This window comes from Amblyomma maculatum, chromosome 5, assembly GCF_055883805.1.
Source record: "Amblyomma maculatum isolate TAMU_Amacu chromosome 5, ASM5588380v1, whole genome shotgun sequence".
Lineage (NCBI taxonomy): Eukaryota > Metazoa > Arthropoda > Arachnida > Ixodida > Ixodidae > Amblyomma > Amblyomma maculatum.
Genome location: NC_139348.1, coordinates 146,913,414 through 146,977,290, shown reverse-complemented (window position 1 = coordinate 146,977,290; position 63,877 = coordinate 146,913,414). Strand labels below are relative to the sequence as shown.

The window sequence follows — 63,877 nt, the reverse complement described above, 5'->3', positions numbered from 1 at the left end:
GTTCAGTTCGGAGAACGCCGCGACGGTCGCTAGCAGCGTGTCAACGTAATTAGAACCCGACGACGGACGTGCAACACGAGACAACCATTTCCCTGTGTCCCGGTAAACAGAGTTTTGACACAAATTCGCGCATTTTAGTAAACATTCCGTGGACGCACTCAGCGTACTCTGAGGACATTATACTGGACCAATGGCATCATTTTCTAGAGTTAAAAGCAACTCCGCGAATTCAGGAAAAATACCAAGTTTCTTCTCTGATGCGCTGCATGTTTCCGCACTTCCAACCACGTTTTTGAACGAAAATAACATGCACGGTTACGCCCAGTTCTCAGACAGGTGAGTCGCGAAATGATACAAATAAATAAAACGTAGACTACTTTGTCCTACACGACCGCAATAACTTTTCGCTGCTTTTTTTGCGTTCTTTACCTGCGGTAGTTAGATAAAGATTCTATCAAAATCACTCATCCGTGACCGGCCCATAGCTTGTTCTAAATAATGGTGCGAGATTTCGATTATCCGACAGAACTCAATTGCGCACGCACTTTCGAAGCCATACTCGCAGGAAAGTGGCCCCTCACTTCGAGACCCGGAGCCCGCATGCTTCGTTAATTCCCTCAATACGGGTTTGACAACGCTGCGATATATTGAAGCGCTGTCAATGTATTTCCACGATAGCTCCTATACAAAAATACTGCTGTGCTTTTCAAGCACAAAACTTGTGTAATCTCAAACGAAAGTCTGTTGCGGATCTCATGTTAAAACACATAAAAGTTATTTCTTAGGCAACACCCTACATATGCTAAACAGAAATGAAAACATAGTGCTTTGAAAGTGTGCAGTTAACAAGGAAAAAATATATATTCACTTAGTGTTGTATGGTTTTCCTCATTTGCGAAAGTCAGTGTATTTCCACATTAGCTCCTATACAAAAACCCCGTTGTGATGTCCAAGCACAAAACTTCTTGTGTAATCTCAAATGAAAGCCTGTTGCGGATCTGATGTTAAAACACATCTAATCTTGAGTCTCCTTTGAGTGGTAGATGACTCATCAAAACTACATAACGTGCGCAACAGATATTCAATATCTATTTTTGTAAGGGTACGTTACCACTAAAATACAATCAGGTGTTTTCTATTTCATATTTTTTTTAAATTTCACTGTCTCTCTTAAAATGCCGGAAAAGGGACCGACGTATGAGATAAGCTGGTAGAAAACAAAATTAATCGGTTGTATCCTCAGACCCTCCAACACTTACCGAAACACACTTGATCTTTATGTGATTACTAAAAATGCGCAAATACTCCTAGTTACCAATTCATGGGGAAGATAAAATGCTAAGAGAAACACACAATACTGAAAATATTATATCGTCGGTTGCATCCAACTGTGTTGAACTGTGTTTTTTTTTTATATCCTTGGTTGAAGCTCCATGAAACGCCCTGCATATCGATGTGCATTGTAGATAAGATTTATCTGGACTAATAATGATTACGGGCCATTTGCATCTTTATTATAGCAATAAGAAAACAATTAGACTTTTAACTGTCGCACTTAGCTGAAGGCTCCGTAGGTTGGGCATTTTCCAACTGGTCCCAGCTTCTGGAAATCGAATCCCTTCCGCGGGGTTTGTATTTAAATGGAGGTGTAACGCGAAATCGACCTGGGTTTGAGCATCTTTAGTGCATGGCAAACCCCCCCCCCCCCCCCCCCCCGCCGTTTTAACTGACTCGGATACTTTCCATAGTCAGTTCTTGATGCTCCATGTGTCGCTTTAGTACGTTGAGCACTTACTTTTAAAAATATATTTATCGGGCAAGTTTTTGCAAATTTTATATGGTTTTCTTGGAGACTGCTCAAGTGCGCTGATATGGATAGTAATCACTAATTACTTCTCTTTTATATTGTGTTCTTACGGCCAAAGTGTCCGTTCTCTTTGATATCGCAGTTACCTGTAAACTACGTCTTCCTGTTCAGGTGACCGTGAAATGCTCATGCGGCACCTTTCTATTTTTTTTTTATACAAGCTTCTCTTTTGTTCAGCAAGAAGCAATGACGAAACGAGTGAAAGGAATTTTCCTGACTTCTTTCCAGCAACAGAAAGGTCCACGCATTAACTCCGCTGCGAATGAAACAATGATCGTGAAATATCAGGCTTGATTGTAGCGGGGGCTTTTTACACAAAGCCGACATGGGTGCTGCGCCAATCAGCTTGTGGTATAGTGAAACAATGGTGTACTGAAGTCACAATAGCCCTCACAATAGAAGAAGGTGAAACCATTGCTCTTGGGAACAGCGTCCTTTGTTCGTTTCTTTGTTTACAGTTTCGCAACCACGGCTCAATTGTCCTTCCGTGTTCAGGCTGAGAATTTTCCATTATGAAATCGGAACAGTGCGCTAAACCGCATTTGCCTCTTTTCTGTTGTTTTCCTCTTGACATATTTTGTTTTCTATTTTGTTTGTAGTTTTTTGTTAATCCAAGTGCAAGTTCAAGCATGTTCAATGTGTGCCTTTGTACTAACTGTCGACTGGTGCGGATAATAACAGCGCAAATGGGGCAAGGAAACTAAAAAACAATTTATTTTCGCTAGAAGATGCCTATATATGTTTGCATGTTTCCAATCACTGTGTATACTTTGCATATTTTTTTTATAGTTCTTACCGTGTATGTGTCGTTTTGTCATTGTGGGCCAATACAAGTTGTAAATTTAGGCCCGTACTTTTCACAGTTTTATTTAGAGTAAACGAAAGAAAAACTTCGGTGCTGAATAGTACTAAACGAAACATAACTCTCTAGAAAAACAATTTTATGGCCCAACACAATACCCATAGTTGTAAATTATGCTCAGCTTCTTTTTGTGGATCCGCCTCTCTTGAAACTTTTCGCGAAGAAGTCTCCAACCGAGTGGCAATGAAGTGAGATATGCTAGTGCGTCCAGTTTGCAATTGTCGATTTTTTTTAAAATCAAACTAAATTTATTTTACTCCTAGGGGCTTTGTTAGATATTTAGCATTACCTATTTCACTGCCACTGAATTATCCTACCTACATATAGCTTCCCGCTTTCAAGCGCTCTTCTTGCTTTGTCCCAACCTGTCTGGCGATATATGTATTCGGTGTTTTTGCTCTTTGTAAAAATGATTACAGATGAACTCTTTCCCTTTTAATCTATCCTAATATCCGCACCACTGCTGGAATAAAAAAGATGCCCTCAAAGAATTATTCACATTTCTTCCTTAGCTGTTAGACGTTCCTTTGTTTTCGGTGCTTATGGGCCTTTTGCCCACTGTTAACTCTTATCCGCCTCTCCCCGCTTTCTTCTTTCCCTCTATGCAGCCGTTCACTTGCCGAGGGGCCTGTTCAACCTCGCTCTAAACCCAGAGGGGCGTCAAGCTGTCTCAACCACAGCGCGCTCCACCAAACGCACAAACATACGCGCGCACGCACTCATAACCGTCACACCGAAGTCCTATAGTGGTTTTGTTCTGATATTAACCACTGCTTGCGTTGTGGGCGACGGCTGTGTGGATGCGGGCTCTCTCTGTATAATGTCCACACGACCCAGTTGTGTGACCCGGATTCAGGAGGAGGCTTTTCAGTGAGCGTAGTGGCGTTGGCACTAGGGAAAGAAGAAATACTTTTTGCGCTTCTCTTTGGGGTAGCCAATTGCTGCACAAGGATGTTAAACAGGGCGAGTTAGTGCATTGCAGTTGTGAACATAGTAAAAATGAAATAAAAACAAGGACGAACGAAAGGGGATGCACAGGCGCTCGTATCTGTCTTTTTTTGGTCTTTTTTTCTTTGTTCTACGTTCTCAGAATGCATAGGTAATCAGTTCTAAAACCTCCGTCGAATTTGCTCTTCGGATTCGCAGCTCACCAAGACCAGTCACGTGACACCATGCCACCGGGCGGTTCGTGGCGTAGCCAGTCATAGCCTCCAATTAGCACAGTTTGAAACCTAAAATGGCTTCAACGCATTTTATTTTCTTGTTTACTTCAGTTTAACAAATGCGCTGGTTTGTCTCGAAGGTAATTTAAACTGTGCCATGTACTTGCGTCTAGATCGTCGCCAGAAAAAACGTGTCCAGTGCAGAACAAAGGCTGACCATTTGAGGGCCAACCGCGACCCTCTGCACTTCAAAATTTCTGCCTTCGCTTCAGAACCTCAAAAAAGTAAACAAAAATATTGTTTGGAGCGAGCGAAATAGTGAGTGGTATATTGAAAGAACTTTCAACGAAGCTCACCTTCACTACGCGATGGCTTTTCGTCTCAAGGAAAAAAAATTGCTAGAATGGTCACATGATCGGTAATTGGGTCTCTTTGCCAGATTTTTTTGCCGCGTGGCGTTCCACCAGGCGGTCCGCCTGGTCGCCTTGCATATTGTTCTTTCCCTTTTACATTCAACACGTCTTTTGTTCAGCTCTGTCACTTACGAAAGCTCCTTGTATTTAGACGTTCCTAGCAAATTTTCTGTAACATAGACAAAAAACTGCATTCCTGGCCTCGCAACAATAAGAATAGGCAGCCGTGTTGAAAATATGTCGTAAAACATTTTAAAGAGAAAAATGGCAATCGTAAATGAGAAGAACATACAAGCGTGGGGCTAGAGATGACGAGTTTCGATTGCATAGCTGCCATCTCAAATGCCAAAAAAAAAAAGGTTTCACAGAGGTTAGAGAGGAACCGAGTCTTTCGACATGTTGAAAACGTAGCCCTTCTGATTAGCACACAAGAAGGAGGATAGCGCGAGATATGGGTCTATTTTTTTCTTCAAGTCAAAATTTCACTGTTATGGTTCTATAGTTGCTAACTACTATAAACGGCGTCTTCAGTTTGTACGTGCCAGAAAATGCACTTACCAGAGTTAGGCCAGCATCAAAAGTGTTGCTAAACGGTCTCTTACACAATAGGCCCAAGGCACATTAGACCCCGAAGAGCATCGCCAACATCAACACCTATACATTCATCCTCGGCGTATTTTTGTATTGGCTATCCTGCATGAAGACTCTAATTTCGCGATGAAAACGAAACATCAGACATAAAACCGACTAAAGTGGCTCTCAAAGAATTTCCTTACAAAGTAAGGTTACAGCACTCATATGCCATCATCATCATCCCGCAGCACGAGTAGATTCTACCTCTATTTCTGTGCATCCTGCCGTATTCAAAATGTGCTTAATATTGGCGCATTTGGGGGTCGTCTAAGTTGGCGAACAACGAACACATGGCTATATTTGCAGCTCCCAACTCAATTACTATTTTGTTTATGAAACACATCGAATGAGGTCAAACATGTAGCGCAGAATAATTTCTTCGGCATGTTCACGCCGCATGTAGATCTAAATTTTAATTTTTTTTTAAAAACAAAATGAAAATCATTGCTGATTAACACGATGCAGAATGGAAACAAGTTCAGCCAAGTTTTCTCAGTTTCAGAGATTTGAAGAACGCGCACAGTTGCGGCTTCTACCAGCGGCATAGTTCCACCTCCAGCAAAATTACGCATACCCGCCTTCTCTAGTCATGCCACCCGGTGAAGTTGATTCTGTAGATGCAAATACTGATGCTGCATCTTCTGGCTCGTTTCAGATCATAGCAAACCATTTGACTAGAAATTGCGTTGACCTAGTGAAACAAATTCTTAGCTGCGAACATGTACCAAAATCTTCCATTTGCTACAAGTTCAGAACGATTAATGAGAATCTGTGCTATTTCGTCCTCTATTTCACACTTGGCTTTTATTTCTTCTCATTTGGCTCCTTTCTTGAGCTCCTTTATTAAGTGCAATTTTCTACCTACGTTGCAGTGCAGCGAACGTCTGTCAAAGAATTCATAAAAGCATCGCAGATGGTCTTGTCTCGTTCCTGCTGAAGAATTTGTCCCGCTTCGAGTGCATCCAGCATCCAACAAACAAACAAACAAAATAAATAAACAAATAAATATATAAACACTTCATCTCCTTATCAATATCTGCTCATTCTACTGAGCTCGTCGCGTCCAGTAGACATAAATTAAGATCGGTTGTCGCACTAGATGCTTTCATCTCTATCCCAATTTCTTTCACCCCCTACATTATTCTGTATTGACACGCTCTCTGTTGCAATTCCGATATTTCATGTTCGTTTCACTCCAGCATAAGCCTTGCCTCATTCATATTTCTCTCTGTGCAATCCGGGCCACTTCGTGCTGCTCATCCCCGAATTTCCGTTTTGGAGATGACCAGATCCACCATGCCGACCCAGTCTGAACATGTAGGTTGCGCAATATTCACTCTTCGACTTTTTACAAGGAAGCGACCTCTGGAGAGATTCGCTGTCTTACTTTCTGGTGCGGCACCCGCTTCTGTGATGCAATAAGATGGGTCGTTCGACCTTCGCAGATCGATCTAATCGGCGAACTCGGATGCAGCGGCAGTGCCGCTATTTATGGACTAGGTCTCGCTGCCGACTCATCTTCCTTGAGTGCATTTTTGGTCAACGTCGTTTCGTGTCACATCGATTCCTGTATCACTTATCCTCATTTTCCTTTTGCCTTTATTTATTTCCCCTTTTCTTTTTTGTTTCTACACCGATGCCTGCGTCTCACCTTCTTTACTTCGTGTCTAAGTATTTGTTTCCTTCCTACCTTTACTTTGTCTTTATCTATTTCCGTCCTACTTTCCTTTACTTTCTGTCTTTCCTTCCTTCTTCCCCACCTCTCTCCCTCCATCCTCCCTTGTAATCTTTATTTAAAATATAGTGACAATAAAAATATAAGGAATATCGAGGTTAAGGACAATATCAGCCATATATAGATGGCTGTACATCAATTTTGGACAGTTTGTATATACTGTCCCCGGATACTAGAACAGCGACAATGTTGACGCAATACCAGTCGATAAACATTACAGAAACTTTTCTGATGTTACGACAGGATTTCTGTGCGGTTTTTGACTGGAAACTTGTTGGGACAACAGAACATTTTGTAGTAACATAAGAAATTTCTGTAGTTACAACAGAAAAGTGCTACAAACTACATACAACAAAAATATACTACACAAAAACTACAGAGCTACAGAAAAATACTACAGAACTACAGAAAAATGTGATGGTTACGCAGAACTATAGGATATTTTGTCGTATTTTTGACACACTTCTGTAGTTTTTTTCGACTGGAAGCTCTGGAAATTATGCGCTGCTGCAGCGGATGACTGAGTCCATTGGTCGCCTTTTGTATGGAGGCTATGAGTCGAAAGAAACAGCTATGCTGAACGAATACAAAAGATACATAAGTTCGAATGTAAACTCTCTCATTGTTCACCTTTTATCCGTATAATATCAGAAAGTTCGGCAACTATTTAACGTTGCGATTGCACTCTGAAGTTGTGGTGCTGCTTTAACGTTTACTTTATTTGTGAAATTATCCGCTTTTACTTAAGATATTCTCGGGGATCGCCAGGTGGACGGAATAATAATCCTCGAGCATCCGTTGGCGCATTGTTTAATGTTAAGCCCGCCCTCTGCACAGCGTTCGCCTCCGTGCTCTTGCGAAATGAAAGTTTGCCACAACAATTCCGACCACGCCTGATACATAGATCCGCCGCCTCAAATAATTAATCAAAGTTTCTCACTCAGCGATCTCACATTGATTTCAGTGCTCGGCTTTACATATATGAAAAGCATCTGTATCTCTACAATCTATGCTCGCTATTATCTGCTTCACTAAAATGGGAAATTCGGCTTAGAATCGGTCTTTCATCATCGAATGACGTAAGCGATTCCGACAGCGCACAATACTATCCAGATGCCTACTCCCCGTGCGCTTCCTCTAGATCTTCTATGGTGTATTGCGCAAGAAACCTCCTATGGTGTATATTGCGCAGCCAAATATTCGGATCCGGCGCAATTCAGACATCATGGGCAACGACCCTGCCGGTTTGGAAAGCTGGTCGGCAACTTATCACTCTAGTTGACTCGCAGTGCTCGAAAGGCACTGATCCCTATTTCAACATCTAACGGGGGTTGCACAAGTATTTGTTTCTTTTTTGACTCAGGATGACAGCATATCGGGTAAAAGTAGCATCCCTTACAAGGCAGGTGCAAGACATTCAACTTTTAACCATTCTTCTGCAACGACGTGAATTTTTTTTTTTTTCTGGTCACAAGCTGAAGTATTGGGATGTGTGCTTATGGAAGGGTATTCGGAATACAATCTGTAATTTATTTATGAATATTCGGGCTCTAAGTTCGGAATAAAAGATTCGAATGCTTAAAAAATGCAAAGAAGTATACTCTATTCAGTGTTTCTAGCGCCTTCCGCGCAGAAAACAACGGCCAACATCCGGGGCTAGGTTCACCGAAAATACCTATATTTATTCACGGACTCTGCTCGCCACATGCCAGCAAGGAGATAAAACGCACCGAGTCTACCGAAGACGACACGGAATGAGTTTCAGCAAAGCGAGTAGCTCTTTGGCGACAGGTACAAGTTGCGCAACCGGAGTATGCCGTTCCATCGCTGCAGGCGTGAGAAGGGTGGCTTTGTCGAGCGTTGCTCTCGGAGCAACGACACAGCCCGCGTCTCGTCGTTTTCCCCCACATCGACGAGTTCACCGTACGTCGTATTCTGTACAGACCGTTCTCTGCCGAGACTCATCACCGCAGGTGAAGAACCATTCTGTCCCGCATATATGCACTTATTGTGGCCTAGTCCGTCATGTATCCCTGAGGGCCGGCGAAATTTTGCCTGTGTAATCTTTCAAGGCGAAAACCTTTCTTGTCTCATCGTTGTCGTTAGCAAAAGTGTCACGTTTTTGCGGCGGCTGTGATTGGTCGAGATGCGATGATGTCATCGAGGTCTCAACCAATCACAGAGCACCACCACAGTATGCGAAAATACGTGCTTTGTATGGCCATATAGCAATCAATGATCAATCACTAATAAATCAGAAATTAATCAATCACTAATTACTAAATATTATCTATAGTCTTGATCAAATGAGGTTGGCAAGTGTAAGGACATTTACCTTCATGTGCTCTTAGATACCAATTCGTCCACGCTACTTTCAGGCCACTTAAGCACGTTCACGTGGCATGGATATGTCGGGTGGTTTACTAAGCTATTGTCTCAAGCCTCTAAAGGGAAAGCTTAAGTGCCCTCTCAACTTTGTTAAAATTAAATGCCTAATTTTGCATAAATGAATTATTTTTGAGGCGTTTCTTCAAGGATCACATTTCAGACGGCTGCCTCGCCTGGAAAAAGTGCAAATAAATGTTATAAATAAAAAATTTGACTCTTAAGCTACGGAGTTAAGTGTTTGACGCCGAAGTGCTTTAAGCAATGTTTTTTTTTTTTCAATTTTTGCTTCTTTTTAGTTTCTTTTTACTTTTTTATACACCGATACTAAACGTGAGGAAATATTACCTTTCCATTGTGAGCATGTTTGCAAGTTGGCATGTTATCAAATATTTTATTCATAACTGATAGTAAAAGTTCTTAATTAGCATCATCAAGTATTTGCTTTTCATTCTGAGCATTTTTACTCCTTTAAACTTTTTCTTGTTTTTTATTTTAAATAATTCAATTACTTATTTATAGTCAATTTAAGACTCTAAAGTTTCTCATTATGAGTACTCTGACACGTTTGAAGCCACATCTTTTAAAACTTTTATTTCCTCTTGTTTAAATAATCAGCTAATTACAATTATTTTATAAACTCCTCATCGTACCTCTCTCTCACAGCAAACAATTATAAATCACTAGATCCACAAATTATCATGATAAGTGTTTTTGCAGAGACCCCGATTATTTCTCACGCGGTGCTCACTACCACTACGCCGACAGCTTTTCGACGGAACGAGCTGTTTGAGCGTTCGCTTATCAAGCGGTCCAATTTTTCGTAGCCCCCTACAGTGGCATCTCTAAAAGCTGGAGTTGCTCTTAGGTGTTACAGCCCATAAACCAAATCTGAGTATATTATTGAACTACAGTAAAATACCCAAAGAGCAGCATTCGAATTCCGTATAACCGAGCATCGTAACCGTGAGAAATTTTTAGGACAACATTATTAATTTTTAAGCAAGAGTAGAGTGTTGTAAATCTCGTAAAATACATTTTGTGAATAAAGGCTTCTAAGAGGGATCAATACCTTACTTCTCTAATTATTCTTTTGCTCACATCGGGTAGTTAAGGCTGCGGTAAAGAAAAAAAGACAATGGGGAACATTGTTCACGATAACCAAACATTAAAAAAAGAAACCTGCATTCCTCCCGAAGGTTGATCTGAAGAAATATCGATTGGTATAGTAGGATGCTCCCACAAAGAAAAACCTGCTGTCACATACAACTTCTAGTTTAGGAACGCCCTAGCCCAGGATTTCTAGGTATGCACCACCGTCTAGTGAACATGTATTCAGGGTATTGCGTGTCACGCAGGACCTTTCAGAGAGAACCGCTTGGGGGGGGGGGGGGGGGGGGGAGGGAAACAACTGTATATGCTCAACAAAAATTCCTATTTTTGCAACCTACGTGTGTTTAGTGGGGATATTGCTGTAAGATCCTTCCTGCGGCACATATAACATCTACCCAATGTCCTTTCTCAACCGCAAGTAAAGGAATAAAAGCGCATTTGTGTCAAGGGCATATGTTACGAAGGTGCCCGCCGGCTAGTAAAAGCAAGATTGTGTGCCGTTGTGCAAGACGTTGCTGTCGGAACCTTTACATACGCCTGGCATGTTCGTATTTGCCACGAACCACTTTTCATGGACAGAAAGCTTAGTTTGCGCAAACAAAGGCCGTATTCCTGGCAACAAAGCACGAGGAAGAATTTTCGCAGCACCGAAAGACTGGTTACACAGAGGGTGGAGTTTGTTCTAGTTTCCTTTTATATGTAAATGTTTGCTATCCCACACTTTTGGATTTCAATATGGTTTGAAGAAAATAAAATATCACAAGCACTAAAATTACAAAGAAGAAAGCACAGTCAGATTGACGCAAAGGTAGGTAGGAAACATCCCGACCATATGTTAAGCCCGTAGGGAAGCAAAGGACGCCCTGGACTGTTGGGGAACTTCAAGGTAACTCCAGAAAATATATAGAAGGAAATCAAGGCTTGGAAAGAAAACTACGAGATATCTTCAAAATACGCACATAGTTAGCGCCCACTCTTAGAAATAATTTGATTAGTACTCCGAAACTGAAAATTACGAAGTTGAAAAATGTAACCAGTTAAAAAAATGCATTGGTAACGAACTAGAAGAAGTAATTCGTCCATACAATAATAAAACCAATTTAATCTCATTGTTTCTCCTTTCTATCAATGCTACCCTCCTTTCGCCTCCACTGAAGCTTTATGATCGAGGCACGTGCAAGAAACCTGCGCGGCACTGTATTTGGCGATCCTCTTTAACCGTTTGCAAGCATCTATTTTAAGAACAACGACAACTAGAACTGGGTGGTTTGCGAATGCTGAGTTTCGATCAACACGGATGTCAGGTACGTGATGAAGCTACACGATCACGCGATTAACTAACTGCAATTATTTGTTGTACCTTCTTTTCACTTTTGGGGCAGCATTACAGTGAAGAATTGAAGGTCGTACACATTAATAGTAAGCTACGCTTTTCTAGATTTCGACGGATATGGAATCTTAAGAAAGGTAGTGCGCTAACTTCTGCTTTTTAGAGTGCAGCTCTTTGACGCCCGTTCCTGGGTTTCACGTCGTCGTCGTCGGCGGCATCGGCGTCGGCGTCGACCGCGTCGGCCCCGTAATCAGCTCCGCACCCCTTTTAACCCCCAGCTCGAGCCGGCGCTTAGGCAACCGGAGCCGATCGTGGCAGGAGCGCGCGCAGCAACCGGAGAACACGAAGAAAGAATAAGAAGGGGGGCGGGGGGCGCGCCGGAGGCAGCAGCGACTGACTGATGTTGCTGCCACCGCAAGCGAGTCAAGACGTGATTGCGTAGAACACCGTCGCCGCCATGCAGAAAGAGGAGGAGTGGGGTCCCCCCTCTTCCTGCGTGGCGACGAGGGTGCTCTCCGGTTGCCGAAACGCCGGCTCGCTGTCAGCGGATCCCAGTGCGTGCATCCCGTTCTCACTCGCTTCACTCGCTAGCAGCGTCAGCGGCATCAGTTAGTCGTTGCTATCTGTTCGTCGCGCAACGTTCCTATGGGCCCACGCGCTGCTTCCCGCAACCTTCCAATAACTCAATTGCTCTCCTCTTTTCTCCGACCACAAACTTCTTTCATGACAGCCAAGAACTGTTAGTGGAGTGTTTCTTGATAGAATACGTGTGAAGAATTAAAAAAAATGTTGTAATTAGAAAATGGGCAAAAAAACTGTCACCTGGTTGCTTTGATAGATGTCCTAGGAACGGCTAGATTCTGCTTTACGTTCAGGAAGCCAACGAACACAAAAGCAGAAATACAGGGCCACACTGAACGAAATAGCAAGCATGCAAAGTGACAACATTGCAAAACTGTGAAGCCATTTTTGAAGATTTTAAATGAACGCTATATGATTTAAGTGAGGCTCATGTGTTTTGCGTAGAAAATGAAAAGGTTTAGTTTGGCTTATGCGGTTTAGAGCATCGATGCGCCACAGGACATGAAAGTCGTCGTAGTTGAGTAATAAGAAATATACTGACAACGGTTCTTTAACGTGCACTGACATTGCACAGTACACAGGCGCTGCAGCGACCATGAGCAAATCCTTTTTTCCCATCTCAGTTATCCAGCTCCTAACTTCTGTGCAACAGCGAAGGTAAATGTAAACTGCTAGTAAAAATATGCCTATAAATAAAACGTAATACTTTATTTAGTCTCAGATGTTGAGTTTTTCTCCTTTTATGGTAAGTGACAGCCAAGATTCTCGAGCCATAATTTCACTAACATTTTAGTGATAAACAGCTTTGCTCATTACACCTTGAGTTTGGTGAAGAAGGCGAACTCGACGAAAGGGGTACCAGTCCCGCTCCGTAAATTTTCCGCCTCTGTGGGTAAAGCTGGGCACTTGACGACAAGGTTCTAATAAAGCACGTTTATGGCAAAGTACAATAGACCCTATCATTCACGCACACAAGAAATTAAATTTGTCTAACAAAATTACTATTATCCTTACACAATCTACCCACGCAGACCTATATATCCCCGGAGTCGTTATTGCGTTAATATATGTGGCAGTGTAAATTGAGCTGCGCTTCGGTTGTCTTCTTCAACACATGACTATTGCTATTTCATTGTTCACGATGTCCCCTTTAGAACCTGATCCTGTTGAAAACTCCTTTCAAATATCAGTAACAGAAACTCGGGCGTTTTCTCAGCTTACGAGAAGAGAACTTATTTTGTCGATATTCTTCTGTTCTAGCGAAAATAAAAGAAAACTGAACCTCACCTGAAAGTTTATCATATTTTAAATCCTTCATTTGCGCCACTCCGAAAAGAGCCGAATGTTTGTGGTGTTTCATCCTAGATTTGTGGCCACGGATAATATATATTAGAGCAATCCTGCTGACTATACGTTGTGCTCGTTCTGTATGAAAATATGCATTGCTACAAGCATCCGCAGAACATACCACATGAAGGTAACAGGAAATGAGCAATCATTTAGAAAACGAGCAAAAATAATGCAATTGAAAGCGCTTCTCGAAAGACAAAGATAAAAAAAACGAATTTTAATGAGGCAGTTTCATCCCTCACAAATTCTGAGAATACAAAATGGAAAATGGGGTCACAATTATTATATCCGGAAATAGCCGAATGGCAGTTTACTTCTAGGATATAATGAATTTGTATAAAATTATTATTAATATAATATCATTTTGAATACCGCTGTATATAGCATGTTTTTTTTTAACAAACGGTTGGTATTTATTTAGGGGTGTGTGTGCGTGTGTGTGTTGGGTAGGGGGGGCGGGGGGTGTTCGGCGTGCAAGCTCTCGAAATTATAGCTATCCTAAATCTACTTGCTTACTTAAATAGACAATGCACAGGTCTCAAGGCTTGTAACTCCACTTGTAACTCCACTTGTAACTCGGGTGCTCTCTCTCTCTCTCGCTCGTACCGGAGTGCAACAACCGACAAACCGTCATTTTCTTCATTTTTGGGTGATCGATCGTTAAGAACGTTGAATTGTTGCGCTATCAATAAAATCCGGCATTTCGGCAATGACCGTGAGGCGCAACACTGGCGCATCAGGAACGATTTGAAGAACCACGTTAGGCCTCTTATTGGTTTTAATCGACACAAGCAAAATGCACACTGCGACCTCCGTCGCCGAAGTAGCGTACACCACGTCACTTTCTGGCTTTTACAAACCCAAGAAATGTTTGTACTTGCAGTAGTGATTGTAAGAGCGCTGAGCTATGATAGGACGGAGAGCGTTTAAGAGTTTCAATTTTAGTGGGCTGCGTATACCTACGCCCACATGCCAATTTTGTCTCCTCTTTTTGCTAACTCCTCCCTAAACTTGGCGAATTAAAATCCTCCCCTGCGTCTGGTGTCAACACTTCCACTACCCTTTACGCAGCACCGCTTATTAGAATGAAGCTCTAAGATCTCTCCGGAAATCACCCCTTCAATTTCACTTTTGGCCAATTGCCAGCAGCCCTCTTAGCTGGGACCGAAATGAGGAGAGGGGCTAGCTGACCTCTCCAGTTGGCGCGGTTCTAGCCATTTAGGCAAGCATGCATACACACAAATACTCTTATCGCTTTTTGCCGTGCCCCCTTACTGTGATGTGTCGATTCTATGAAGCGGAATAATTACTCGGAGCCTCCCATATTTCAAGGGTCACTTAGTCGTGTAGCCCTTCTTCCCCAAGCGCTGCTTGGGTGCCAGAGATAAAATTAATGGCCCCCAATTTCGCACGAGCAAGGGTCATCTTCCTTAATCGTTCACTTTACACAGTAGCTATGCAAGAATCAGGAGCCAGGCGGATACAACTGCTCCTTTCACGCACCACCTAACAATAGTTTCCTCACTGAGAAGATTGTTTTTTATCCCCTCCTCTCAGGCTGCCATCGTTTTGTTCCCAGATCATGCAGTATTAGAAAAAGCGGTAGTGAAAAAGCATAACTCAGCGAAAGGCAGAGGGAAGCGGCGAATACCGGCAATGCAAAACTGATTGATATATAGGAAGGGAAAAGGCGCGGTAACTGTCTCACTTGTTTTTCTGTGGACACCGCAACCGCGCCGTTAGGGAAGGGAGGAAGGTGGGAGTGAAAGTGTAAAGAGAGAAAACTCAGCGGAGTGCACACAGAAGTGGCGAATGCGGGCATGGCAATTGACGAGGTTGCGAGGGCACTGACCAATAGTGTCGCGGCTTGCATGACTGTGACTGATGATTCAGCCGCTGTAGTAGCGGCGGGAAGCTTCAGCCGGGACGTTTTGGGACGATCCTCCCATTTCGCGTTCCTCTTTATGCCTCTTCTAGGATTTATCCGTCGTCTTGACGGGGTGAGCGGAAGGGGAGCGACTGTGCATAGCCTCCGCTGCTGCCCATAATATATGCGTCGATAGTTATTCAGACGCCGAAGGAAATATATGCGCTCGTAAGCTGAACAAGCGTAAACGCCATGGCAATGAACTCTATCCACCAGATGCTGGGGCATGGACATTTCCACTAGTATTGCTTGCGCAGAAAACGAGATTAGTCATATATATAACTGAAATCATATTGATCTCCGACCCTCCTTTCAGACCGTGACGGAGAGGAGCGCCACAGCATGCATGACCGAGCGCATATGTATTAGTTGCGCTCAGTGCAACATAAAATTACAGGGACCGGAGCAAGAAAGTTCTTATTCTTTTGCAGCCTCTGGTCTATTGTCATACATCACTGTGACTACAGAGGGTCTCACTTGCAAAAGCTTCGCTAAGTTCCAATTTCATGCTTTTAAAAGACTTAAAATTGGTGCAAGCGACTTATTCTTTCGAGCATCAAATGAGGGAGGTTGTATAAGAGGCATGTACTAAATCAGGGGCTCAGTCCAGCATAGTTCAAGGGTTGATTCCTTGCTGCACGTTTGAAAACTGCTTGCAACCTGTCAGCCCATTTCTTTCTCATCTCTGAGGGTTAGTCGTATTGACAGGCTGCAAGCAGTTTTCAAATATGCAGCAAGGAGTTAACCCTTGCACTCGGCTAGACTGAGCCCCTGATTTAGCACATGCCCATTTTTTCTCATCTCTTAAGGTTAGTCGTAAGCCATGCAACGGCGGTGGTCCCTCGCCACTGAGGAGACAGTTGAACGCGCCGATGCCTCCCTTCATCATCCCCAACAAGAACCACTTCTCTCTCTCTCTCGTAAGCCATGAAATATGAGCAGTTACTAGTAGCATTAGAGGACAATATACAAAGAGAGCGTAATTGTACATTCAGAAGCATCCGACATATATATTTCTAACTAAATTTGTCTTCAGGTCTTTCCATCGATTTGTTGCGATATGTAATTTCAGTCATAACCTCAGCAATCGCAATTATGATTGTAACGAAACCCTAGGCGGGCCCCAAGTATTTGGTACATGCTGGTATGTATGCATCGTATAGGTGGCGTCACTTTGAAGGTGATCGCTTTTCTGCTTACGGAAGAAACAAAAATTACCTGGATGACTATCATGTAACCACCCCAAATAAGTGGCGATGTAGGCTGCCGATAGCAATTTCCTTCGTTTATTCTTTTCGGTCTTCTTAAAGACGTAAAATATGGTAGAGCACTTGGAAAGAACAGGTTTCCCCTCATACAACACCTGTAAAATATTACTTACTCTACGTGTATTTTATTTCCGCATATCTGGCATTTTTTGTGATACTTTAAATTGCTTTATAGGCTCGCAGAAAGGTGGGTAAATTAGGTGGATTATATTTACACCGGCAAGACGCGAACCTCTCTTTGTAATTACGTCCTTTCCCCATCCATGTTTGCCGTTTTTTGTTTCATTACCATGTGTCTGCAGGCAGAGTGGACGCATCGTGCCCTCTCATAGTATCCGGAGGAGTGTGGGCGCCATCAAATACATAGTTTTTTGATAATTGCAAAGAACTGAAACAGAGATAATGGTTGCATATGCCACTTTATTCTCACTAACACAGCTTTGTCACTCGCGGAGCCGGAAATGGAGGCTTGCTGTCTTCTAGCTTTTATTGAGCTAATGAGTCAGAAGAGACAAATATGTGACACTCGAGGTTCGTCTTTCTGTACGTGTAATAGCTGCTATCCTTCATGTTGACGTAAAGGCGCTTATTTTTCACAAGGCGCGCGCCTTATGTAGGTCATGTGCACTCCAGAAACTTTACCCTCTCCTACAGTGCTATGCGGCGTACAAGTTAAGGGACAGTCAAACTGGGGCCTGGCGGAATATTCATCTAAGGCGGGGATGTGCACATTCAACAAATTCAAAGTGCGAGATGTTCTTTGATCTTCAAGTTTGTACATCGCTACCGCTGTACCACGTCTTTGTGGGAAAGGTTATCAGCACCGAAGAAATAGAGGACATCAAATGCGACTGCATCAAATGCGACAGCAGAGTGACTATCATAAATAGCGAGCCCACCTTGATATATTGACTGAAAGAGTGCAGTACAGGATGCGTAGCAGTTATTGATCGCGGTGCATTCTGTGGCACTGATTATTATAAAGCCGGGATTATCGTTTGCTGCTTTGGTTTTGTTTATGAGGTTTATTGCCCCAGAGGAATTCAGGCTATGAAGACGCCGAAGTGGAGGGCTGTGGAAATTTCAATCACCTGGGTGTCTTTACCGTGCACAGACATCGCACTATGTTTAAGGTCAAAGGTCTAGAAACATCACAATTTCTAGCACTCGGTTAGTTCAAGTCACGGTAAAACAGGTTGGACAATGGCTTCGTCCGCACAGTTATGACACGGCACAGCTGTTCCTCTTGAGCAGTGACTTGTTCTTGATCGGGGGGCTGGTCGGGAAGACGGGAAGGGATCGACGCCTCTTGTCAATCACAGTGGGATTGAGGTCTTGTGGTATTTTAGCTTGCACCAGCAGCTCCTTGAAGATGCCCAGAATGTTGATGTTTTCCTTGGCCGAGGACTCGACGAAGCCGTGCTCCCAGTCAATGGAGATTATGGTCTCAGCCACCTCTCGCCTCACACGGCGTACGCTGGTAGGTAATTCACATTTGTTGCCCACCACTACCAAGGGAACACTGGCCGACCGCTGCTCGATGATCTGGTCGCGGATTCGGCGCACCTCTTCGAACGACTCCGGATCGTCGACGGCGTACACAAGTACGAAGGCGTCCGCTGTCGAGATGGCCAGCAAACGCATGGCCGGGAAAGGGTAGCTGCCGCTCGTGTCGACGATGTCCAGGGTCAGCGATGCGCCGTTGAGCTCGTACTGGCATGTGTGGAACTGCGGATAGAACCAAAAAAGAAAACGACTGGAGTAGGCTAATTTTGTATACGAATATCTAGTACAGGCTTATATACAGGTACAGGTACGTGATATTTGGTCTCCTCAATAGGCATGTCGGCTATAAAGAAGACCATATGGGAGGACTGTGGATTTATTACGACCACCCAAGCTTTTTTAGCGGTGATCGACATCGCGTTGCACAGAAGCGCTTTTATATTCCGCCACCAGCAAAATGTGGCTATCGCATATAAAATTTATCTCCGCTAACTTCAGCTGAATACCCATACGCCGAAATCATTCAGCCGTTCTACCAGTCAGATACTCAGGTAAAATAGACTGCCAAAATCGGCGCTACAGTCATCACAGGCCAAAAATTAGGTTGTGCTCAGTTTGAATGTAAAGTGAACCAACGTCAAACTTTCGTGTCTCTGAAATTGCTGCATGTAAGGTTTTTATGAGCATTTATTTGCATTTGAAGATTAGAAAACTAATAAAAATCAAGTTATTTGTGTTTACCTCATCCTATTAGCTTCAAACAGTGCGTTTTCCTTGACTTCTAGGTACAGTAACTCGAAAACACGATGTATTTTCAGATGGAGATGTTGCAAGGTTGAGTTTGAGTACTAAAAATGGTAAACTCAACGTTCTGTACTGTGCGAGCACCGAAAATGCATTTCGACTCTGCCAAAAAGTCAAGCCTGTAACTACCGTTACATATCGTGCAGGCATCTATAACCTTGCAGGAGTTCAGGTATTGTAATAGACCCGAAGAAGGCGAAGGTTTAAGTGGTAGCTGAAAATTCCAAATCAGGTAAACGATTTCTGCCGGTCATCTGTGGTTGTTCTATCTCTTGTAGCAACATTAGTACGTAGTCTGCAGTTGAAAGTTGGCGGTTAATACCAAATTAATACCCGTTTAATGCTTGTAGTGTCTTCTTTATTATTATCTACTACCAAGGAAATGTTCAAGACACCAACAATTTTCATCTTCAAACATCTCCGTTATAGAACCTAAAGTTTTATATTTGTTTTCTTACGGTTTGTTCTATTTTCTGCTCGTTTATAGTTACAGAATAAAATGTTAGCCGCCGATGGTCCTAACCAATCGCGTTAATGAACGTGTGCTGTTGAGATCTAAACAAAACAACAATATTAATAGCAGGAGGAGTGTGGAATCAATAAATGTATGATGTGAATCAGCCATCTTCTAGTTTTTTGGCTTGCTATGGCGTGACGTTTGGCCTGCCTGACCTCAAAGCCTATAATTTTTGAAGTTTAAAATACCATCAGCAACAACGTCATCGTTCATGCTGCGAAATGTTGTGTTTTCAGAAATAAACGTAAATAAAAACAATTGTGTACAAATCAGCTGTGCCAAGATTACACAAGGGCAAGTTCAGTAAGATTCCCTTAACAGATGGCTTAGTACTTGACTGACGGTACCGCACTGCTGAAGTAAACTGTACTTGTATCTCGCTTGGTTGCCTCGGTACAAACCGTCAGCAAAGTACCGAAGTTCCTGCCTCGATAACGACCGCGCCCTTTAAAGCTCGTTAGGGCGTCGTTCTCCCCTTCATCTTCAACCTTAGCCTTGGGTCTGGAAGTGTGTCACAGAAGCACCACTTGCATGGTTAGATTAGTTGTCAGGGCTGTTGCTTGTCCGCAGCCAGCCTTTAATCCCGTTTCGCTTAACATCTACTCTAAAACTGTTAAACAGTACTTTTGTTCTGGACGTCACGGCGCGGATTATATGTACAGCGAGGTTGTGCCAATCATCTGAAAAGAGTTCCTGAGTAAGAGAAGGCAGCAATTTGATGTTTGCAACCGATAGAGAATATCGGTCGCCAGAGCTTACCATGACTAAAAGCTCTAAAGGTATTGCTCGCTTTGTAGTATAATTTTCAAGTAAACTTTCACCTCAGGAATCTAAAACTTATTTAGGGGAAACGAGCGGTTACTAACCAAAAAGAAAATAAATATAATAAAACATTGCTATTATTTGAGGTCATATTACAATGTTGAGCTCAAGCAATGTTGCTTCGTGTCAAAGGCAAACGAAGTACCGATTAAAAACAATATTTCAAAAGTTAGAAACTATTCTCTCTCACGCATGTTCGTTGCCCCCAGAGCCGCGAATATACAGATGTATTAGTACTATTACATGGTAAGAAGAAACTAAAGCTTCAGACGTTACACACGTACACCACATCTTTTTCTCTTTTTTTTTTTTTGCGAAGAAACCTATTTAACTCAACAGCCTCTATTTTTTTCCTTTTGTAGAAAGAGTTTCTCGACGCATAAAACGTCTCAATTTTTTTCTGAATCATTTTGAAACCGAATGTACAGGCATAGGCGAGAAGAGCATTATAGTTGGAGAAGTGAATATTAAAACCTACAAAGGGAAAATTTTGCTCAAATTAATGACGGCTATATAGCTATGATGCGATATAAAATCACTCTGAAAATAAATGGCATGCTGCGCCTTCAAAACTTCGCTCTTTTGAATATAGCAAAAAAAAAACAAAAAAAAAAAACGAACAAATACCGCAGAAAGCTTCAAAACGTAACACGCTCTTCGAACGCGCTTGCAATCAATCCGCTGTTCGGAAAGAGAGCTGCACTTTCAAGGACTGAGCAGACAGAATTTATTTGCCAATCGTCGCCGGAGGTACGAATCATGCTATGGTATAACGCGACGGGGCGAGATGTGTTCCGGCTGTGGAACTGCCTAGGAAAAGGATCGAAAAGATTAAAATTTGCCCGCCAACCTTCAGTCAAACTACACTATAATTGGCTTAAAACTTGAGCAATGAATGAAAAAAAAAAATCAGTGAGGCCTTGTCAACGCGGAACAAAATTTAAATCAATGAGATAGAGAAGTAAAGATAGAGGTCTCAGGTGAAGAAAAAAATGTTAACGAGCTATTCTTCGGCTTAAAGCGATAAAAAAGGGAGCTCCAAAAGTCAGGAAGAATTCGAACGAAATGTTGTAAATCAAACACGAATCCTAGTTCAGTGCTTCAGAACCTTTTCCAAAGAAAACGAATTGACCAGAAAACTTTCGAATTGCGCTGTGAGACAATTTCGAAATGGTCAATCTTCCTTTCAGCTTGCCTACTCAGCCTTGCCGCTCGTTTTCAGAGTCAATCGATTAAGATATTCTTGGCCTGTCAAATAGGAAAGGTGATGCAAGCTCAGGTCCGTTTTCAGGGTCTAAAATAACAATAAACGAAGCTTTAACATTACAATAATACGGAAAGTTAACGGACATTGCTTACATTACAGAAATATCCCGCCAATGGCTGCTTATGCCCTGTTGCGCAGAATGGACATTATCGCCTGTTCCCATGTATCGTAATATAGATTTGCAAGTTACGAAATCTTGCGCCGGGTTTCTTCGCGAGACTGTAATGAGGTTCTCAAAATGAAATTTCAATGACAAAACTACTAAGAACGTTTGAGAAAAAAGGACGATACTGGCACCTTTGTTTCTGTGGCCCGGGATGCTATTGGAGTAGAAGTGCGTCCACATTATACGGATTTAAAATAATTTCAAGCTACGCGTTCTTTTTTTTCTTGCAATTCACGCTTCTAATTATCGTCTTTGTTTTTTGATGGCAAGTCATTTCAGCTTTTGAAGCTCTCTTTCTCCACACTTACGCTTCCCTACAGGCAGCATTGTTTTGTAGAGAGCCGGGCACTAGCCGCTCACCTCTTCGACGGTGGCGAAGTAGTCTACGGGGAACTCGTCGTACAGGAACTGGTGCACGATGGCTGTCTTGCCCACCCTGGCCGCTCCGAGTACCACCACCCGGTAATGGTCCTTGGCTGGGTGGCCACCTTGGGTTTGTTGACCTCCTTCGCCGTGTGGAGGCTGTAGGGCCGACACTGAAGGCATTTGGCTTGTGCCAGGCATGATAGTCCCTTGCGCTGTTCTTCCAGGAAAGGAGACTGCGAACCAAACTTGTCGATGAAGTTCCCCAAAAAAGAGACTTGAGAAGCAGCCTTTACTCTGCAAATAAATGCATAAAATGGCAGCATTTAGGCAGCGCTGGGATATCTTAAAGAAACCTCGCCAGATTGATGAGAAGTCACTTTCTTTCGAGCCCTGCCAGAATAGCGCAGTGGTTAGGGCGTTCGACTGCTGTGCCCAAGGACGCGCGATCGAATCCCGGCCTCGGCGGCTGCTTTTCGATGGAGGCGAAAAGCTAGGCTCCCGTGTGCTGTGAGATTTCAGTGCACGTTAAAGAACCCCAGGTGGTCGAAATTTCCGGAGTCCTCCACTACGGCGTTTCTGATAGCCTGAGTCGCTTTGGGACGTTAAAACCCAAACACCAACCTAAAAACTTTCTTTCAGACGCTCGTTTTGACTTCCACTAATTTGTTTTGAAAAGGATAATTTCTGGCTCTGTGAGCACATTCTTCATATATCATTGAATGCATGGAAATATATGGTCTCTGCCCATTTTATAACTATCTTGCTCACTATGCCTACAGTGATTTATTTTCAAACAGTACATACATATCCTCGCAAGCATTTTCGCCGAAACCAACGCAGTCCAATTGCATATGGCTGCCCAGCAAACATACAAAAAAGAGCTAACATGGCCATCGGTCAGTTGAGAAGCACCTTCCTTTCCTAATATCCCATTTGACGTACATCGTCATCTGCCTATATTAATGCGCCGTAATGTATCCTTTTTTCTCTTACTGCCTAGCTAAGCAGCATATGTATTTTTTCTGAGAGGTTAAAGTAAACAAAACAGTTTAAATTACATGACAGTCTTGCCGCAGTGGCACAGTGGTTTGGACGATGGAGGTAAAAGGCAGAGCACTACTCTACTATACAATTTCAGTGCACGTCAAAAAAAAAAAAAAAAAAAAACAGGCAAGTGATCAAAATTTACGGAGCTGTCGTCTACGGCGCTCCTCATGGTCGATGGTGCTTCGAACGTTGAACCTCAAAAGCAAATTAGATATAAAGATGATTGCAACATATTTAGGGAGTCACGCTTCCAACTCGCATTAATGATTTTTTTTTTTTCTGAAAGCGCAGAACAGAAGACTGTTCTTTGAAGAGTTATTCCGTGAAGAAGTATCCGAGGCATCTTTATACTCATGATTCGAGAAGAAGAAAAAGCGATTACCTAGACGTTTTCTGAATGTTGTATATACATACTATGCAAAGAAAGCTGTAACGCAGGAGCTTATCTAGCAATAAATCCCTGCGCTCGGTGTCATCGCCCATCAAGATATTTTACAAGCTTAATGATCATTTAAACAGTAATTTCTAGAGACCGCTTGCCTTTGCACCTTCGGTCGTCTTGCCTTTCCAATGCTCCGCGCACTATATTCTTTCTAGCTGAAGCAGTGCTTTGAAGATTACCTTTGAGCACGAGGGAAGTGATGGATGGTGTGTTCTTTACACTCAGCGTCACACCGTCATCGACGCAGGCAAGCTCGCGGACAATGCAGATTCGTTGTGTCCCTGAACGTCTCCAACGGTTCCCGGCGTGATGTCAACACAGCTACGGAGGCCGAAGCTCACGAGCGAATGCAGGGCGCTAGCGCGGGTGGGCACGCAGAAGCGATGAAGAACGTCCACGGGTCAACAGAAGCAGCTGCGCTCAGGAGGCGAGAGAACAAAAGGGAAAGACCGAAACAAGATTAAAGATAAAAATAGAACCAAAATACGAGGCGACATGAGCGAAACGTGCAGGCTCAATGCGCATTTTTCTATAAGCTGCGGATTGGAAGGAGAGCAAATACAAGTAATGATATATGTGGTACAAATATAAAAGCAACGTTTCGTCTTCCCAGTTTTTTCTCCTACGTATAACCTACTTACGAAACGAAAACACAGAATACTGTGTGCGTAACTCCACAGTTCCTAAGCGAAACGCACAAAGTTGTCCATACTGTGAAAAAAAAAAAAAAAGTTGATTCAAGACTTGCAAATGCGTCAAATTACACGCGCCAAATTACGTCAGAATTACGCCATGAATAAAGAGAGAGAGAGAAATAAAATAGAAAGGCAGGGAGGTTAACTAGGCGATGCCGAGTAAGTTACCCTACACGTGGGGAGGATAACAAAGGGAAACAAAACGAAAGAAAATGCCAAGAAAAGGAGTCCATCACATGTCAGGAGATCTATAGTAAAAGGGGGTAAAGAGCATACGCCTAAAAAGTCTAGAACTCAACACCGAGTCCTTTAAAAAACTTAAAAAGCACCATGGTTTTTCACAATTTGCATTCCACTATATTTGCTTTATAATGATGCGGAATAAAATCTTCCCCAACATTTCGGGAGATTTCACGAACAATTAGATAGTACAGGCCGACTATGAAAATTATGCGCTAGGTTGCAGAGGGAATCGGGAACGTTATTTCATCTCAATGTTTTCCTCTTCGTCTTGCAGCCCTATCTATGCTTGCCTGAGAAGGTGTTCATTTAATTTCATTGTCTTTACTTCGTTTTCAACGTGTTTAACTTTTTCTTTCTCAGTGGCCACAGGCCATCGTTTCTTTTCCTCCTGCAGCGATATTTGTTTGGCCTTTTGATGGTGCGCGTAATACGGCAAGTTTAGGCACGCAGCGCTCATCCCCTTTGTAGTCCGTAGATGAACACCAGAAACAACCACTGCATAAAGGGAAGCATAAACGAAGGCACATGGCTGACGCAGCTGGGACACCTGCATATACTGCTTTTCCCCAGAAGCTAAGTAAACAATTGCGGCGGCCCGTACATGCTGCCCACCCGTGCTCGACTATTACAACACAGCATTGAAAAGGCACAGGAAGGTTATATAATAAGCTCATGTCATGAACGTCTCTAAGAACCGCAGACATTTTGTGCTTTCAAGACCAGCTAATTATTCCACGGTCGCTGCTCTAGCGTTCCGACGGTGAACAGCCAGAAGGTTTTCACAGTTTTATTTGTTGTACCTGTATACCATTTTTCCTTCACAATACTATAATAGCCATGGCTTTGGAGAACGATTGAACAGGTATACAACAAACAAAGCGAATAAAAACCAATCGTAGAAGCAGAGAGGTGAAATTTAAAATAAATACGCTTATAACAATGAAAAGAAAAATATTTACATTGGCCTAGTCCGCAGAAAATGCGTGTTGCTCAAGCCACACATTGAGCCATTCTGCTTTTTGCTTTTATTTTGCTTCAATTTCATCAGTGTGGATTATGATGGATATTTAAAAAAGGCTCGGCGGCATGAGATCCGCAACAGACTTTCATTTGAGATTACGCAAGAAGTTTTGTACTTGGGAAACAAAACAGTATTTTTGTATAGGAGCTAATGTGGAAATACATTGACTTTCTCAAATGAGGGAAATTATACATCACTAAGCGAATGTATATTCTTTACTATGTTTTCATTTCTGTTTAGCATGCACTGTAAAAACAAAAACAACTTTTTGGACATTTGTTTCATTCAAAACACGCTACACCCTGCGTCTTGGGTGTTTGTGCCATTGCAAATCACTTCTTGCCAAGCGAATGGGTGCTGCGGTTGGACAATATGCTTGAGGGTGTTACGGGCAAGGATATTGTTGTGTACGCGAACCGACGCACTGCCACACCGCCTCCAAGCTAACGGACGCAAGGCCGCTTCATTTCCAATGCCTCCTTGCACCTGCGAGCAGGCCGTTTTGGAGAGACCAGCAGGGGTACACCGGCCTGCGCCACGACGACGCGCGGACGTAACCCGAGCCGTGCGTTGACTCGGAACTGGACCGTCCTGGGAGCATGTGCGCGACCAGGGCACGAGAAGCAATGCCTTCTTTATAATGCATGATATTTTGCGTGTTTCTTAAGCTTTCGAGCTCCTTCTTGCTCTGCGTATAGATTAGCCGAGCCCTCAGTCATCGCAACGCTTCCCGAAACGTTTAGATGCAAATAAGATTTAGTTACTAGTAAAATAGTGTTGGCGCTTCTGCGCTTGTCGGTATTGAAGCTTGCTCGCACTTTTTTTCCTTAAAGGTTCGTGCTACAGCTCCGTGTTCAGCGAAAATTACGCCCAAGGTAGCAACCACCGAAGAGCCAACGCTGATAAATTTGCCAGCGATGCCAAACTCGACATGTTAAAATGACTGCAGTGGACAAAATAGTGCGCATAGGTATCTAGAACATTAGATGCAAGTTCTAGTGGTCAAGAAGTTGTAATTGTTAGAGCAGCCGCAATGGTCTGTACACTTCGAAACATGCTTCGAAACATTATGTCCAAATCTTATGAATGCAGTCGAAACATAAGAAGCAAATACATTACCGACATTACCAGGCCAGAGTCTCCCCGTCGCACTCGGAGGGAGAGGTCATGGAGAAAACGGGCTCCTCAGGAGCGGCCGGCGCGTACGCGCCAAACCAGTTTTCCCCGGCGCCCCATGGTTCTGCCTTCGTCCCGGAGTACAGGATTTTGCTGCCAACGCTACCAACAGGCAAGCTGAGTGAAAACTCTATTTTCTTGCACTGTGATCCATCTGTGCGTCCATACAAAATCGATGATGTCGCGGCGGCGCTCTCGGAATCCATTGACATGATGACTGTTACCAATCTAGGAGTTTTCCAGTTTAATCATGTTTGGATGCTCACTTTCAAGACTCCACATGACATGGAAGTGTTAAGTGCTAAGGCCGAAATATTTGTCAAGAACAACAGATGTCTGGTTATTAATCCAAATCAGCAGGAGAAAGATGTGAAAGTCCACTGGATCCCGCCCCAAATCCCAGACGAGGTGCTAATACACCATTTTCAGCGCTTCGGTGATGTGAAAGGGGTGCGACGCGAAAAGTGGCGCCGCCCGGGCCTGGAGCATATTGGTTCAAGCACGCGAATAGTTCAAATCGCGCCACGGGAACCGACATCACTCGATGAGATACCCCACCAGGTGACTATCTATGGCTGCCCGGTCCTGATCTCCGTGCCCGGCAGAGCGCCGCTTTGTTTGAGATGTCGACAGACCGGACACCTACGCAGGCAGTGCAAAGCTCCCTGGTGTCAGGCCTGTCGCTCCATCGGACACCGCGAGGAAGACTGCACGCAGTCTTATGCAGCCAGAACGAAGCGGGGGGTTGCGAAGCAACCATTGGACGATTTCATGGACGCAGAGGACATGGAAAAAATTGCGACTACCATGGAATCGCCACCAGACAGCGAAAGTCCGGCGGTTGCATTTACCGAAGCCTCCATTTTTTCCCCACAAGAAGTAGCGACCCCAAATCCCGGAGAGGCTGGGTCTCCTTCTCTCCCTGATGGACAGGCCTGCAGCAGCGCGAACTCGGAAGCGGCCGCCGTGCAGCAGGAGGAGCGAACCGAGACGCTGGACGAACCCAGCACCATAGATGCCACTGGGATCAGGGAGGTCGATGAACCTGCAGCCCTCTCGAACGAGTTCGACCTCGAGGGGCCTCAGGGACCGGAATCCGATAAGCCGGTCTCTAAACAACAGGACCGCCGACAACTTGAGAGAGAGGAAGGGGGAAACACGGAGGGAACGACAACGGAAGGAAGGCGAACTGCGGAAAGAAACAGAGACGACAGGTCCGACAAAACCAACACCAACCCCACCGATGCCATTGACGAGCCCAATGTCAAGGAGGGGAAGAGAGAAGGCCGCCGCGTGACGAGAAAAGCCCTTGCAGCCGCCAGCCACCCTTGCGAGGTGGAGAGGGGTACTTCGGTAGGCGGTAGCGGGGGCCGCATACCACATGTCCGGTAAGCTTTCCCCCCCACAATGGATCCCTCCCAGCTGTCGCTTAAAGTGGCCACCATTAACGTGGTGAGCCTTATAAAAACAAAAAGGAAAAGATGGCTTCTCGATTTAATTAATGAAAACAGCGTTGACGTTGCTCTTTTACAAGAAACCAAAATTTCCAGTGCGGACGATGCTAAATTCTTCGTTCGTTACTTTGGAGCTCAATTCTGGTGTTTCCATACAATCACGACATCAAGGGCAGGAGGCACCGCCATTCTCATTAGGAAAAAAGATAACGTCACCATTGTTGACTGCGAGCTGGGAGAGGATGGGCGCTTTTGTCTCGTTGATGCCCTTGTGGGGAGGGAGCTGACTCGCTTTGTGTGTGTCTATGCCCCGAATGAGGCAACGGCACGGTCCGAGCTCTTTCGATCTCTCCGTCCTTTTCTTCTTGTCCCCGGAATCGTATACTTCGGAGGTGATTTTAACTGCGTACTCAGCACGAGTGATAGAGCGGGCGGGGGAGGCGGTGTGGATGCGTCGGCGCGGGTGTTAAGAGAGGTCCTTCGAGATTCTGACCTGGTGGACGTGGCGCTCGGACGAACGGGATCGACTGCGCGCTACACCCGCTGGCGCGGCACAGCGCAGGCTCGCCTCGATCGCATCTATGTCTGCGGTGAGGCGCTCCAGCGCGTCCGCAGCTACACCGTCACTCCTGTGTGTTTCTCTGACCATGGCCTGGTCTCGTGCGTGCTGGGTGCCTTAACATGTCGAACAGGAAAAACAGTGGAAAGACGATGGATAATGAACTCGACTATCCTTTGCAACGAAGAGTTCTTAGATAAAGTAAATAAGGATATTGCTAGGCTTAAGTCTGGACCGGTTAATGCAGTAGAGTGGGAGTTATTTAAAACAATAGTTAAAACCATTGCCGCGTCCGCTAAAGCTAAAATCCGGCACCTCACAGGCACCCTTCAGGGCCTTGTCGAGGCCAACGAAGAGATGCCGGGAGAATTTTCTGCTGACATTCGGAAAGTTAAAGAGGAACTTCGATCAGAACTGGAACGGCGTTATTGGGGCGCACTCGTCCGCAGTCGAGAGCAAAGAGTCCAGTACGAGGCGCAGCCATCAAAGCTCTTTTGTGCCTTCGAACGGGAGCAGGCTGCACGGGTTACTATAAGGGAGGTTATTAACAGCGGCACCACTGCGCGAGGGCATGGCGAGGTGGCGCAGGCCTTCGATGAATACTATCGCAAGCTTTTCCAGGCTGGAAAACCGCTGGATCCCGTGCCATCCGAAGTCCTGAGCGAACTGCCCAAAGTTCCTCAGGAGATTAGGGAGGCAACAAACTCCTCATTGACTGCTGACGAGATAGAGCGCGTAATTGCAAAACTCCCTAAGAATAAGTCACCCGGACCGGACGGCATAACAGCCGAATTTTACCAATGCTTTAGAAGTGAACTCAGCCCAATTCTAGCGGAGGTGTTCGCGGATATAAGGAAACGAAAACTTCTCCCGCCTTCTATGCGGCGCAGCAATTTAGTCCTGATTCCTAAGAAACCTTCCCCCGAATCAACCCCCGACGTAGCCGATTTCAGGCCAATCAGTCTTCTTTCCACGGACTATAAGATTCTGGCTAGAGCTCTCGCTCGTCGACTCGAGACCGCCCTCAGCACTGTGGTGGGAGAGCATCAAACATGCGGCTTCAAAGGGCGCTCCATAAATACCAACTTACATCGCATGAGGACGGTCCGCGAGGCGGCGGATGTGGGGCTCCTTCCCTTGGCCATTCTCCAGATCGATTTGAGGAAGGCGTTTGATCAGGTTGACCGGGCTTTCCTCTTTTCTCTCCTTCAGCAGTGCGAAGTAGGTGACGACATAATAGATTGGCTCAAAATTTGTTACACTGAAATTAGTACTGCAATCGTCCTTAACGGTATACCAGGCGCGCCGATACAGGTGAATAGATCAGTACGACAAGGGTGTCCGATGTCGCCTGTTCTCTTCACCTTGTATCTGGAACCTCTATGTCGCATGGTTCTTGCGTCTAAAACCATCAAGGGTCTAGATCTTGGCGGCCAAGAACTGCGCGTCCTCGCATACGCGGACGATGCAGCCTTCATTTGCACCTCCCAACAACAAGTGGGGGAGGTGATTCGATTGGCAAACTCCTTCTGTCAATTTTCTGGAGCCGAATTAAATTTAAACAAATCGCAAGGCGCCTGGTTGGGAGACTGGAGAGGGAAGCCCCGCCAACTCTTTGGAGTAGAATGGACCGAAAAAATTGACGAATATCTAGGCGTTAATCTAGATATTAGCAAAGCGATCATGATCAGATGGCAACCCAAACTAGTTGCCGCTGAAAGGAAGCTAGACCCATGGCGGCCGAGACACATAGCCATGTTCACGAGAGCCTATGTATGCAACGCGGTGGTCTACCCGGCGGTACTATACTCAGCCAGAGTGACCACAATCGACAGGGGCTCCGTGGGTAGGCTACACAGATCATGGGCAGTCTTCGTTTGGCGCTCTACGGCAGAGCCCATGCGCCGAAGCAATCTCTTCTGGGGCATGGAGCGAGGCGGACTGGGCTTAGTGAACGTGGAACTTAAACTTGTAGTCCAAAGGCTCATTTTCTTTCGAAGCCAAAAGGATAATTTTCTTCGCGCGGCCACTCAGTATCTAGGCTCGGCGCACTTGGCCCCTTGGTTGGCCACAACTAAGCCAATAGGTAACGGCATGAGAGCCACAGCCTTCTACAAGGAGATAGCGCAGTCCCTGGCGCTGCTGCAAGGGCTTTTTTCGTGGGAGTACCTGCTGGCAGTAAAACCGAGAAAGCTTTACTGGGACTTGCTGGCACAATTTCTGCAACCTCCATTATATCGACAACCACCCATAGGGGTGGGCAAGAATGATGTCCTCAAGCGAGTCAGGAAGCTGCCCGTTCCAACAGGCTCTAAGGATTTCTTCTTTCGTTTCCACACAGGAGTTTTGCCCGTGAAAGCTCGTCAGGAAGAGCGGGGTTTCTTCCTACCATGGGGCGCAAACTGTCTCCTGTGTGGCCGACGGGAGACCACTCAACATGTATTTATGGAATGCAACACGGCGCACATCTTCTGGGATGAAGTAAGGGGATTTTTCGCCACTGATTTCGAAGTGACATGGCCAGGGCTCTTGTGTCTCGACGCGTCTTGTGATCGACCAGAACTTCGAGACATTGTGATAGTGCTTGCGTTGCATGCCCTCTGGCGTGCGCGCGTGGATGTGGTGGAGTGCGTGCGTTGGCCGAAACCAGCGTGGCGGCACCTATTGGACAAAACAGAGTGGACAGTGAGTGCACTGGAGTCCTCTGGCACCGACGAAAACCTGCAGGAGGAACTACAGCGAGGCTGCCGCGCTGTGATGGTCTTCAAGACACGCCAGTACGAACGGTTTGGGTGCCGCTGATGCTTCACGCTGCGTTGCACAAGTGGCGTTTTTTTTTTTTTTTGTGTGGGTTTTTCTCTCTACTTTTCTGGTTTCCCCCTTTGTCCTTTAGTGGCGGCTCATTGTAGGCTTATATGTTACACTTTTTCTGACCCTTTCTTGCCAGACCTCTGGACATAATTTTTTATTGTCCTTAATGTCCCCTCACGCTTCCTATGGCCGACGTTGACACTAGAAGCAATCAATGCACTCGGCTATTGGCTGAGTTGCTGCCTTGTACATATATGTGTAAATAAAGGTTTTTGTTACTGAAAAAAAAAAATCCCCGAGTGGCCGAGTGGTTAGCGTAGAAAGCTACGGAGTAATAGGTACAGAGTTCGAATCGCGCCAGAGGTGCAGTTTTTTTTTTCGTTTAGTTTTATTTTTTTTTTTTTTTTAGCTTTTTTTAATGTAGTTGAGTTGCTTCGCTACGTTTTAGCTTTTACTTTTTATCCAAAAGTGCTCATTGGTCAACACTCATGAACAACACACAAGAAATGCACACATTAGGCACCAACCAGAAACACGGTGGCCAACTTTCTTGTGAAACTCATCAAAAATGCATCAAGAAAATGTATAGAAATGTTAATGTGCATGATGAGGAATGTAATTACCATTTAATCACAAACTCATTAAGCTTTTTTGTAAGGGGCACGCGGCCTGCCATACACTCCCTGGAGTCGCTGAGTAGAGAAGTGTGACGTCATTTGCGTACGCAAGCGCGGTGTTCTTTTTGAGTAAAAAGGTGGCCTCGTTTGTGCAGCACTGCCCAACTACGCAATATCATGACGCCTTTAAAGCGTGACGTCACCTATGTTCGAAACCGAGATGTCCATGGTGTAAAATAGCGTGACGTCATATTGCACACGCTTTTATAGTTGCTTGTTCACTGGCGCGTACTACGTTGAAATTGTTCACATTTTTGGGGCTCGCACAAGAGAAGTATCGATTTTTTTTATCGGTGACGCATTCTTGGCATGCCTTTGCAAGCGACGGTGGGACCTCGACTATTGTGAAAGAATATAAATGGCTAGGGCCATGTTGAAAGAATATGGCACATAGAAAGCACGTTGTGACGTTGATTATTTTCACCATAGCATGAGGACAATGCACTTGAGAGGTGAAAAAGATTGAGCGAGTCCCTGTCGTTCGTACATTTTTGAGAAACGGAGCTACTGCAGTAGGCGTGCCTTCCTTTTTTATGCCTAGGACCTCTTACCGAGCTGCAGTTCATGGCGCACCTTTTGTGCAGTCGGCTGTCTCAGACCAACCGCACAGACTCATACTTAACAGATATTTCTGGCGTATTCTGTTTCCGAGCAGCGTATAGCACGAGAGACGTCGCATATTAAGAGAAAAATATTTCATGTGTAGTTTTGCTTGTTTATTTTAAATATGTCACAGGCTCTGAACATAGAACAATGTGTGAGGGGGAGAGATTACAGTATACTGTAGTAACAAAAAATATATTGTTTTGGAGATGCAAAAGTTAATAGTAATAAACAATTGGAAAATTGCAGTTATTAAAGCGTGTATGTAAAATATTAACACGCATGTGATTATAACACTATATAGTAGTTAGCTGCATTTCACGAAGTCAACTTGCACACAGTGAACGCTGTATAATATACAAGTTATTCTGACCGCAGGAAGGCGTTCAATTCAGTTTTGAGTCAGTGGGTGAGCTATGTAAGCAATGTGTCCTGAAAGACTATTACAACCCTTTATAGCACGATTTAGGGCAGAGAAGCTAAATGCCTGTGTTCGGAAGAATAGACGCTGAAAACGTGGATTGTTTTTAGGTGGTGGGAGGTGCGAGTCGGTAATGTAAGTGGCAATGTTGATGCATGACGACTGTAAATTAGTTTTTGCAGTTAGCAAAGAAGGGCGATATCGCTACGGGTTTGTAAGCTTGTAAGCCATGAGGATGACTTCTTGTTAGGCCCGCTGGAATTACGTTTGTAATGAAAAGAAATAAAACGTACCGCACAGTTTTAAACAGCTTTAAAACGGATTGGGGTAGATACTTCAGATGTGACGACAAGATGGCAGGCGCATGTTCTAGTTCATGCACGCGACAGTTAAATATGCGCGCTTGCGATAAGAGGCGGGTGCGCTGTGTAGATTTAGGTTTAGATAGTCGAGGGCTCGATGCTTTGGTGGTCAGGTCTTCAATGTGCGTCGGTCCGCAAAAGATTTTAGGTAGATGAACGACTAGATATTTTATAAAGATGTGCGAGTCAATAAAAAACTGTTGAGTTAATGAATGTGGAGTGAATTTGAATGATTACTATTGCCTCTCAATATTTTGTGTTTATCTGTGTCATATGTCAATAAAGGGGTTTCTTGAGGACATTCTGGGGTCGACCGTTTAAGTGGGCTACACTGGTCGCAGGATAATTAGGCCAAATTGTGCAGTATTTTTAAACCTGCTGTGATCCTCAAATAAATTGGGTAAAACGCGCTACTAGGTATATTTTATTATTATCGCCTACAAAAAAAAAAGAAAATGGTTCTTCGGACGCTATAACCAACTTCGTAGAGATTTCGGCTGCTTGTTTTGCAATCATATGGTACTACTCAAAAAGTGAACGCTTAGCAAAGAACGCATAATTAGTATAAAGAAAAATAAGCAATTAATTTAATATGTCGAGCACGCTGCATCCTATTCCAGCTAAGCAGGACTAGCATTTTGAACGAAGCATTCCGGGATACTGGTCTCAAAAAAGTGCATGTCTGCAATGCTTATAGGGAAGGAAACTGCCATACGTCGAAACTATATGTTTTGTTTAAAATTATTTTTGCATTGGAATAAATCAGTTATTCCATGCAATTTTATTTTGCGAAACAAATCTTTGAAATCGTTTACCTATATTATCCATATTAAATGGACATTTAACGCAAGGAAAAATTTTAACTTCTCGTTTATGAGTCATCAGTGAGTCATGATCGTGACCTTAATGTAGAGCGAAAAGGTACAGGTTTGACCTGGAGATGAATCCAACAAGCACTGTTAAAATACCTAAATAGGTACATGAGTTTATTTCTAATTCATTATTTACCTTTCTTTAGAATGCTGTGCTGTGTGTAAGATACAAGGCGAGAGCTCCCACCAAAGCGACTATGACCGAAAAGCGGTATCGATATGCTGTCACAATGCAGATGCATTCAAATGCTTGGATATTTAAACTCTCGGCACAGTTCTTCCGACACGTACTAAGATAAATGAAATGCGCTTTTTTGTTTGCATCCTTTCTTCAGTCCATGGTGTGAGCATGGAACGTGTTTTATAGAAAAAAGCATACCTTGAGGGAAGCGCTTGCGGATGTGTTAAGAAAAGAACAGGTGACATTCTGTAGCAAGCAGTGTTAAGCTTTCGTTTTAAGAACCTCCATATTTTACTTCAACTGTTATTAGACAGCTGATGTCCGCATACCTGCTAAACCAGACGCAATAATCCGAGAAATATTTCACCTCTAGCAACGTATTCTAAAAAACAGAACAAAAATACAAAAGCCAGAAAGCATCAGGAAAGGAATGCGGCAAAATAATATTATACAAGACATGCCCTCACCCTTCAACAGCCTCACTTTGGTCGAATAAACACTTAGAAAATCAATCAATTTTGCGCTGATGCTTCACTTTCCAAGTAATATTGCAATGTGTACGTGGCAGGCACGCCATGATTGGGCACTCAAGTGATTTCTGTTGCGGATTCACGGCAGCCAGAGCTTAAGAAATTAATAAATATAAACATAATGTGTATTAAAGCTTCTATACGTTACTTTCACAGCAAACGAGCACTTCCGAAACAAACACCTCACGAGAAGGACGCAAACATAGTGCATAATCTCGGTCACAGATGGCGCCACCAAACGGTTGCATGAACCCTGACAGCGTAAATCTCAACTGCCACTAGCTGAGGCCAGCTAACGAGAACAGCCAATTAAACGATAAACTAATGCCTCGCTTTGCTGCAGGAACGTTGTTTCAGTGGGGTTTAAGGGCATTTAAACGAACTAGATAAAGTAGTACTTTCCAGCGGCTTGAATTTGACTCGCATAGTTTACCGTTGTGGTTGCTGCTGATAGTAATTACTCATATCCCGCATTTCATTGCCTTATGTCTAGGAGGGAGGGGGTGGGGAGGCGGGGAAATCGAGTGCTTCTTGGCATGAGGAGCGGCAGCATTAGCCTGTACGCAGATAATAAATGAATCACGATGGATATGTTTAGTTTTCCACTTCGTGGCTGTGGTCCCTAATATAGGGGCCAATTCACAGAAATTACGAGATTGTTTACAGTGACGACAACGGCAGCGCAAAAGCTGGCCTTTGATGTTGACATCTCCGACGTTCCCTTACAGGGGATGAACACGGGCTGTTGATATTTGTTGTGAAGCTTTTGAGAAATGGCAGCTGCTGTGATGGTCAGAAGAACGAAATTTACAGATAGCAGCCATATGCAGTGCTTCTTCTTCCAAATACTAAACATTTTGGAGCTTCCGTTCCTTTCACGCCTCGAAGCTTAGCGGAGACACATGTGTGGATAGCCTAACGTGTCCTTTTCAGGTTGCCGCCCTTCACGCACGAACCGTTGCCTCCTCTCATGACCCTGCAGTAAATACGAAAGGAGTCAATGACCGACCCGCGATATCACCTACACTCGATTGGTGATTCAGCACTGCGAAAACGCAGAGAAACGGCCCCCTGCTCGAAGGATGTTAACAAAAGTGTTTTTAAATGACTTCAATATGCACCCTTTAAAATGCCCTAAGAAGGCTACTTCTCCGTCGCCCCTTCTGTCCGCCCTCCGCTCCCTTTTTGATCCCTTTTGCTACTGTTCTGTCGCGCAAAACAACAAAACAAAAGAACTAGAGTACTTCAAACAACTATGTCGAAACATACTGAGCCGAATCAATTCGTTATAACATCCATATGGCCGCATTAATTCGTGATATTTTATGTTTGCTTGCAGACCGCTCTACCAGAAAAAATTCTAGAGTACGTCATAAAAGTATTTTCAGAAACTGTTGCGATGTGACTTCAAAAAGGGTATTGTTTTCATAACACGCTGGACTCGTAACAAGACGCATCGTGGAAGCACTCGATGAGAAAGAAGGGGAATGGAATGAGAGAAAATATTTTACAGTATTCTTTCTGTATAATGCACAGGTAAAATTAAGGTACTCAGTTCTCGCCTACGCATGTAAATACGCCGTGGTCTTCGCTTTTCAGCACCGACCACCAGAAATGGCACACTTAATGTGTTTTCTATATCGCCGTTGGTTTTGTGTCTGCTTCCTGTCCACTTTCACCCTTCCATCCTTGAAAAAGCTCTGCTACACTCTGGCACATAAAGATGCAGAATGCATAGTAAACATTTTTTTTTAGAAATAAAGAGCACAGAGATAACAACGCTCTTTCTGACGAGCAAAAATGAGGATGGACAGCCTAGGGCGCCAACCATTCAGGATAAGCTGTTTCCAACCAACAAAAACTAGAGGCAAGCAACGCGCAAAGTAAGACATTGGGGGAAAACAGGGTTCTGTGATAGCAACAAAGAGGAATGTTTTGCCACAACGGGAACCTGAAAGCAGCCGACGGACTGGTCGGTAAACTAGACGAGTTAGGAGGCAAGCCGACATGAACTACAACCACGAATGCATGCCTCAGCGAAACTACAAGCGCTGACGCTAACGCTAAAAGTATTTGGCAGGCCTAACTCTTAACCAGAACGTATTTATCGACGTGGTCTGTAGGCGTCACTACGAAAGAACAGAGATTGAGTTATGCGGTGCCTTGGGGAAAAAAATGTAAGCCGATTGAAGCCAGTGGTAGCTTCCCTGACAGGCGGATTAAGGCTGCTTTAGTTTGTGCTCTGAGCCCTGGCACCTGACGGCGAAAAAAGGAAAGGGGAGTGGTTGGATAGAAGCCGGTTAACCAGAACGAATTCTCCCCTTGGCTCGTGTGTTCTAGGCGGTCTATCTTTTTTTCGTTATCTTTGTTTAACAATGCTAGCTTCTTCACCACATCGACGCGATAGATTTAGTCGCAGTAAGTTTTCAGCTCTTCCTTTATCTCTCATTCTTACACATGAAAGTAATGAAGACGTTTAGCGTCTACCACGTTAATAGCCTTTATCTCTCGATGGATGGTACCGAGACAGAGAGAGAGGGAGAGAATAAAGTTTAATGGTTCAAGAAATTTCGTGGATGGTCTTCCTCAGACGAAGGCGAAATTAAAAACCAAATCATACATGGTTGCTGCACTTTCAGCAGAGTTTAGGTGGCAAATTATAAATTGCAATGTGCTCTTTAGTTACTACTTGATTTCTATACGCATGCGGCTGAAATAATTAGGGACATCTTTTGTCCTGGCGAGGCTTAAATCCTTTACGAATTCCTGGCAATACTTCCGCTTTCTAGCATTCTTGTCTTTTTTTTATGGTTTCTTTATATATAGCATGCTTTTGTCTTACACGATCTCTGAAACAGTACTCGATGCATTGACTCTTTCCGCTATCACCAAGATCACTTATTGATGGAAGCAAAATCGGTAAGTAGAATGCGTTTAATGTCCTGTAAGACAGCACTTCAATGAATGTCTGTCCTTTCAGGATCACCTGGCACACAGCGCGAGATACTCCGACCAGCGGCGAATGATGATAATGATGCGTCTCTACAGATAAAAGAGGTGAGAGTTGGCGCACGGCGCTCACATTATCTCCAAAATAGGCCACTGAGCGTCTTGCATGAAGGGAGTTCCTTTAATCAGCCCTTTAAGCAGCCGGTTGCAAGCTTTCCCGTGCACATTTTAATTTCATTCTTAAGCCACTCAGCGGTAGAATCCGATCCCACACTAGCCGAAACAAAGGTTGCAACGGACCTTTATAGCCTGTGCATTAACTTGGCGTTGAAATGTTAGTAAGAAACCGGAAGACAGGGTGTGCTTTGCACCATACGTTTTATATTGGGCATCGATGGACCAGTACGTAGGTTTATATCCCTTACAGAAATGAATACTAAATTTCTGATACTATTATGATGTTATCAAGGTGAACCTTAAATAATTAATCAAGAACGGGTTACCTATTTTGCTCTTTCATCATACCGACATCTTTAGTTCTTCATGAGTTTTTGCGTGAGGTTTTTGCGTCGTACTGAGAATATTATAATCTTGATGATTTTATCAGCACTTCCGCATGAATGATCAGACTGACATCATCCTTTTTTTGAGTATTTGCGTGAAATGTTCTGATTTATAAAGCCAGTAGAAGTCGTGGTAGATGAAGACTTCAGAGCAATATCATTTTCAAGGATTTCCAATACATTTCTTCAGTTGCTTAGGCAGTACTGCCCATGTGGTAGTTGGCATTTTCAGTCAAATCTCTCAATTCTAATAACAACGGAAGCTTTTCGCTAACTCAGGTCACTATCAACTTCCATCAACAGCCGCTGGTGGCCCCCATGTTAAGAACTTATAAACATAAGCGCACAATATAAATATGTTTGCCTCTGTTGAGTGCACCAGGGTAGCATTTAGTTCAACTGGACCAAAGTGCCCGTTTCAATGTTACTACTTCTCATTTCAGAGGGTTTGCTGAAAAACCGGTTTAGTGCTGGTGCGCTATGCTTTTGCGATATGCTCTTCCAAGCTGATTAGCAGCGGCTACCCGTCCATGTTTCCTCCATGAATCTGAAGTTTTATGGAGTTGCTGCGGTCCTCTCACGGAATTTTAAACGGCGGTGACTAAGAGAGAATACTGTCATTCATAACGCCCAGGAATCGCTGAGATCGTACATAGGGTAATGACCAACCGCTTAGGAATTGCGGATATCTAGCTGTTGTTTTTATCTTGAAATGCATGGCTACACTATTTTATGGGGAGAGGCGAAGACCTCGTGGAGCCAGGTACATCGAGATGTGCCGCAACACTCCCTGAATACGTTGCTCGGTAATATAGCGTGACCGTGACACGCTCCACATGCAGATGTGATCTGCTTACATTGTTATGGGCAGTCTTCGTGAAAGGTTTGGTGTTATGTGTACGAGGGCTATATTGAATTGAAGAGGATTGAGCAAAGCTCCCTTAGTTACCCCCCTCTCCACTACATAAAAGAGAGTTAGGCCGTTTGGAGTGCCCATAAAAATTTTCCGCTCTTGTAAATAGTGTCCAATCTGCTTGTCCAGCTTTCCTTCGAGGTCGAAATTTGCCAAAGCTGCAAAAAATGCATGATGAAAAACAGTTAGAAGCGGCCTTGATGTCAAGGAATACGGCTGTCGGAATGCATTCAGCATAAAGGTACTCTTCAAGTGATGAGGCAAGGGCGATGACAGAAGTGGAAGTAAAAGCAGCAAACTCGTTCTTTTCTGGCTGGATCATCGCATACAAGGGCGCTGTTGATGACTTGCTTTTATTTGGTAACGAAAGCATGAACTATGCACGCCCTATCCCGATGCATCTCCAGGAACAGCGCTCGTCGTTCCTAGCGAGCAGTGGACCTACTAAGGCTCACAAATGTTTGCTAGATTGCTCTTTTCATTGCTTCCTTTTCAGAATAGAAGTTTTGCTTCCTGGCTTACTGGCCTCCATTGCTAAAATGCGGTTCCTTTAAGGACGCCACCATAAACTGAATCTATTCCAGTGTGATGTGTAAAGATTGAATTATAAATGCGAAGTAATACAGAAATCAATGGCAAGAAACGGAAAGGAGACGGTTTTTTTTTTTTTCTGAAGCTGGTACTAGCGCCTTATAAGGTTTTCCGAATCAGATTAAAGCCAATCAAAATAAAGAGGGCTCGTAGAGTTTTGCGTGCTTCTGTTTACTTTGGGCAATATTGATTCCCATAATAATATCTCCTTTCTTAACATCATCTTCACCCACTCTACATCAAGGCACAGGAGAGGCTAGGAATTTTCAGGCCTAAAATACAGGGACTAGAAGGTCACAGATAGCCCTGGAATATGGTAAAATTTCGGAGAAGAGGCCCTTAATTGGTTGGTGTGCTAAAAGGAACGTTAACGAATGGAACGACAGCGCTGTTTATGAACACGTGTTAGTTGACGTGCAACTGGTAAAGCCTGGAAGGAACGGTGTTCCCATTATGTTTTTTTGAAGTAACATCTCCTGTGCCCCTTTATTATAAAGGTTCCGCCAAGATGAAAAAATTGTTTCGCATAAAGACATTTAAAGAATGTTTTAAGAGAAAATGAAAAGAAAATGTTAGTCTTTTTCACCATATATGATCTTCCCAAAACGGAATAAATAAGATTGAAAGTGAAGGAACTGAAGAAACCTGATATTGAAGTGTAAGGTCCTATTCACCGTAGGTTTAATGGGGACATTTAACGACATGCAGATAGTTACAGTAAGTGGGAAGCCAAATTCGGGTAACTACTCAAGTCCAATACTTCAAGTGAATGAGCGACCGTTATCTAATGACTTTTCTTCTAGTAAGCGCTTACGTTTGTCAGAATTATGGGGAACGCTTCGTACCCAACTGCTTAATAGCCTTTCTCCAGCTTCCTGGCATGTCATAACAAATTGTCATTCGCTGAATCACGGACAGCTGCTAAATTGGTGTCGAAGGGCAAAAAGCGGAAAGAGGAGCGCTGAGGAGTTATGAGTTAGTGCTCGTTCTGTGTTTCTTCTGCTCCGGTCGTTGTCTTTTACTCTTATTCTCTTTCAGTATGTTCCACCAACTCGCTCTTTGGCTATAGTGATGATATAATGCTTTACAGTCCCAATGAGGTATATGTAAATAAGTACTAATTCTGGTCAAGATCAACTACAAAACACAAAAAAATTATAACTTCCCTCTACGTTTGCCTTTGCTTCTTTATATTGTATGATAACGAGCCCCTCATTTCCCCTTCGGTTTTCTGCTATGTATGTATAGGAAAAAGAAGGGGATTATTTGGCCTTGGTTGAGAACACGTTCAAAAAAACACGCTCTCCGACGAAGGCCGGACCCGCGACCCAAAAGTCAATACATCCTATTGCTTCACCACGTGTGACTTTATATATATATATATATATATATATATATATATATTTATATATAGGGAGGGGGTTGAAGCTCGAGTGGGTTCGGTAGGACATAAACCTAAAGGAAGGGACACACGGTGGAAAAAACAAAACTTTGTTTTTTGTTTTTTTCCACCGTGTGTCACCTCCTTAACGTTTATATATATATATATATATATATATATATATATATATATATATATATGTGTGTGTGTGTGTGTGTGTGTGTGTGTGTGTGTGTGTGTGTGTGTGTGTGTGTGTGTGTGTGTGTGTGTGTGTGTGTGTGTGTGTGTGTGTGTGTGTGTGTGTGTGTGTGTGTGTGTGTGTGTGTGTGTGTGTGTGTGTGTGTGTGTGTGTGTGTGTGTGTGTGTGTGTGTGTGTGTGTGTGTGTGTGTGTGTGTGTGTGTGTGTGTGTGTGTGTGTGTGTGTGTGTGTGTGTGTGTGTGTGTGTGTGTGTGTGTGTGTGTGTGTGTGTGTGTGTGTGCATGTGCGGGGGGGGGGGGGGTGCGCGCGCGCGTGTGTGTGTGTGGTGTATTACCATTAACCATTAAAAATTCGGCAGAAGATATGGCGTTTCTTCAAAAGGCATCACGCACGAGACAGATTTATTTTTAGCTCCGGCTTTCACTCTTTCCGTTGTGATGTTGAGAGAGTGCTTCTCATTTAACCGCTGTCCTTCCCTGCACACTGTCTTTATCTGTTGAATCTGCAGATATATCTAATTTTCCTTACGTAGTTTTACCGCTCTTCGCTGGCTTTTTACCAACAATGAACCTACCTTCTAAATGAACCAGATTCAACTCGCCCAACTTTCAACCTTACTAATATACATTTTTATTTTTTTTTTGTTTCGATAACCTGTTCATGAGAGGCCCTACGTAAACAAAAATTTCGATATGCAGGTTTTTAAATGGCCTAAGAAGAAGAGTCATATTCAAAGCGTGAAGAGGAACTTTGTACGACTTCAAAATATGATTGATTTAAAGATACTTCAAACAACAAACTTTTTTATAAATGTCAGATTCAGTACGATTGCATCCCAGTGGATGAATATAACGATTGTGTACGAGAAATCGTCATTAACTTCTCTCTAGAGCTGATGAGCAGAAAAAGGATAGAGTTTCTTGCTCTACCCTTTTTTTCCTCTTTGTGAGGGTGTCTGTGGAAAGCCTGTCGAATCTGAAGCATTTGTGGAAAGCTTATATTTTATCGCATCAAGAGCACAGGACGTATATTGAAGGGTAGACACTAAGCAAAGATTAAGAACAAAAATTGTGAGAACATGTTCTCGGAGGCCTCATTATGAGGTTGTTTTATGACTAACATCAACGTAAAGACATGCGTCGCACAATGGTACCCAACTAGGATGGGTGTTTTAAGTGGGGTTCACGTTTTTCTTATAACAACACTGCTTTGGGGCAATGCAATAAAATGTAAGTACACAAATTTGTCACTCTTTGTAACACATGCGACAACAAACCTAACATTCAGAACGTAGTCAACCACCAGAGGTTACTGACTGCCCTATAATAGGCGGGCGACGGCGAATACTTCCATTTCTACGCCCACTTAGCGATGTGTATTTATTTCAAAACTGACCGACAGTAGAGAAGATCCGCCCTGCTTCACTTTAAACATTCAGAGTAGAACGTTTGCAACACTTACAAGTGTGTCATTGTAAAGCTCATAACACTTCGGCCTTTTTTTTTTTGTAACGATTACCCTGGAAACAGCATGTTAGAGCTCTACAGACAAAGGAACTGCAAGTGACAGCCTATTCACCGTCAGACCTACCGGGTTTTCAGCTAACGGTCATTCACCGCGTTTCATATGAGCGCTATTGTGTTCTTAATGTGCGGAGGTAAATGCCCAAGAAAAAATTATATGTGAAAAAAGCATAACACTCGTGGCGTAGTGCTCCGACATTTATGGTTTCTTTTTAGGAAAGACCCGGTGGCTGATGCACTCTATTCAATCAACCGTCGCCCCCCCCCCCCCCCCCCCCTCCGTTCTCCTCCAGACACACCATTAAAATTTTACGCTCGGCTACCATACGAGAGTAACCCTTGCGCAAGCATAATGTCGTCTACGAAACAAACAGCCGAGCCCCAAAGTACGCTTTACCAGTTGCCGCAACGGTGCGTTCTGGAAGTTCAAAAATAGCAAATTTCATCCCTACGACCATGAAAGAGGAATGAGTAACGAAGCAATGGTCTAAATTCAGCACGACAAATTTTTACAAATTTCGACCCTACGAAGCTGTGAGAGTTAAACTAACAAACATGAATAAGTAACGCAGCAATGTTGTAAATCCTGCAAGCTGAACTTTTACAAATTTCGTCGTTATGAAAACGTCAGAAAAAGCTAATAAACATATGAATAAGCAACGCAACAAAGCGCTGCAATGGTCTAAATATGTAAGGCTTACCGAAGTGTTGTAAACACCGACATGGGTTGAAACATTGCTGTAAACGCGGAGATGGCACGCTTGCTGACAACATGTGAATTCTGAAATGCACACTTATATTTTCGGTTCTATTAAGTGCATCAAATAAAGCGAAAGTGAGCTTGCACAATTGAATTAATGTAGCTTTCGACACCCATGGTATTAGGATAGATAACTGCTGAACAAAAACGAAAACGGCTCTTCTAACGCAGAAAAAAAAACAAAAGCAATAAAGTTGTACCTCTTCGTCGCCCACTGTGGCATTGAATATTTGGAATAAGGTGACAAATACAAGTGATCAGTGCAACGTGTAGCAAGACTCACCGGTCTGTAGTTTAGCTCCTCTATACTTGATGCCAGAGTTGACGCACTGAGTGTCAAGCGAAGGCATGCACACGACTCCCTGTCGTTATTTTAAATTTGCGAGTTCACTGAAGCATCGACGTAATTGTCCCTGCGCCGCAGCAGGAGACGACCACCAGTTTTTCACCCTTTCACGGTCACCACCGATGAGGCAATAGCAAATAACACAGCTGCGTAGGTGTCGTTGACTACGAACGCTGAACAAAGAGCATGCAGCAACAGAGGAGCAGAGCGCGTGAGCAGGCAGTGCACGCGAGCATGCGTGTTGGTGAAGGAGCTCTGCTCACTCGCAGCAGGCGTTTTTCTATCCGGCGCCATGCGCGCCGGGATCTGGAGAAGGGCGGTAGGAGCAGGCAAGGAGGAGAGAACAACGAGTGAGCCAGACCTAAAGATGGAGAGATAAGCGCAGTAATTGGAGGCAAGAAGACTGGAAAGAGAGAGAGGCCTTTTTTTTATGAAAAGAAGGAGATGGAGGAACAGATGAAGCAGGGAGAGCGTGAGCGGAGGAGGAGGCTAGCAGGAGAGGCAGTGGCTAGCGCCTCCCGATGGGATTCGAGGGAACTAGATGCCACTGTAGTCGCCTGGCAGTTTCATACTTCCTTCAGCCTTCATGTCTCGCATCAGACGAGAAGTTACGCGTGCGCTTCTGTTCTATTCAGTTTTAAAGGGGAACTCACGTGATCTCTGCCTCAGCGTTCCAGGAATATTTGAACAAGAATCGGTCGCTTGGTCGTCCTTGCCTATATTTCACACCATTCAAAGGTAGGGGCCACCGATAATGATCCCGTGGAAGTCAGTGTAGATGCGTGAAAGAAGATGAACGCATCGTAGAGTAAGTGAAAGTGTGAAGGAGCGGGGATAGGCTGTGTCTGCTTTCAAACGAGTGAAGCCAATGGATGAAAATTTATTATTATACCGGGCTGTTGGCAGGGAAGCAGCATGCCCCAGGTATTACATTTATCCTGGAGTTGGATAAACTTCTTACTCGACATGAGTCGGTCATCTTGTCTCACTGCTATGGTCCTCAGGTACAAGAGACAGGCACGGAGAGAATCGCTTAAGTTCTTGGTGAAACCGTTTAAGAAGGCCCGCAAGGTTTTTTTTTCAAGGGAGATAATTGTTTGCACCAACGCTCTGTAAAGTGCACCATTGAAAGGGTGCATCGTCTCTATATCAGTCCCATTGCTGGGAAGCCATTGCAATGTACTACTTTACAAAGGGCGTAAAATTCTTGAGAAATCGAGACATCCGGTGATTTTTTTGTGTGTGTGGATATACTTTTAGTTCCGTGAGGCAAGTGACGAAGCCGAAGAGGGCATATGAGAGGTAAAAAATTGGTGCCGTACTGGGAAGCTCTGGTAATTCAGTTTAAAGACAATATACAGTGTTGTTAACTCTTTAGCGCTTACGTTTTTCATCGTTGTTTGGCTCTAATGCGCCAATCGCATGCTTGAGAAGGAGCACAAAAAAATTCTTGTGTTGCAGATTATCCTAAACTACAAGTTTCTGCCGTTGCTACAGCTCAGACTGATCTCACGCGCCGTAAGTATACCAGGCTAACAAAAAGAAACACACAAAAACGACGCAGCTAATAAACCATACAAACGTCTATAGAGTAGTGAGCTACATATGTGCATGGAGATATGCTCAGAAACGTTTATACTTAACAGAGCATGACATGGTCCACTCTCAAAGTATTTATTCTGGAATGCTCAGCTGAAATTTCTCTTTAAAACGCGCGACGGGTGGTAAATCTTGGATTATAGAACCAAGAACGAAAGAAACATCGTGAAAACATACTCGTTCGTGGTGCTCTGTGCATAATTTATTCCAATTTATGATTCAATGTAGAGTTCTAAAAGTAATTTTGAATCCCGGAACCAGCGGTAGTTGTTCAATGGATTCGAAGCCAATATATATATCATTGTGTTGTCGATGTCAGCGCATGGCAAAGGAGCTTAAATGACGACAATAACTTGCACCCTTCAGAGCAGCGCTTCTAAACCAGAGTACCGTTGCTTTTAAATGTTTTGGTGCCCTCTTAGCATGACGTACCTTAACTTTTTTTTCTAGACTGCCCCGCCACGGTGGCTGAGTGGTTAGGACACTAAATTGCTTAATCCAAGGACTTGTAAAAAATGCCGGTCGTGGCGGCTGCGTTTCGGTGAAGGCGAAAACCCGGGCGCCTGTGTACTGTGCGATTTGAGTGCAGTTTAGAGAACCCCAGGTCGTCAAAATTTTCTAAGCCCTACTTAATAGCTTCCATCATAGCCGGAGTCACTATATGATGTTATACCCCTTAAAAAAACCCGAACCGTTACATACTGTCATGCAAGGATAGGTGGCGACGCGCGCGTCACGCGGCTCAGCATTGTGCTACATCTGTGCAGCTGTAGCACAGCGGCACTCTCTTTCTCTCTCTATCCGTCTCTCCTTGAACTTGAAGAGGAGGAAGGGGAAGTGGCGACGCCTGCATCACGCGACTTAACAGTGAGGTGGCGGAGCAGCTGCATAGAAAAGATAGTGATAGAGAGGGGCGTGCCAGTTGCGGACGTGGCCGCCGTCACCGGGCAACGTTGCACACGCGTGTGTTACTCCGGGGTGAGCAGTCGTGTGTCTCTCCAGCGTCCTCAACATCCGCTCTCCCTTCGCATCAGTTACTTCTCAGCCTACACTGACAGCAGACGTGCACGCGCGGTGCTCCGAACTACTCGCCACGTCGTGAAGCAGCTTGTGTTTACCTTGGCGCCTAAGCAGTGCTACGAACCTACTTCGAATTTGATCAGCTAAGCAAATTGGTCGTATTCCTTTTTTCATTTCTCTGCATTCCTTTACTTCTTTTCTTCGTTTCGATTAACTCTCTACGAGACACTATACGTAACATATACATTTCAATTTGTGGGATTATGAATGGCCTCAGCTGAAGTTCAATGTTTACTCACAAGTAAATACAAATCTTTTGATTACACAGACGGGTAAAGAAAGAGGTACCAAAGTTTGAGACTGCGCTTACTGCGCAGTTTCAGAGTCATAATCGAAGCGTGAAGAGGGACCTATAACGACTTCAAGATATAATCGATTTGAAAATACTTCAAATAACGAACTAGTAATAAATGACAAATACAGTACGACTGCATCTCAGTGGTTAAACATAACGACTGCACCTGAGAAATAATCACTACCCCACATGTCCAGCTGAATAGCAGAGAAGCCAGCAGAATAGGAAGCATTTGTGCAAAGCTTCTATTTTTTTAGCGTGTAGAATACAAAAAGTATCTCGAGGGGTAGACACTAGGCAGAATTCAGTGAAAAAAACTGTGAGATGTCCACTCAGGCTTTGTTCTAAGGTTTCTTTCAACGTGAACTTCCACGTATATAGTGTCATCCGTCACTCCGAGGTATCTAGCAGAGATGAGTGCTTTGATTGTCGTTACAGATAACAGCACTGCTCTAGGACAAAGAAATTATATGAAAGCACACAAATTTACTACTCACTGTAACACATGCGCCAACAAACCTAACACTCAGAACGTATGTTAACCACCAGAGTTTACTGACTGCCCTACAATAAGCGGACGACGGCGAACTTCCATATGCCCACTTAGCGATGTGTGTTTCTTTATAAACTGACCGACAGTAGAGAAGAAGCGCCCTGCTTCACTTTCAACGTTCAGAGTACAAGGTTTGGAGACAACACAGGGTGGTTGTTTGGAACATTTACGAAAGTGTCATTGTAAAGCTCGTAACAATCCGCTCTTTTTTTTTTTTGTATCGATTACCCTGCCAACAGCATGTCAGCGCTCTACAGGCAAGGGCCCCTGCAAGTGACAGCCTATTCAACGCCAGACCCATCGGGTTTTCAACTAACGTTCGTTCACCGCCTTTCAAATGAGCGCTATTGTATTCTTAATGTGCGGAGGTAATTGCCCCCCCCCCCCCTCCCCGAAAAAAAAAATATATATATATATGTGAAAAATGCATAACACTCGCAGCGTAGTACTCCGACATTTAGGCAACTTTTGTTAATTCGGCAAGAGACGTGGCAGATGTGCTCCATTCCATCAACCGTCGCTGCCTACCATTTTACGCTCAGCTATCATAAGAGAGTAACTCTTGTGCATGCATAATGTCGTCTACGAAAGCAAACAGCCGAGCCAGAAAGTCCGCTTTATGAGTTGCCGATACGCTGCATTCTGAAAGTTGAGAGCTAACAAATTTCGTCCCTATGGCCATGAAGAGGAATGAGCAACGCGTCAATGGTCTGAATTCAGCAAGCTGGAATATTACAAATTTCCTCCCTACGACGCTGTGAGAGTTAAAGTAACAAACATGAATAAGTAACCCAGCAATAATCTAAATCCTTCAAGTTGAATCTTTACAAATTTTGTCGCTGTGACGCTGTGAGAAAAAAGTAGCAAACATATGAATAAGCAATGCAGCAAACCCGCGGCAACGTTCTAAATACGTAAAGCTTACGGAAGTGTTGTAAAGACCGACAAGGGCTAAAAAATTGCAGTAACGCAGAGATGGCAGACTTGCTGGCAACAGGTCCTTTCTGGAGCGCACATGCGTGCTTTTTGTTCTGCTAAGTGCCTCAAGGGAAGCGACATCGGGCTTGCACAAGTGAATGGACGTAGCTTTTGACACCCGGGCTATCAAGGTAGATAACTGCTGAATAAAAAAAAGAAAGCGGCTCTTTTAGGGTGAAAACAACACAAGCTATAATGTTGCCCCACTTCGTCACCCACTCTGGCATTGAATATTTGGAAAAAGGCGAGAAATACAAGTGATCAGTGCAACATGTACCAAGACTCACCAGTGTGTAGGTGACCTCCTCTAATCTTGATGCCAGAGTCGACGCACTGAGTGTCAAGCGACGGCATGCACACGTAAACCTGCCGTTCTTTTGAATATTCGAGTTCACTAAAACATCAAGGCAATTTTCCTTGCGCCGCAGCAGGAGACGATCGCCAGTGCTTCACGCTTTCACGATGGCCACCGACGAAGTAGTAGCAGATGACGCCGCTGCGCAGTTGTCGCCGACTATGAACGCTTAACAAAGAGCGTTTACAAACTGAGGAGCACAGCGCGGGAGCAGTGCACGCGAGCTTGCGTGTTGGTGAAAGAATTCTGCTCTCTCGCAGCAGGCGTTTTTCTATCCGGCGCCATGCACGCCGGGGTCTAAAGAAGGGAGGAGGATGAGGGAAGGGGGAGAGGCCAACTTGTGTGGCGGACCTATAGATGGAAATATAAGCGTAGTGATCGCAGGCAAGAAGGCTGAAAAAAAAAGAGGCCTGCTCTGGGATGAAACGAAGGATAGAGGGAGGAACAGAAGAAGCAGAGAGAGCGTGAGGGGAGCCGGAGGCGGGCAGGAGAGAGGGTGGCTAGCGCCTCCCGGTGAGATTCAAGAGAATTAGATGCCACTGCCGTCGCCTGGAAAGTTTCACTCTCCCCTCAGTGTTCGTCTCTCGCATCAGACGAGAAATTACGCGCATACTGTCGCTCGGTTGCGTTTTGAACCTGAAATGACCTGATCGCTGTCTTAGCACTCCAAAATATTTTAACAAGAATCGGTCGCTTGGACGGCTTCGTTTATACTTCACCAGATTCAAAGCTATAGGCCACCGACAGCGACCCCAGCAAGGTCAGTGTCGATCTGTAGATGATGATGAACGGATTCGGGGGCTAATGAAATCGTGGAGGGGCGGGAAAGGCCAGTGTATTTTTTCAAACGAGTGAAGCCATCGATTGATAATGAAATTATGTACTTAGATGTTGGCAGGGTAGGAACACGTCAGAGATATTACGTTTACCCTGGAGCAGGAAAACCCTCCTACCCGAGATGAGTCGGCTATTTTGTCTAACTGCTACTGTTCGTATGTAAAAGAGATAGGCCCGAGGAGAATCATTTGAGCTTCGGTGGAAGCGTTTTTTGAGGGTTCGCGGCGTTTTCTTCAAAGGAGATAAATGTTAGCATCAACACTTCCTGGGGTGCACCCTAAAGGAGTACGTTGCAGTAACTTCCCCACATTATAACTCATATTGCGGGGAAGTTACTGCTGGAAAGATATTGCAGTGGTGCACCCTTGAAAGGGTGCACCACCGCATTATGATTTTTATTGCGGGGAAGTTACTGCAGTGTACTACTTTACAATGGAGGCAAAAATCATAAGAAATCGACATATCCAGTAACATTTTTCTTTATGGTGGGCAGGGAGTGGCTGAGACTTACCTGGGACATGCAAAGACGTAAAATAAATTGCAGTGAAAAGAAAATAGAGAATTGGGTGGTGTGGAAATCAATCGATTGGGTCCCGAGTAAGGCCCGCTGTCGTTACGCTGCGCAAGCATGTACTTACGGCGTGGTTAAGGTGAGGCTTTATATCCAGACTAAGTGTCTATCATGTAATATGCTACCTTTCGACTCCATGTGACATCAACTAATTAAATAATTCGTGGTTAGGTGAGTAGCAAAGTGCACAAAGGTAAGGGGGGGGGGGGGGGGTATACGGAAACGAGTAACCGTAAAAGGAGCTGCCAACAACAGCAATTAAAGCTGTCAAAAAATTAAGCGCCCCTTAAAGGCGGAGCTTAGTGGTCTCTCAGCAAGACTTTTTATCTTTTTGTACAGTCCGTTCCGGGGTTATGTAAACATATATCGTCCGGTTTCCTGTTAACCAACAGACATTGAAACATCTTGAAGCGCTGTTGTTTTTCTTCGTCGAAAACATATACATTTTAAAACTTTCGGTAAATAAAGAGTAAACTAATAGCCTTGTGCCGTATATTGATTCGTTATTCTTTATATTGCAACGCGGTGACAAAACGAAGAACATGAGAACATGGCTGAAGGCGAAGGAATGAATGGGCCTGTGTCCAGTGCGTGCTCTATCCATCACGCCGCTACCCGTTTCTCCTTCTGACATTACTCCCGGGTGAAGAGAGATTGTCCCGATCGAAGTTCATGGGTAAACGAGATGACACAACCACGTGATTGGGTAGGATAGTAGAGTAGATGAGGAATAAGTTGCAGCCGTGACAGAAAATCAGAAAGTCTAAGTGGATTCAAGACCAAGCTTTATTCCCACTTAAGTGTATCGAGCAGCCAAGTGAGGAGGATATGAGACGATACGAGCGGCAACGTGCAGGTCGTCTTAGTGTTTGCTGCTAGTCACGTATGCGCATCGTAAGGTCTTCTTCGGATTTTCTGCTCTGCACAATATCTTGCCGTCAACCGATCCTCGTGTTGCTTGACCGAGACTGGGAACGGAGCTGGAGTGAGCGGCCAAGTGGGTGAGCACAGGCCGAACTGGGGTTGAGCAAATCATTCCTTACCAAGAGTACTCCACCGAATGGCATTACAGAAAACATCCACAGAAGCTCCGGGCAGCGATGCAGGTTATGTACCGAGCGCCTGCCCCAAAACATTTAACTATCCCGGACTTAGCCTACTCGCTCCGTCCAACGCTACTGCTAGATCTCATCTTCTGTCGTGACAATATTTAACGGTCCAGTCTACAACGCGGCCAATGAATGCAATGTATTCATAAATCACTGTGCGCAGTAGGCAGGAGTTGAACCAAACGCTAAGGACATTTTTAAGGAGACTTTTCCCCCGATGAGCTAAAGACTTCTTGCATTCGAGGGGTATGCGGTTAGGAATGTTGCGAATGACACTGTGAACAGTCGCTTTGATTTGGGCTAGATGGTTTGGGCTATATGGGCTATTGATTTGGGCTAGATGGTGCGGTCCTGAGTCTTTTCTTTTCGTGTATGTTGGTATTTTACGATACAATTTTCCCATAGCGTCATTCGTGCGATTTGAGCATTGGATTAATGCGGAGTTGCTCATAGCAACATGATTTCGTCGTTGAAAATATCAAGTTGCGGGAAAATACTAAAGAAGAAAGCAACATAAAGGAAGTAGATATCTTTTAGCTGCTCATGCTTGAATATATTTCCTGTTTATAGGAACTCCGGCCGCCGGAGCATACTGCCCTAATAAAGTGGGCACCCGTTTATGGCGATGAGCATTGTATATAGATGGACAGGCAAGCTGTTATAGTTAACGGTGACGTTAACCTGACCAAGTTCCAGATAATTTGCGTCCGTGCTCAAGACTGCTTTCCGGACGCGTAAATGTTGTCTGTTTCCTGGATTCGGAAGAAAGCGATGTTATTCGTCTGAAAGCTGCCTTTCCTTCTCTCTTCCTTTTTTTTCTTTCATTTGCTCCTCTCTTCAGCCTTTCGGTCTCTCTGCCGTCTTCTTTCTATTGGACGTCCTGACTGATGAATGCATTGCCTTTGCAGCCTAGTAATAACTATGGCGTTGAATATCCTGTGCACCCAAATTATGCATTATTTGTATTTATTTTTTATTTATTTCCTTCTTTTTCTTTTCTTTCTTTCTTTATTTGTTTCTTCTTTCGTTTGCTCTCTCTTTCCTTCTTGCTTTCTTTCTTTCTACGTCGTATGCTGTATGGAGCTCGAGAGCAGGGAACAAGATGAGTGCAGTATACAAGTAAAAGGGAGGAGAATGGAACAATAACAGAGGCAGGAAGTAAGTGGAACAACAAACCCAGTAAATACCATTACGAATTTTAGCAATGAAAAGATAGCCAAGAGCAAACTGATCTCGGCTTAACTGAATTAATCCTGGATGTGCGTAGCGAAAGCTGCGAAACGGATTGTTCTCGAAGTCCGACCAGAATGTTGTCGCCACCGATGCATTTACTGCAAACTGTATGATGTGATCGGTGATTCGGCGCGTCTTCTTAGCGCCTTTCGAATCTTCTTGCTCTATTTGAACGGGTTCTTCTTCTCATCCTCCTCCTTCTTCTTCTTGTGTGGCTCGGAGGAAGTAGTTACCCTGCTTACGATGCATGCACAGCACTGAGTAGCGAAATCCGAAATGCACCTCTGACTAACCTAGCGTCCCTTCGCTACAAAAAGAGGAACGCAAATTGAAATGGGCGAGGTTTGATGAAAACCGAAATAAGAGGAGAAGAAGGCAGCTAGAGATATAAACAAGACGTAGGAGGAAGTAAAACAGAAGTAAAAGGAAAGAACAAAAACACAAAAAAAGCGTGGAGAAAGCGAAAAGAAGGGGATAATAACGTAATAAAGAATATAAAAAGCGCGGAGACAGACATTAAGAATAAAGAACGAAATGCGATAAATCTGGCAAGTAAAGAAAGAAATATAGCGTGATAACGACACACATTATACGAAATAGGTGATACAACATCTCTTTTCTCTTCTGTTTCATTTTGTCTTAAGCCTTGTTTATTTTTCTAGCTGACACTGACACAACAAGCTTAATCCGATACTGAACTGAGTAAGCATACCAACAGGAAAAGAAGTCATTTTGGCACGCCCGACAATAAAAACGAATAGTATTCGGGACGAAATGACGCAAGGGCCATTGATGTACTCCAAGAAAGCTAGCCCAGGCAAACTCCCACAATCAAGTTGCGAGGGATGCCGGGAAAGAAATTGGGTTGTCAGAAGCAGATTATTTGACCTGAATTAGTTTTCAGGAACACCGCTGCTTTCTATCAAATTATCCTGATACGGTCAAGCTCCTTCTCGGGCATCCGTAGATGGCAAGCTCCATACTCACCAAATAAGCGATGCTCCACCTCCAAGAGTACTAATATACCACATTGCGCTTCAAGAGGCCTTTGACCATCCAAACAAAAAGGACCTCTAACCTGAAGCCCGATCTGAGATAATCTCTTCAAGCCCAGATCCTCCATTCCAACCTTCATCAGCTACGCGGAAGCCCTGCTTTTGCAGAACTTAGCAGAGTTTACATCAACACTTTCTGCAGGTATTTAGCCGAAACTGAACATTGTCATGGTTTTCGACAGTGGCGTCATTTGTATTGTCCTTCACCTGTGCAAAAACGTTCAGGGTTCTGTTCACTCCCGAAACGTTATACGCCATTAGAAGTGTGCACATTTGCTCAGGAAGTAAAATTTATGCTGACCTTGTCAGCAGCCGTTATTTGCAGCACACCGTCTCACTTTCCCCCAGAATTGCAGTCTTTACTGCCTCCCAGGACCAGGTAAAAAATTTCTTTTTCGGGCGAATAGGCTCAGTTATGGTATCCTAGCTTTTCTTTGCATCATCGTTAATGTGAGCATCAGCAACAAACCTGGGGCCCAGTTTTTTCAGCAGAATTGCTGCTGAAGAAACTGGGCCTCGCGATTTTCGTTGATGTAACCGGCGATGGCACAGGAAATGTCTAATTCCCGAGGGAGGAAGGGGGGGGGGGGGGGGGCAATGATTATTGAATTTTTTGTTCCAGACTAAACAAATAAGTTGGCGCAGAAGGCTCTGAAACTGGGGAACAGGAATGTGGACTTTGTTATTACTGGTGCATACTTAAATACTGATAAAGCTTTTGCTCTTCATGACCTTGAAATTGTCGCGAAAGCAGAAAGGGATGATCTATGTCGAAGCGTAATATTTTCTTGTTTTCCACTTTCCTTAAAGGCATTGCAGAGTACGCATAAATGTGTTGTATTTTGAATCACAGTAAACTAATTGTCCTTGCTTTTCAGAGCGTGCTTACTCAAAATCATACCGACGAATGGGATTTATTGGTGTGTGCACCAAATTTTAAATATCAAGGCTTATTCTTCCGTGCCGTCGTTCTTGGACTCCAGACACAGTATAAACGAGCATAGAGTAAAAACATGAATTGCGAGATGAAATGTAGAAGCTGCACAAATTCATATTTCGGTCTAAACGGATGGCTACGATTTGCAAGGACTCTTCATCGATAGATTTTGGCTCTATCGGCAATGTTTGAATGCTTGTATTTGCACAAAGCAACCTCAATTTTACTTTTATTGAGTCGGCAACAAGATGGCACACTCACTTGAAGTGCAATAATATCCCCGTGCTGCTTCTTCAGACACCTAGAAAACATTCACAGCACATAGTGGAAGCATGCTTCAACATATCTAAATCTAATAAAAGGCGTTTCAGGAAGGATGTCATGGAAGTGCCCTTCAGAACTCTGCTGAATCCACGCCCATTTTTCTTGCACAGTCCACATGGAGAACCTTCAAAGACTGTAATCCGCAAAAGCGCTGCGAGTAATTTCAAGCACAGCTGTTGAAATATTTCACAGGTTTATTAAAATGTTTTCAATTTCTTTTAATTACTTGGTATTTGAAAAAGAAAAAACTACAATAATAGCCAAGCTTGAGGCCCTCGACATGGTTTTTAGCCTCAAAGCACTTCTCGCAGAAGAGCCGGGCAAGACGTGAATCTTCATATGGTGACTACAAATACTCTCACACATTGTTTCATGAAACAACGTAGTACTGTGGGCGCAATATGCAGAGTCGACCATGTCATTGTATTCCGCATGCTTCTTACGGTCGATCAATCCGAAGTGTGCCCAGTGTTTCTGTCGCTTAAATCTGAATCTCCCTTTCAGGAAGCATCTAATCCTATGCTGACAGTTGTTGAACGACCTGAAAACTTCGTCTCTTTTTCACTTACTTTATTGAATTAAAGTAGAAGAGGTGCTATAAAACCTGCATGCATGAGAATTGAAATAGTGCCCTATGGGTTACGACTGAAACTCGTAGCGCTGGGCTACGGAGTGATTCTCTATGTATATACTGCTCTCATTTTCACAATGTATATACTGCTCTCATTTATAGCGGAACTAATTGTAGAAGTAGCAATTACGTGAGAAGCGAAGTACATAGCTGACGCACCAAGCTGATGTACACTTGCGCCGTGCAGCGCTGCTCTTACGAATGATTGAAAAGATGTTTGTATTTTACTCAAGAGATGGCGCGCAGTCAAGCGGTCCGAACGCTGCGTCTTAGAGCGCGAACCTACAAAAACGTTCGACCAAAAGGATGAACTCTCTTCCATGTGCGATTAATGGGCAGAAGCATTATAACATCTTATACTGAAATTTGACTGCATCTATCTAGAGATGTTCATGCGCACACAGTTCCTCCCTGAGGCCCTAGAGTTCATAAGCAGAAAAAAAAACGCGAATGAATTTGCTGTCGCAATTCGCAAGAGGTGATTGGAGGAGTGGTGTAAATTAGCAGAGCCAGGACGGAAGGACAGCAAAGCCGAATAAAAAGTGACATTTAAAGAAACAGCAATTATTTAACTCAAGTTTTTCGCGTATTTACCTCAAGGCACATACTGCTGATGTGCGGATCGAAAAGAGCCAAATCTATTCCTAAAAGTACTAACTGTTAGCTTGAGCCTCATAGGTCGGCCTGTTTGAACTTTTATTTCATTTATTGCTCCACCAGCGCTAAGATATCATTCAGTAAGATGTGTTGGCGGCCTAGTTGGTGCAGTACTTGCAGTTTGCGCTCGTCCTGTACACTGCCTTGTGTGTGCCTTTGTTCGCGCAACTTAAGATGTCTGAAGTAAAATACCATTGACTGCCAAAGATGTGAATAGATCGGGGAAAGGCCTGAATGCAGAAGAAGACAGCCCTACCGCTGATGAGGCAATGACGCGCCTCTGTTATAGTGAACGCTAAAGCGCTTCGTTTGGCAAGTTAGCCGTGGCTTTCACAACTTGAAATTTTAACCACGAATTAGCCAAAGTACGCAGGAATCGGCAGTGCTAGCTTTTGTATTCTTGCTTTTCGTCTTTACGGCAACTGCTATTGCTCATAAATTGAGGATGGTGCACTGAATTATATACCTCAATATCACATACATTCTATCTAGTTTTCTTTCTTGGTGCTGATGTGGGAAAAATTAAAAAGTAGGCTGTCGCCCTAAAATTAGGGTTCCGTGAACGAGAAAGCAATCATGTGCATAGAATGGCTAAGCGTGAGGAAGGTTTCATTTTAGTTCTTTACTTAAACCAAAACTACCTACAAGCAAATGCAAAAAATTGTTCGAACCAATCATTGGACTTATTTTTAAACAGCCTCCAAAGGGGCTAACACAATTTTGCGAGCCTAAAAGAGAGATAAGGTGGTTTGAAAGGGTTCACAAGCTTTCCCATATCTTTGTACCAGAGTTACGACCCGTAATGTGGCACTACGCAAAGCACCTTTGAGAAAGCATATTGAAATTTCGAAGTGCGTTATCATTATTTAATGCACAGACGCATCAAACACGCAGAGTAACGGATTGCAGAACACAAGCACGTATAATTATATAGCAAGAAACACGACATAATATCAGCTTCAGGGAAGTTGCCGAGAAGAGCGAATAGCCCCGTAGCTATACTGAGCGCCCTCGCTGGGCACAATCAAGCTTCGCACACGTGAAACCGCAGCCGGCACATCATACGCGCCTAGGTTTTATCATCCAACGGGCGAGAGTGAGGGTGCGAAGTTACGTCAGCTGTTGTACTCTCGGAGCTGACGAGCACCGATAAGCCACAGCGAGCGCAACGCCGCCACACGACCGCGCGCTTGCTCCGCTAGCCTTCGGAGCAGCCTGGTTACTTTTGGCAAAGACGGTACATACTGTGCTTCTGCAGCAATGGATTAATGCTAACTACAGCATAGGAGGCCCTGACTACCGTACTTTCTCTTAGAGCCAGCATGGTTAGCAGCTTTCGCACGACGTGATTCCAAAACCTGTAGCGGACGAAAGAATGCTCCCAATCGGTGCAGTTCCGTTGGGTTTCCTTTATTCCTCAAGGCTGGCCGCGGATTATTTTGGCAATAAATTAAGCTCAGAGTATAACCGCATTCATTGCGTCAAACGTAAACTCGAAGAACACAAACCAGCACGCGAGGCCGGTCCAGCTGGCAGTCGATTGTATCGAAAAAGCCATACAAGTCAGATTCAAGTCAGTCCGATGAGGAATCTGAAACGTGAAACAACCTCTATCGGGCCAAGTCTAGCGCATGCCGCCTTTCAAGTTATGCAAGGCTTGTGACTCACATAGAGCAGACTTCAAAACCAGCGGAACGTATGTCTAGGTCAAAGTGCAGTCTTAATCAGAGGCTCAGAGCCCAGGTGTCGGCTTCTAAGCTACGTAGTGGAGTTCTTTTAGCATCCATGAACCTCCTTTCCATTTCAGAGGGTACAACAAAAAGAGTCACCTTTAGAGGATTTGGAACACTGGGAATACATTACCATACATTGTGGCGCAGAAGGAAATTCCTTGGGCTCTAAGCTATTGACAAAAGCTGTGCATCTCTGCATTCGGCGGTAAGGGGTTGAAAGCTATGACTCAAGGGGAACATTTTAGTCTGCTTTCATCATGATTGCCTGTAGCCAGTCCCCGTTGAACCCCGCACAAATGTCAGACTTTCCAAAGTAAGGCTCCAAATTATTGAAATATTTGATGCTGGCCATGTTTTTTTTTTTTGCGAAGTTTATTGCCTCAGGGCATAAAAGGAATGTTATGGTGGATGAAGGGTGTGGTCAAATAAATGAAAAAAGGTTGGCTGATGCAATGAAATCGAGGAGTGAACGATCATGCGGTCCCAGTGTCCAAACGGCATATGACTGCGGATTATGGGGCGAGAGGCCAGCTGCCACCAGGTGCCGGATCCGCGTTGGCTTCAACGCTGGACAATCCCACAGTAGGTGATGGATGTCAGCTTCTATATTTCTAGACTTACAGATAGGGCACCCAGGGTGTGGATATAAATACCGTAATTGTGGCCACTTTCGGATCACTGCTGGTGTTAGGTTCTCGGCTATTTTGGCTACCTGTGGTCCGAAGCGTTCTAGGCCAGGCTTAATCCGAGAATCATCGTGGCGCCAAGCCGTTGTCTTCTTTCTTCTTGCTCTGCTATCTTGAATCATCACATGACATAGACCTCATCGTCATCGACAAACTTCCTCATTCACGATCGGGACGGTCGCCCGGTGGCCCCGAGTAATATTACGGACAAGGAAAAAGCGGGCAATGGTGCATCGAGGCGCCCTAGGAAAAAGCGGGCAATGGCGGGGGCAGGAGCGCTCGCGCTAGGTCCGCCGCGATTTATTAGAAATCATCTCACGGTCATTGGACATCATCTCTCTGTTCTTCGTGTTCATCGACTTGCCACCCTGTAACAGTATTTGCAACTGTCTGTCGTCGAGAGACGAACCTCTGAAAGCGGTTCCTGGGCACAATAATGTCCGTCTCTAACCCCCTGACCGATTGGCTAAGCTAAATGTTAAACATTTAGAAAGCGCCCTGGTGAGGATGAGTGAAAATAAACAGAGAAACTTTTCCGTACTTCGAACAACTGGCATCAATGATGTTCCATCCATACTTGGCCAAGCGACTATGCACGGCGTCAAAGCCTGCTTCTCTCTGTTCGGGAATTGATTGCGTCGTCTATTTACAGGCAGCGTAATCTCGAGAAGGTTCCTCCAAAATTTCTTTAAGTTCGCTAAATAAACCTTCGTGCTGATAAGTGGAAGGTTGAGTGGTATAGACAGATCTCAAATACCACATTGGAGAGTGCCGTCGTTTGATTAAGCGTACACCGGGGCAGAACTAGCGGGGAAAGCGTAGACGCGGTTTTGGCCGCAAAAAATGACGGTAGTGGGTGTGCCAACGACCTGAAAGAGAAACACTATGAGAGGACTACGACAATAGCCTTGTAGTAGTATCAAAAATCTATAACACGCGTCATTGCTTTCACGAAGTGTTGTCTAATCAATGGGGGTGCTTTTCGAGCATTATTGGTGTACGACTGAATTTTTTTTTTCTCGTACACTGTCTCACGCAATAACTGGTGAGATTCTCTCTGACATTCTAGCACCTGACGCGTGCAATAACCTGTTTTATATCCAGTATTCTAGCTGATTTGCGTGGTTGCTTAGTACTGCAAGACGTGGAGAAATTTCTACCTCCTCTCCTCCATTCACTCGAGATATCGATCATGCCGCCAGGCGACTGGTTTCAAGCGCGTGTGCAGTGAATAAAAATGCGCGCACAAAAGGAAAGCAGTAAGACAAATTGAGCCCATCTGTCTTTGCTATAACAGCTACGGAAGTATATTGGCTTCGGTCTGAAGTTCCTGTCACATGCTGGCTCGTTTGTTGTGCTGGGGAGCATCAGTGATTTTTACCACATCTCACGCTTCACTCAAAGTGGTTGATGCGCACGAAAAACCCCAGAGTACATGTGGCACGGCTCAGATGCTCTCACCCTCTTGTTCATCCTGGTGGCTTTGTATGCGTAGGGGGAAGTGACAGCGGTTTCGGGTTCCCACGGAAGGACTGAAGAAGGAGAACGTGGAAAGAAGCTTAACCTAGTTGTCCTTGGGGAACTATCGATACCCATACTGTAAATAAACTCCCCGTTACGTACTCAAGAAGCAACACTATATATTGCTCAGGGTGGCAAAAGATGAAGAGAAACTTCCTTCTTTTTGCGCCTATATACTTGTTCATGTCTTTCAAATATGCTGAATGCTTGAGCAGCACTATTGAAAGTTCTGTTAGCAGGCAAAATATTTCACTTCTTTCATCGCTTATTAAGGATAGGGCTGACATTAACAACCGCCTTGGTTCGGGATGATTGGTCAGTGAGTGGCAGAAATAGACTTGCACTACACAGCATGAACTTGATGCACCTTAGGAGGGCTCGAAAAGGCCAAGCAACACGTTTATATATCAGCATGTGAGAACCAAAAATGGGTGCATACCAGGAAGTGCACGCAGGTTCTACACACTTAACAGCCAAGAAGAGTGTAGGATGAATATTGTCATGAAACTCAAGTTAATGATAGCCTCTCCTTACTCCCCCCCCCCCCCCCCTCCGCTCCCTGAAAATATAGGAAAATATATTTCTGCGGCGCATGCAATACGTTTCAAAGACACCAGCTGAGTTCTTCAAGGTAACCAAACATGTTCTACGGTGATTTCTGGAAATCAAAAATTTGGGGGACGGTTGATTGCAATTGATGAATTTTAACGTCCCAAAACGACTGTTATTATGGCTGAGCCGTAGCCGAAAGCTCTTGATAATTTCTAGCACCTTACATTATTTAGTCTGCACTGACACCGCGCCGCACACGGGCACATGGCTTTTCGCCTCTATCAAAACACAGCCGACACGGGCGAGTTTCAATCCCGGCCAATAAAATGACATTTCCTTTGCATTACGCCAATATTTTGATTCCCTGACTTTTTCTGCCCAGTTTGGCAATCTTATGCATATTTTTTTGTGTTTTCCACCGTTTATATCCCTATGTATGACACCTTCACTGTGTTCGTCCCCCCCCCCCCCCCTCCTCCCCCTTACCGTATAGTCCCTAATGGGAGCGTTTACATGGCTCATGAAAAACTTTTTACTAAAATTATGAAACGCGCACGAGCAGTAACTATCCCATACATCGTGCGAGCAAAGGGAAATATTTAACCTAGCTTCATTAGCGCCCGAACACATGGGCGATCAAAAGTGATGCTTCTTTCTCCCTCTCAATACTCTCCGCTCGCAAGAGAGAACGTAGAAACCATATCACGATGGCGGCCCACGACGCCCCGTCCCGCTCACCTAACGTGGGAACGTCCAGTGAGCAGGCGCGCCCAGCACGCTCCACTGACGTCACACGGGATGTTTACACGCGCGGATGGGTCGCCCAAATCGGTGGCGCATGGTAGCCAAGAGCACTTTTTAAAAATTGTTTGCAAATTATCGGTGCCACGTAAAGCTTTCAAGTTTGACTCGGATAATTGTAAAGATCATCGCCATAGATTTATTGCATTTTATAAGTTTTCCGCAAGTGGCATTTCAAGGGCTCCTTAAAAGAACAATAAATTATGAATGATGATGAGATTCCCATAAAGAAAGGTGTTAGGCAAGGAGACACAATCTCCCCAGTACTATTCACAGCTTGTTTAGAGGAAGTATTCAGAGACTTGGAATGGGAGCAGTTAGGGATAAGGGTAGATGGAGAATACCTCAGTAATCTGCGATTTGCTGATGACATTGCCTTGCTAAGCAACTCTGGGGATGAACTGCAAATAATGATTGATGACCTAGACAGAAAAAGTAGAAAGGTAGGCTTGAAAATCAATATGCAGAAGACTAAGGTAATGTTCAACAGCCTCGGGAAGGAACAGCAGTTTACATTAGGTAGCGAAATACTGGAAGTAGTAGGCGAATATGTCTACTTAGGACAGGTAGTAACCGCAGATCCGGACCACGAAAAGGAAATAACAAGAAGAATACGATTGGGATGGAGCGCATTTGGCAAGCACTCGCAGATTATGACTAGCAGCTTACCGGTATCGCTCAAGAGGAAAGTATACAACAGTTGCATCTTGCCTGTACTCACCTAAGGGGCTGAAACGTGGAGGCTAACCAAGAGAGTTCTACTTAAGTTGAGGACAACCCAGAGGGCTATGGAACGAAAAATGGTAGGGGTAACATTAAGAGATAGAAAGCGTGCAGAGTGGGTCAGAGAAATAACTCAAGTTACCGACATTCTAGCAAATATTAAGAAGAAGAAATGGACATGGGCAGGACATGTAGTGCGAAGAGAGGATAACCGATGGTCGCTTGGGGTAACAAACTGGATTCCAAGGGAAGGAAAGCGTAGCAGGGGGCGGCAGAAAGTTAGGTGGGCGGATGAGATTAAGAAGTTCGCAGGGGTCAAGTGGATACAGCTAGAACAGAACCGGGTTAAGTGGAGAAATATGGGAGAGGCCTTCGCCCTGCAGTGGGTATAATCAGGATGATGATGATGATGATGATGATGATGATGATGATGATGATGATGATGATGATGATGATGATGATGAGATAAATTTGTTCATTCGAAGCGCTAGTGGGCTGATGATACTTATTGGGTGCCTATTATAGCCTGAGTTGCTTTAGGATGTTAAACCCCAGTATGAGTGCTGAAAAGTCTATGCTATGAATGTTTTATAAATATTAGTTAACTGGGGATATATGCTGTTGTCTGTAAAAGTGACGAAGCTCGTAACTAGTGTGTATGAGTTTACTACTCAGGGCGCTGCCAACCAGACATCATACTGCGTGTGCGCCATGCAGTGTAATTGTGGTTTGATGCTCCGCCTGATGTTGTACTCACGTCATATGCACGTCAGATGCAGATCACGACTTAGAGGTGTCATTTAGGGCGGTGATGTCCGAAGAGTTGCATATACTTTCGATCGCATAAGCACGTATTAGGTGCGACATACGTGAGCTTAGTCAATTTGTCTAATTGCAAATTTTATTCGCAGATATAATTTGCGTTACTGCCCCTTAGATCCTTCTTATTTCACACCCTTTTTAATTAGTGAGGTACTCCTGCTAGACAATTCACCGTTAACGCAAAAGCACGCGGCGTGTCGATGGGAGTCGCAACCACAGCTTTCATGGCCGTCTGATATATTAAGGCAAAAACAACCATGCGCTCACCACCACTGACCAAGAATCTTGTCGAGACCGTTCTTGTTTGTTTGTGCCGTTGCTTCAAAACTACAGAAAATCCAACGGCATGAATTCTAAGTAGGGTTGGAACCCGGGTATTGTGTTCAATAGCAGATCCCCAGGGAAGCGGGCAGGCAAAATTTCAGAATAA

At 44.1% G+C, this 63,877-nt stretch overlaps 1 protein-coding gene across 2 annotated transcripts; it reads right to left on the bottom strand.

Annotated features, from left to right (window-relative positions):
- Positions 1–17,088: 17,088 nt before the first annotated feature.
- LOC146189874 (GTP-binding protein Rhes-like) lies at positions 17,089–44,630 on the bottom strand. Of its 2 annotated transcripts, none has more exons than XM_084604631.1 (4): positions 44,333–44,630; positions 23,745–23,979; positions 22,071–22,370; positions 17,089–18,356 (listed from the first exon to the last, which is right to left on the bottom strand). In XM_084604631.1, the coding sequence occupies exons 3-4, from the start codon at positions 22,272–22,274 to the stop codon at positions 17,850–17,852; spliced, it is 711 nt and encodes a 236-aa protein (XP_084460757.1). In that variant the 5' UTR covers positions 22,275–22,370; positions 23,745–23,979; positions 44,333–44,630; the 3' UTR covers positions 17,089–17,849. The 2 variants fall into 2 exon arrangements, with proteins under 2 accessions (XP_084460757.1, XP_084460758.1); XM_084604632.1 differs by having other exon boundaries at positions 22,071–22,309.
- Positions 44,631–63,877: the final 19,247 nt, after the last annotated feature.

Excerpts from the sequence above, each read along its gene's own strand:
- LOC146189874 (XM_084604631.1), bottom strand. The coding sequence starts at position 22,274 with ATGCCTGGCACAAGCCAAATGCCTTCAGTGTCGGCCCTACAGCCTCCA. Across the intron at positions 18,357-22,070 it reads ACTTCGCCACCGTCGAAGAG|TTCCACACATGCCAGTACGA; the intron begins GTGAGCGGCTAG and ends TTCTATCCGCAG.